The sequence below is a fragment of the Symsagittifera roscoffensis genome, chromosome 9 (assembly GCF_963678635.1).
Source record: "Symsagittifera roscoffensis chromosome 9, txSymRosc1.1, whole genome shotgun sequence".
NCBI lineage: Eukaryota > Metazoa > Xenacoelomorpha > Acoela > Convolutidae > Symsagittifera > Symsagittifera roscoffensis.
This window is the reverse complement of record NC_087070.1, coordinates 44897733-44969821: the sequence shown is the minus strand read 5'-3', so window position 1 is coordinate 44969821 and position 72089 is coordinate 44897733. Positions and strand designations below refer to the sequence as shown.

The following is a 72089-nucleotide window of genomic DNA, read 5'->3' as shown; positions in this document are numbered from 1 at the left end:
CAAAAGGATAGATTTCGCTCCTTGTAACAAATCAGTATGACAAATGAGCTTCTTTCAACCAATTTGGAACGATTTTAAGACGGATTAACTCTCTGCTCACGCGTTAATAGCGCGAAAAATATCGCTCGTTAATTGTCCCAAATTGGCCAAAATTGCAAACTTTAAACCCCCGTAACTTTACAAAAAGTAAATACAGGTAAAATATTTCTTCAAATTTAAGCTCAGAAAAACAATACTTTTTGAATGATGTAAAAAAAACTCGGTCAAAAATGGCTAGTTAAAAAGTCTAAATTTATCTGAAGAAAAAAAACCCACCCGATCACAAATATTCCGTTACTTTTGTTACGAAAGTCGGAACAACAAGGACTAGGTTCAGAACAAATTAATTTGGGAGAATTATATGTGCGGATGATGCAACATAATTATACCGGTTTAAAATTAAATTTCCAAATTGCTGTCGCTGGGTTTTCAAAGCCGAAAGCTCGACTTAGTATGTTTCATGCTGTTGGTCATTTCATGCATACACGAAAACACATGCAGAACGACAAATGCATCAGCCAAGACATAAATACACAATATTTAAATCAGAATAGAAACAAATAGAAACAAAAAAAATACAGCAAAATGTTAAGTTAAGAGCTTAAATCAAAAAACGTTGATCAGTTGAAGTTCAATGGTTAAGCAGCTCATTCCATGTCTATGTAAAAGTATTTTCGACTGGAACATTTTATGGCAAAAGACAGGCCATTTTGGGGCAAATTACTGGCCCTCTTATAGCGAAATACTTCTGGATAATTGTCCTCGACGACAAATTCACCTCGGTATGCGTTTATGCGGCATTAGATAATACACATGAGGAATTCGCTAAGCTTTGTGAATTTGAGGGTTTTGATCAGAGTGTCCAAATCCTAATCGTTTTTTTTTGCTGGCAACAAATCCCATTTACCCCAAGCACAGAATCGCGCAATTAGTGGTATCCAAAAAAAATTTGACGTCGTGCCGCCCACAAAGAAAATTGCAAACTGTGTGGATGACAAACCAACGGCCTTTGTGGCTACTGTTGTTACCAGAACCAAACTGATTGCTCGTCTGGTTTTTTTCACTTATGAAAACATCCCGAAATTTAGCTGATTGGGTGGATGAGACCGCTCAGAACTCAACTGATTTTGCTCTACAACACAGCGCAAAGAGGGAAGTAACACTTTTTGTGAAATTTCAAACAAATGAAACAAAAGTCTGAAAACCAAAAAGCCATCTTTTGCCAGCTCCACTAAAACAGCACCCAAACTCAGAGTGTTATCCTCAATTTTGATTAAAGACATGCTTCTCGCTTCGTTGTGCCGTCGAAAGTCAAAACAAATTGGCCCGGTGGTTTTCTGCAGCACGCAAGATAATCGATTCTAGCAAAAAAAAATTAAAGTTCAGTTGCAAAATAGTGAGCTGAAATATAAATTACAGGATATTATTAATGGCTATTAGCTATTATGCGTTTCAGGATATCGAACAAAATGATTGATATCTATAGAAAATTTGAAGATACCGGATGAAGTGATAAATTACAAATGGATTCCATAATTGCTAAAGGAGTTTTTACTTGCAATATACCGTTTTACGCATAGTACAAAATTTTTGGCGCCTTCAAAAGATCCGCGTGACTCAAAATATCTTGTTTATTTTTTCTGCTCATTTTTTTGAAATTTTTCTTCAGAATTTTCCGACTCTTAAATCAAAATTTTTTTGAAATCGTCTTGCAGTAGATTTCCAAATCTTTTCCTTTATTCGGCTTGTGACGGGCTTTTATCATATTGGAAACTTAACGTATCAATGTCACGTACTACTGCCTGGTGGTTCCTGTCCCGTTATATCCTGGGATTCGTCGACATAACGAACTGTGCACTGGGACACAAACAGATCATTGATGAAAAAATTACCATTTTATTAGCTTACCAACATGCCCAATGCTCAAAAAAGAAAAAAGTCGACTTTGTCATCGAAATCCTAATAAAACCATCTTGGGATGAAAGACAGTTTCTCTTTTTTCAAAAGCTTGTTTTCAAAAACGGACGAATCCTTGTTTTTTGGAAGCTTGCATGCTGCTCAATTTTTTGTTTGTTTTGCAGGTCGCTTGCACTCGCTTTTTTCCTTCTTCTGCACTTCTCCCTTTTCTCGAAAAACTTGTTTTAATTTATTGTGCATAAAGGCCTGAAATGAAATGAGAGTTGGTTAAAATAGAGTAAAAACGTCACAATTTATCTATCGAATTACTAGTGAATGATTTGACTGACAAAAATTACACCAAAATTGGAGTCGTGCTGGAAAACAAATAGCGCGGAAAAAGTTTATAGGCCATTCAATGTAATCTAATTCTGATTAAATTCTTAATAAACTGGTGATGTTGATTGTCTTGAATCTGGCGAATTGTTGAGTGCACTCTAATCTTTAGTGGAATAACTCTCAGCTAAACTTAAAATTTCAAAATCAGTTTCTACAGGTCTTGAACTCAATTCAATTGCATGCAAATTTTTCATCGAATACGAAATGAATGACCGCAAATCTAATTTTAGGAGAATGCATACGAGCATACAAATGTATGAACGCAAAAACTACTTTTTGAAAATTTTTGTAAATGAAATTCAATTTTTAGCCTCCTAATCAAAAAGTCTCACAAGTTTCTGTTTGCATGCACAGTGATGCTGTAAAAAGCGATCGTGAGAAGCAGGGTACATGCTTGCTGTCTTGCAGGCATTGTTTGACATAGAGGGAGAATCTGTGAGCTAACCATGGAACCGACAGGCTGTAAGTACATTGTGATATCCGAAATACTAGGTTTTGATGAAAAATAACTGAGTGTAGTCTTTTATAGTGTTGACTTCTGGCACTTCTGGCTTAAAGAGGGAGTGCCTGACCCCATCTGACAAGATACAGCAAGTTAACTTCGTTGTTCAGCGGGTTTTTGGGACTCAAAAAACATGGCGACCTTCAATTGTTCTTCCTCGTATCGTTTGAGAACTAGTTGTTCTGGATGAACCTTTATAGGATCAGTTCAAACACCAATGAAACCATGATATTTTGCCATGTCGGCTCAACCCAACCATTTTGCACAAAAAAAAGAAACAATCACTGCAAAACGTTTTGAAACAAGGATGGCCGGTTACTGTGTAAGTAGCTTAGAATGTTCTGGTCATAATCTTAAAAAATACAAAACAAGACTTTTTCAGCAGCGTCTGGCTAGAACTGGTAATTATAGTGTACTATACGGAGGCCTAACCCCACCTGACCAGGGACGACAACTTAACTTAATTGTTCAGCGGGCTTTTCGGGACATCAAAAACATGGTGACAACTCAACTTTTCGTCCTCATTTTTGTTTTGGATCAAGCTGTTGAAAGCCTACTCTTTCGCGTTATTTGCTCAAAATCAGACTAAAAATCATTAATTTGAACCTTTAAATCTCAAAACTAGGAAAAAATTTTGAATGTTTTTTTTTACTGTCAATCGATTCACAGGTGATAAGACTTCTTTATGATATAGCATGCTATAAATGCCACCAATAACAAAAGCCCTTCTTAAGCAGAGCAAACAAAATAACTAACAAGTGCATATCATTTTTGCTATAAAAGTTTTTCCTTGAACGCTTTGTTCGAGGAACCTTCCATAATTAGTATTATACTCAGGTGTAATTGATGCCTTATATAATGATGACTAAAGTTGGAAAAAGAAGCGAAATTTTTTAAAATGTTTTTTGATTACTTATTAATTTTTACTTTGACTGTGACCAAATCACGACTCAAAATGTGTCATCAAGGTATATATTTTTTGATGTGCATAGGAATCTATTGAAGGCGACGGTGCGTTTTATAAAATTTGTTCCTCTTGAAGGCCAGCCATTCAAATTTTTGAACTCAAATGACCATATATAGTAAACTTTTCTAGATTTCTGCAACAAAATTTGCTTGTAAGAACATGCCTTTTTTGTTTTAACCAAAAAACTGTGTTTTTTTTCTACGAGCAATAACATCGAAAAAATAGACATTGGCGTGAAGCTCTTGAAAAAATTTTCATATTGGTTGACCATAACTGACGATAGTTTAATTTATTTAAATGACCTGCGCCCTTATTATCCACTACCCAAACTACACATTAACATTGTTTCATAAGTTCAGTACTGGTTTTGGCATGGAAATAGCTCAAACTTTTTCTTTCACTTTTGATACTCGTTAAATACACCCTGCGGCAATCTGCATTTAATTTCCTTTTCTCAACGTTTAAGTGTTTCACATAAACAGCCTCAGGAAAAGCCAGACAGATCAAAAAATTATTGTTCAATACAGAAGAGTTTCGATAATTTTCAAACAGTTTTGATCAATTTATACTTCAATTTTGATCAAAAGGAGGAGAATTTTTTCTCTAGTTTTTGTTGAATAATTGAATATTCGGAAGTGTGGAACAAAATTGGGATAGCATCAGTGCTCTAAAGAGGCAAGTTTGAAAAATCTCAGCAGTTTTGTAGACACTACATTTTTTTTTCAAAGACTACCATTCAAAATCCAAATCCTCTATACATCAAGCGTTCACAAAAAATACATCAAGTGTTCACGAACAATCATCCACGTATTTGTTTATTTTGAGTTTTTTTTTCAATAATTTCCCTCAAAGTTTTATCAAAATCATCAACATCGAACTGTCAGTTAAAATTTTCTAAAATTGATAAAAATGATGGAGCGCAACATACAAAAAACAATAAATTAGGTTTTGTTTGTACAATTTGTGAAAAGAAGGTTTCGATAAATTAATTAAGTTTAAGAACCGTAATGTAGAAAGTTAGTCGGAGACAATGAAATGGCGGTCAACCAAAGGTGACAGGCAACTCCGAAAGTTAAATACCAGTTAGCGCCAGACAGATAGATAAACTAGATAGCAACAACTAGGATGAAACTGAACTCAAATTGTGAACTAATTTAGTCACTATGACATTCCCCTTCTTGTGAGAAATGGAGACTTAATTTAAATACTCAATGAAATGTGGTTATGTAAATGAATGAAAGTTAACAACGAGTTTTAGGTAGAGTTTTGGTTTACTATTATAGGCAAGGTTAAACTAAACAATTGATTTTTTGCCGCTTCACGGCATGCCCTCTCCCTGGACTTGGAAATTTTTGTTTTCATGCTTTTCTTCCTTTCTATTTCGTCCCTGGTTTTGCCGCTTTTTAGATATTGTCAATCATGACTGCCCACATTTTGTTTACTGCTGTACGTTTCCTTACCGAACCTCTTGAGCTGGTCTCGCCTAACGAACTCGCCGAATCTTGACTTGAATACGAAACAAGTCGTTGCTTCCTTCCCCGCTTTTTGCTTCCGGTCTGTCGAACCTCGGATCTGTCCTGCGTCTCAGCCTCGTCGCGCTCCATCTGATTTCGATTTTCTTCCGTCGTGTCGTTCTTCCTCCGGTTTCTTTCAATATCCGCCTCTCATGCAAGAGTGTACTCTGTCGCCGTCTCGTAAGTACTTGCTCGAATTGTTACCGTCTCCGTTTGATGTCCCCCACTAGATTTTCCTTGTTTTTCCCCTTCAATGTTCGTCCCCGGGTTACTCCCCTGTGGTTCGGTCGCGTGTTTTGTCATCGCCAGTGGTAAATAGTCGTCTTCGTCCCATTCCGAGTCCTCCTCGTTATCCCTGATTTGGCGTTTCATTTATTTGCCTGCGGTGCTTTGGAAGGTGCCTGTGGTGCCTTTTGAGCTAGATGGTCGGTTTGCGAGTAGTTTTCGTTTCAGATCCCACGGTGTTGGCGGTGCTGTAATCTGTCCAGGCGCCCTTTTCTTCGGAGTGTTGGTCCGTTTCAGTGCTACCGTTACTCATTTTAATGCACCGTTACTCATTTTAATAGTATGTTCACTCTGACTTATGATACTGGATTTCAATGGTTTATACCTATTTAGGTTGCGCTCTCCCGTTCGCTGCATTACTACCGCTGGTGGCAATGCTGTCGCTGGCGCATCTGGCTAATCTCATTGGGTGGCGCCTGTTCTTAACAGTGTACTCAGTATCCGAGCGGACTCCCCAGTTTGTGTCCATTGGTTCTGGCATCGCTTGAGCGTCCGGGTTTCGTTCATCTAAACAGGCAGATTTTGAGCGTATTACGTTTTCCCAATTTAGATTTGCCTTTTCTCCGGCGTGTTGACCCATCCAACTGAGTTTTAGTGCTGCGAGTATACATCCTCAGCGTCGCCTATTTCGCTAACGTCCACATCCTCCTGGTTCTGAATCAATCCCAACGCCGGTCTCCCTCGGTTAGTACGCTTTCCCCGACAGGTTTTCTCGTAGTGTCCGGTATTCTGGCAAAAATTACACGTCGCGCATCTAGCCGGGAATCTTGTCACATGTTCCGGAGTAAAGTTGGGCTGATCACAGTTATAGCACCTTTTAGATGCTCCCCCTCTCATATCCGCTCGTCCCCTGAACGATCCACGGTCGCGCTGTCTGCTGTTCGATTATCCCCCTCGGATTGTCCCCACCGGTTCTGTTTTGATTTGGAACGCTCCAGCTCCACCAGTGGTGCCGCTAGTTGATGCTCCCCCGGTCGTCGATCCATATGTCATAGCGTTTTTGTATCCACATTTGTATGAGAGCGCGACCCGATACACCTCCTCTGGTGTCTTTGTTAATCAACATAATTCGTTCTGTGCCTTTCTATTATTCATGTTTACAATGAACACGTCCCTTAAGATTCTTGTCTCCAACGCTCCAAAGTTGCACAGTGCTGCTAATCCACTTAAAACCGAATAAAACTGCTCGAAGGATTCTCCAATTTGTTGATTCTTTGCCAATAACTGGAATGTTTCATAGGCTTCGTTGCATTCTTTCTTGAACTCAGTTTCTAGGGCATCGATAACTCTAGCGTACCGTGTTGTAGAGAGATCCAAGTGTGGTCTTCTTCTGTGAAATTCATCCTGCCCTTTTTCCCCCAGGCACAGGTACAAGTTCGATATCAATGTTTGCTCAGACACCAGACGATCTTTCCCATCTACCTCCTCCGGTAGCGCCGTAACTTGAGCTGTTGTAAGCGTGCTGGCGTAGTAAAAGTTTCTCGAATTGATACTGTGTTTGGCCACCAGCATCCATTGAAATCAGTTAAACCAAAACTCCCATAGCATTGGTGGCTCTGCGAACGTAGAGGGCCAAAACGACGTAAACCCCAGTGGGTTTTCCCCCACTTTGACCTGCTGGCTGCGGCATGTGAAAAGACTGTTTCGATAAGTAAATTAATCCATTAAGTTTAAGAACCGTAATGTAGAAAGTTAGTCGGAGACAATGAAATGGCGAAATTATTGTTGATGACACCGAGAAAAATGGCTAAAGTTTCTAAACCCTTCTATCTTAATTTCTATCTTGCAAAACCCTTCCAAGTTTTGCTTTCTTTTTTGTTTGATTTGCGTTACAAACTGCAGGCCAAAATTGTTCGATTGAAGAATTTTAGCCTTTGTTAATAGTGGTATCTCATTTTGATTGGAAAAAAAACCTAAAACACACCCGAATATAAGTTTCCTCTCCACTTTCACTGGTAGGAAAACTAAACGGAATTAGATTCCATCTAGAGGAATTAAATGCCATCAAGAGTAAAGCATTTCTTAGTAAAGCAAACAAACTAATTCAGCAACTAACAGGAGACTAAAGTTTCTGCTAATCAAAGCTTTCAAGGAAAACAAGACTGCTCGTACCAGGGCGAAGCCCTGAATGTTCCGACTGCCTTTTAAGGTTCATGGAGCAGCAGTAATAACATTAAAAAAATTAAATTAAATAAAACAAAATGAAATTTTTTTTTTCTAAAATTTGAAATTTTTTATGAAAATCATCCACCCACGCGCCATATAAAGTATAAAAAGATAGATTTCGTTCCTTGTAACAAATCAATTATGGCAAATAAGCTTCGTCAACCAATTTGGAACGATTTATAAGACGGATTAAATCTCCGCTTACGCGTTAATAGCGCGAATTATATCGCGCGTTAATTGTCCCAAATTGGTCAAAATGGCAATCTTTAAACCCTCATAACTTTACAAAAAATGATCACAGGTAAAATATCTTTTCAAATTTAAGCTCAGGACAATAATACCTTTTGAATGATATAAAAACATTCTGTCAAAAAAGGCTAGTTAAAAAGTCGAAATTTGTCTGAAGAAAAAAAAACCCACCCCGAGCACAAATATTCCGTTACTTTCGTATCGAAAGTCGGAACAATAATTTTCTTGAAAGCTTTATTGGTGGAACTTTCCATAGTGAGTAATATATTCTCAGAGCCAAGTTTGACCAAAAATTTTGCGCCGCAGGCAAGTTTTGAAAAATAAACAGGCCGAAAATGTCGTTTTAGACTCTTTTCGAAATTGTTGACTAAAATATTGCGTTCCATCGGCGCGCGCTTCCCCTTCAAGTTTAGTACATATTGGCGCTCTTAGAAAAAATTTAGGGTTGGTCGGCCTAAAATTGATGTCAAAAAACAATAACAAGGGGTATCCTTTGGTTGGTGAAGGGGTCGAATCCCTGAAGGGGGCGTCCGGCCCAACCACCCCACACCCTAAATCCGCCCCTGGATTTTTTGGCGTATATTTTGGCTATGCACGCAGCTTACAACTACTCTCTGTGGAACTCAATGATGGAATCAAACATATATATCAAAGCAAAATCATCAAAGTCGGTTTCAGATAATGCATGGTTGATATAATCTATTTACAATCAGCCCGGGTTGACCAAAACTTCTTATCATATAATTTCCATATATGAGAAACTTCTTGTCATACAATTTCATACAATTCCATACGTACAGAAAATTGCATGAAAACTCTATGATAAGCATTTTTCCATATATGAAAATTGTATGATAGTGTATTTTTCCATAAACCAAAAGTTTTGATTTTTTCTTTCTAAATTTAGTTTCTGAAAAATTTTCGGTTGTAGTTGCAACCGAACACAAGTGACAAAGACCTTGGTTACTCAAAACACCAAAGGTTGGCCGGTCTTGCATTGACAATGCATTGAAAACGACCTGAATGTGGCTGTCTCTTACAATTGATATAACAAAAGTAACAAACATTTATTTTTTGGCAGAACTTTTTAATGATGATTAATTTAAATTTTTGAAATTTCAAATTATGAGACATTGATCAAGGGATACATTAACACTCCATACAGAAGAAATAGGAATTTTCCGCGTTTTTGAAAAAATTGTATAAGTGAAAAGAAAATAAAAGCCAATTTTATCGTATCCTGGACTACGTTATGCACACAAAATATTCAATTTTGCATGCAAAAATTTTTTTCGAAAAATGTTTGTTTGCGTACGAAATTCGATTTGCGGTTGAAAAAAAAAACAAAATAATTTTTGGGCCAAATTTTCAAAATTACTTTGTGTCGCCATCAAAAAAAATGCCATTCATACACTTTCCATATATGGGAATTGTATGATAAGCATTTTTTTTCAAAAAACGAAAACCTCAGTTTTTATCACCAGACTGTTTTTATTAGAATCAGACAGCCACAGAAACGAGTTTATACCAGTTTTCAACCATTTTTAGAAATTGTATGAAAATTGTATAACAAGCATTTTCCCACACACTTGATGTATGGAATTGTATGATAAGCATTTTCGGTGTATGGAGGTCAACCCGGGAGGTCTTATGTCTTCAAACCGCAATGGGAAGATGTATCTTATGTGTTATATAATAATAATATTAAATTGTTTCCAAACGATATCTAGTTACACAATTATTTATAAAAATTTATAAATACAAATTAGAATCGTTTGGGAGAACACCATTAAGCCAGCACGGCCCATTTTCAGGTGTTTTATTAAGCGGAGAACAAAAATCTAATGTGTTAAAAAACAATGCTTGAAGAACGACTGTTTGAAACAGAATTCAGTGAGCATGCCAAATTTCATAGCCTCAGATGATGTGAACAAAAGTAAACCTTTTAAAATTTAAACAATTGCAGGTGGGGGACGAAACAGTCCATAACTAAATTATTAAGCAAAGTCTATTCGAATTTCATGGTTTGTGTACCAGCTAATTTGTTATAGTTCTAATGAGGGGCAGTTTTTTTAAAGGGTTAGAATTAGGATATCCTAGATCTCCTAGACCACCTCGATATCCTAGATCCACCTTTAATCCTAATGGCCCCATCCGCACTATATTTTAAAAATTTAGCTGGAGAGTGTTGCCATTATAATCGATAATATGCAACCAATTTAGGCGACACTTTTTGTAACAAAAGCGAGAGATTGGATTGTAATCACAATGAATGTATCTCATTAGGAGCGGGCTTATCTAGGCTTTTCTCGAGCAAACTGATTTTCCGAGCTCTCACAAATCACTATAAAGACCCTATTTTGACCAAATTTGTTGCTCCGCTGGCAAAATGTTGAAAAAACAGACCAGAACAGTCGTTTTTTGCGCTTTTTGGATAATTTTGACCAAAAAATTGCATTTTTTTGGCGAGCGCTTCCACTCAAATTTAGCATAAATTGGCGCCAAAGGCGCCTTCAGAAAAAATGTGAGGCCAGTCAGCCAATAATGGATCAGTCAAAAAATTTCAAAAGGGGTACCCTGTGTGTCGGCAGGGGGTCGAATTCTTAAGGGAAGGGGCATCCGCCTCCCTTAACCCGCTGGTGTATCTCATTATAATTACATCAATCTTTTAATTTTTTTTTGCCATTTAATCTCACAAAAATTCATTCGTTATGTTCGTCAATCACAAGTATAATTTTTTCTACGCCATCTTATTTCAAAAATTTTGTTTCTTTATTTTGATAGAATCTAAATTTGATAGAATCTTCACAAAAATTACAAAAACTATATAAAAAAATGACTCATTCAAAATGTGAACTTTCATTTTAATTTTCAAAATAAAAAAGAGAGCACCAAGGTTGAAACATTGAGACCATGAATATCTAAAATTCATCAGTTAAAACTCTTTAAAAACATTTCTGATAATTTTTATTTCAAAATAGTTTACGTAATAAGAAATAATCACTAATTATTTAATTCAACAGCAATTAAAAAATCACATCCAGTTTCCAGGTCACATCAAATCCAAAACTATTTAAAAATGAATCCAACTGGAAAACGCAATCAGCTAAAAAAAAATGGAGCGAGGGAAATTGTTGAACAATCTACGACAAGATTTTTGTCTTGAACGAGCTTATAGTAACGGGCGCATAAACAGTTGACGATAAAAAGTTTTTCACATTGGCTTTAACTTCTAGTAATTGATTTTGACATTGACGTTTGTCGTGACATTTGTCTTTGACATTTGTCGTTGACATGGTTTTTGCAGGTTAGATGTTTTGAACAAATGTCAACTATTTATGCTTTCTAATCTTTCATGAGAGAAAATGCTCCTTGGTAACCCCTCCTGGTTTCTTTGGAATGGGAAGTCTACAGGGACATAAGTTGTTTCGAAGATATGTTTTTTGAGGCTGCTTTAACTCATTATTCCCAACTGTCTGAAAATTTTTACATGTAGAAATTCTTTCTATTTGTAAACAGTGAGTTATTTTATTCTCCCACAAACATCCATTCGAAACTACTTGACTTCGTTAAGATATGTCGATTTTCTGGTGATCATGTTTTCTCTAGTTCCAAGCTACTTCCCATCTATGTATTGTATTTGGAACTATTGTTTAATATAGCATGTGTCTGCTTACTGACGAGTCTGAATACGCGGTTGTCTAAATATTGCTACGTAACCAAACTGCTGAGTACATATATATAAAACAATCTAGTTTCATGTCGAATTTGGTTGAGCATTTCTGGTCAAGCAATTCTGTCAACCATTTTGAAGTTTATCAGAGTCTGGATAAGGAATAATTTAAAAATAGTATAAACATTTTGTCCATCAAAAACGTTTTTAAGTGTGATTTTTGAGATTTTTTTTTAATATTGAGTAGTAACACTCTTTTCTGTGCAAAAAGAACAAGATTTAATTAATTTTGTGCTGTGCAGCCATACGCAATCAGAAAATACGAGATTATTGGCCTTGAAAAATATTTATAAAACTTTCTCCGATTTTTTCTCCAAAAAATACATTACATCGGGCTCGGTCCCTTAATTTTTTGAATTTTGCTATTTTTTGCTAATTTTTTAGCTAAAAATAGCCAAATGAGATATTCACGTCCTTCAGATTTCCAAAAACTTGTTTGAAGCTATCGGTGAAATCTAGTTTCTCACTATCAATTGTCACAGAACTCTTTTTTCTGGTCACATTGATAATTCGAGGTACATGTTTCCAGTCAAAAAAATCATTTTTCTTGATGAAGTTCATTTGATTATTTGGTTAAACTTATTTTCAGATTTCATCTGGTTTGTCTTGTTTGAGTTTCTGCGCTTTGACACCGAGAATTTTTGCAATGACATTGTCACAGATTTGAAATAAACGCTGCTGACGATATCAAATTTAGGCGTCTCTCCTTCATATAGTTAGATGAACCGTTTCCTACTTTTTTTTGAACGAATCACTTTCCGGCGCAATCAGGCGATTTGAAAAAAAAAACAATTTTTCTTACCAATGGTTTATGGGTTTGAGTTGGTGTTTTAACCGACATTTCCAAATTTACTCGTTTTTTGTGTGTTCAGTCAGCTCAGAAAATAAGTTATAGTAAAAACTATGTATTCGGCTTCAGATATTTTCCAATCTAGCTATGTTTTCATACGAAGTGGGCGGGAGTTTCTTTGAAAAACATTTCATATTGGACTCATTTTTAAGTCAGTAATTTGATTTTCCCCATTTTTGGGAAAGAAAGAGGCAATCATAGACTGCATAACAAGCCTTTTCATACAAACATAATGTTCTATAGGCAACCTGGTAACATTTATTGCCTAACCCCTCCCTTCGATTGATGTTGCCGCTTTATATCATGAATTGAACATATCATGAATTTTTCATATCACAAATTGTACTATTTTTTAGAATCATCAATAGAACTATGTTGCTTTCTTTTTGTAATTGTCGGGAAAAATTTATAAATACATTCCTAATTGCAACTCCTTCCGTAGCGGCCAGGTGTATTATTCAGATATCTATCAATCAAGTTCTAATTGGTTTTTAGCTGGATCAAGTTCGGAGTATGTTTGGCTAGACCATATTTTTCTCTATTTTAATGCTGGACGGAAACTGTCCAGATAAAATTAGTGGTTGTTCCTTTAAAATCATTCTTGCGTTACATTACTGCATACCTCAACATTTCAGTCAACTTAGCTTAAAAAAGAACAAACAAGTCCAAATCAACAACAACACACAAGTCGGACGCTTCTAATGAAGTCTGATTATTAAAACAATCAATTATTCATTCGGAAGTATTGAGATTTAGCGAGTTTTCACAGAAGGCAAGCCAGCTTTATTCCAAGGTTAGTGCTAAAAAAAGCAAGACCAAAAAATCTGAGCCCGTTGTCTTGCGTTACATAAACGCCCTAGATTGTGAAACTTTGGCGAAATTTAGTAACTTTTATTTATTTGAAATTAATGAGAAGCCAATTGATGTAAAAATTGGAACTGTAAGCACATTTTAATTGAATTTCTGTCAACTTTATGGAAACGGGCTACTTTTTTGCGAAACACGGTGATTTCGACAAACTTAATCCTCCCCCGCATAAAATGTTTGGTTTTTTATGAAAAATCTCAGCAAATTCAGAGCTAAGCATTTTTGGGTCAAATATTGTACGGTATGGGGTTCTAGCAGATAAGACGGAACAAACCCATTGTTTTATTTTCCCATTTTTGACACGCTTTTAGACACCGCGAAATCTTAGGCATATTTTTTGGAAACTCATGGAACTCTGATTTTTATTAATCACTTTTCGCAATGTGAAATCTAACACGAAATTAATGTCCGTGTCCTTTTGAACTATTATTCAACTTAACTGAATCAAGCAATCTTGAACAGGAAGAGGACATAGGATTAACGAGGAGGAAAACATTTAGCAAAAGGTCAGATTTTGGTTAAATTTTGGTTTTTCCAGGTCGACCAAATTGATCTTCCGAGCTCTCCTACTACACAAAAAAGACCGGCTATATCGGCAAAAACAAAGCGTAGCTGTGTACAAAAAAAGTGCCGTGCAAAACTGCCGCTGACACAAGATCCACCGCTGAAGTCTTCATTACTTTGAAGCGAGTGTGCTCAGTTGTCTAGCAATCAGTTATCAGCTGATCAAAACAATTCCTCGCACCCTCAATCATTTTTTATTTCCGTAGTTTTTTTGAGGTTCACGAACAGCATTGATAAAAAATATTTTGGAATTTTATGTAGGAGAGACAAATGCTGCACAAGTCGCGCATAACGCTTGGACGAAAGAAGATAAGTTAAGAAATAAACATTGTTAAAAAAAATCGTTTAATAAAAAATTTTTAAAAAACAAAAAAAACCATCGTTAAAAAATTTCAGATGAACTTTTGTCGACAATGTGACACTAATTTTTTTTCTCAATCCCCTGTATGGGAGGGGGGTGTTCGGAACAACAATAATTTTAGACAACATTATGATGTTTGATAATTAGCATATTAGTTATCTAATTAATAATCTTATAATCTAGTGTTTAGACAATATTTTTTATCGTTGAAACTTGAAAAACTCTGAGCTGTCTCTTAAAAGTTAAAATATTTCAGCAATATCGGCTTCTAACAGCATCTGCTTACATGAGATCATTATAAAACTGTGTTCTCGTTCTCAGGTGGTTCTTATATAGATCTTTTATTGAGTTATAAGACTATTGTGGGCATCAACTTATTACTTTACCTATAATACTTCAATTACTTCGAAGTACAATAACCAATTTTATCTTTTTGAAATAATTTTTCAAGTGGCCATCATTGTGCGCTCAATCTCCGTTATTTGGTAAAACTATGAAGTCGAATGCTTTGAATTATAAAGAGTATTTATCGGCAAAGACTCTCAGAAAAATCAATATTTTATCATAATTTTGGTCAAGCATAACATCATATAACTTCAATTCTGAACTGTCCGTTTTTGGTACAAAACGGCGCAAGCTAGCCACAAGAACCGGTCGGTAATGTCCTTGAGACAAATTGCTCTTTTTGGCGGTCAACCTTAATCAAGGCTGAACCGAATTAGAACCAAAAAAAAACAGTAAAAAAACGGTCAAATGGGGCTATAGCCCCTCGGGTCTACATGTTTTAAGGTCTGCATATGGGGGGACTCGAACCCGGTTGACCGGCGTGAGAGACTTGTCTCTAGGCCGCTCGGCCAACTGTGCTTATTGTTGTTACATTTTAGTTCAGTTTTATATGCATCTATACTCTACATTCTATACTCTACATTTGCATTGCAACATCCTCCCCCCCTGAAGAAGGAAGAACCGGAGCGAGCTTAACGGTCGGCCGCGTGACTTCACGGGTTGCGGTCCTGACAAGGGCGGATCGGGCGCAACCGTCCTGTCCGTAGTTTAGCTTGACGATTCGGGCGAGAGGGTAGTACCCACGCGGACTATCGGGCTCAATCACCCACACGAGATCGCCTGTTTTAAGAGTAAAGTCAGAATGAGTGTGCCACTTGACACGCTTATTCAGCGAGGGAACATATTCTCGAAGCCAACGAGACCAAATCGCGTTAGCATATGACTGCGCTCGCACGTACCTTTTCTTGTGATCGAAGTGCTCCCCGGGTAAAAGCGAAGGAAAGCTTGTGGCATGTTGTCCAAGCAAAAAATGGTTTGGGGTTAACGCTTCTAACTCACGTGAATCGGTACTAACGGGAGTGATTGGCCTCGAATTCAAAGCCTGTTCAACTAAGCAGAGTGTTGTTCCTAACACCTCTTCAGTGACTCGCCTACTGCCTAGGATATCGTACAGCACGCGCTTCACGCTTCGGACGAGGCGTTCCCAGGAGCCGCCATGATGGGGTGCGCCTGGCGGGTTAAACTTCCAAGTAACACCTTTGTGTGCAAAAATGGTCGGAGCCATGCCATTCCAGCTCTTGATGCAGGCAAGTAATTCCTTTTCCGCACCAACGAAGTTCGTGCCATTATCCGACCAGATTGTGCTTGGCGTACCACGGCGCGCAACGAACCGTTCAATGCCCATGACACACGAACTGGTGTCCAGAGACGGTACAATCTCAAGGTGTACAGCCCTGGTAGTGAGGCAAGTAAAAAGAAATCCCCATCTTTTTTCCGTGCTTCTGCGAACCGGAACGTAAAGCGGTCCAAAGTAATCCACACCCGTATGATTGAAGGGTGGTTGCTTGTATCCGAGACGTTCGACCGGTAAATCGGACATAATTGGCTGGATGGTGCTTGCTTTGCGTTTACGGCATGTCACACATTGATTTTCGACAGACCGAAGTAGTCGACGCAACCCAAGTATTGCAAATTTCATATTTAAAACGGAGCGCATGTAATCTAATCCTTGATGAAAATGCTTATGGTGGAGGCTGCGGGCCAACAAACGAACTAAGGTATGTCGGGCGTCGAGTATTATTGGGTGCTTAGTATCAAACTCGGTATCCACTAAGCGCACAATCCGTCCGGTGGAACGAATGATTCCAGCGGGACCGATAAATGGCGAGTATGTGGCAATTTTACTACTATTCTTAATAGGTTTGCCAGCGGTGAGTGTTTTTAACTCAACGGGAAAGGATTCCACCTGAGCAAGATGAATCAGTTTGCTTTCTGCAATATCAAGTTCAGTGGGGTCGGTGATTCGTAAGTCTTTACCACGAAAATGCTTATGTGAAGGCAACACCCTCAACATAAAAGCGACTACTCGTTTATATCTTGTAAAGGAACTGAACCTTTCCCAATTGAACCCGTGTTCGGGATGTTTGATTGATGTGACATCGGTGACGAAGGAAGATGATGTCTCCAAGCAATTATCAACATCACAAGAAGGACCCTTCAAACGAATTTTATTGATTACACGTTCGTCGGGTAAAAACGGCCAATCAGTAGTCCTGAGAATGCTCGGACCAATAACCCAGCTGCTATCCTTGAGGGCTTCCGAAGAAATCCCCCGCGTACCGGTATCAGCTGGATTATCGCCGCTCAGAACATGGTGCCACTCATCAATAGTGGTCGACTCGAGGATTTCGCCGACACGATTAGCGACGAATACAGGTAATTTTTCAGTGGAGTTTAGCCACTGCAAAACTGTTGTACTATCTGTCCACATAAAGACATGATTAATAGAGACGGTAAGGGCGGTCAGTATATCATCTTTTAGTCGTGTGGCGAGCAGAGCAGCTTGAAGCTCTAGCTTCGGTATAGATAGCGCTTTCATGGGCGCAACGCGAGCTTTACCAAAGATGAAGGATATTTGAGTTTTATGCGAGCTCGCGAGTCGCGCACGCAAAAATCCAACAGCACAGAAAACATCCTGCGAGCTATCACCGAACATGTGGAGCTCAATTTGATCAACAGGCTCTGTGAAGTAACAACGGGGAATAGTCAATTGCCCTAAGAGAGGGAGACCGGAGTGCCACTCGAGAAACTTATCTCTTATGTCTTCTGGCAATTCGTCGTCCCAACTTTGACCACTGATTTTCCAAATATCTTTCAGTAAAAGACGGGCCCTAACTGTGTATGGAGCTACTAACCCAACAGGGTCAAACACAGAAGAGACGAAACTCAAGACGGTTCGTTGAGTTATTGCTTTATCGAGAGGACGATCCACGCCTCTGCTAACAACCAAAGTGTCTTTCACATGGTCCCACTTAAGACCTAAGACGTGTGAAGATTGTTCGGCACCGTTACAAATTTCCTTAATGGGTGAAGATGAGGATTCGGATTCCTCGGGGTTCATTGCTGAAGTGATTTCATCAGCATTACTGACAAATTTAGTCAAATTAAATCCTCCCAATTTTAGTAAGGAAACCAAATCGCGACTAGTTTTAATTGCTTGGGTAACGTTCTCGAATGAATCCAAGTAATCGTCCATGTAAAATTTTTCATTTACGACTGAGGCGGCCTCAGGGTATGTGGACATATTATCAGTTGCTGTTTATTGCAACGCGAAATTGGCGCACGTAGGCGAATCCCGTGCGCCGAATATATGGCGAGTGTACTGATGAACTACCACATCGGAAGTGGTATCCTCCCGCCACAAAAAACGGAGCGAAATTTGATCGCGGGCAAGGACTCCTACCTGGAGGAACATACCCTCTATATCCGCGGAAACGGCGTACTTATGTTGACGGAATCGCAAAAGCACAAAAATTAAATTTTGGAGTAGGTCAGGACCCACCAATAAGGACTTATTTAAGGATGTGCCGTGAAACTTAGAAGCCCCATTAAGGACTCGGCGCACCTTACCCGGCTTATTCGGATTTACGACGGGATGGTGCGGAAGATACCACTCGCGATCGGAACGCTTACGTGGATCATGCGGTTCGACGGTAACGACATAGCCTTTCCTAATGTCCTCTCTAATTGTTTCTGCGTATCTTTCGCGCAGCTCAGGGTCTTTACTTAACCTTCTCTCCAATGATTTAAATTGGGCAAGTGACGAGTAATAATTATTTGGTAGACTGACATTACTATCAATCCAAAGCATAGGCACAACGTATCTTTCGCCATTGTGAACGGTTTCAGAATTTAGGATGGATAAAGCATGTTTATCCGCGGCGGAACGGGCATCGACCTGTTTGAAAGCACCATACGATTCCAACTCGTACCAGGATTTTATCTGGTCGGTCAGAGAAGAATCTTCAACAACACACTTGAACCACGAAGAAGTAGAATTACCGGACGGCGGCAACGGACCACTTAAGACCCAACCTATCGGTAGGCGAACGGAACACGGTGAGTTTTTATCATCTCCCAAGATGAACTCAATGGGTCTAACGGCGTGGTAGTAGTCTTGTCCGATAATAACTTCAACGTCCTCATAAGTATATTGAATGGGCTTAATAGGTGCTAATTGTGGATATTTATTCTGCAAATCAGCAATATTGATTAATTCGGAACCAATCCGAATATTGTCTTTAACATATGCACAGAGAGAAAATACGAAATCACTATTATTCGGCTCGGAGGAAACAGTAAACTTGACCCTCTGAGTCTCAACAACGGTGGTCGAATTGAAACCACTAATTGACAAGTTAACGGGCTCCCCTACTAAGCCGAGACGGTTTACGAGTGACGAAGACACCCAGGAGTGAGTCGATGCACTATCACAAAGAACCAACGTCAGGAGACTGGTTACATCCGAGGATACACCAAGTGTTGCAATTGGCAACAACCCTTTAGAAGATTCAATGTCAAGTACATCACTAACAGCGGCATGGGTGGAAGTGTTTGTATTCTCCTTGGATTTGTTTATTCCAGCCTTATTCGAGACATTTGAATTTTCCTTCCGAGGAAATATTCTTTCGGCTCCATGGAGCAAGACATTATGTGTGCTATCACACTCTGGCTTCGGGCACTTTTTTGCTCTAGAACATTGCCGGAAACTATGATTGCCATTGAGGCAAGCGAAGCAAAGTTTCTGTTCAGCTACGTATTTTGCTCGCTGAGTAGCATTCTTTTCCTTAAAAACAGCACAATTCCACAATGCATGACTACCCTTACACAAAACGCACGGCGGAAACTTAGACTTATCCTGAGACTTATCCTGAGCCTTACTAGTTACCTGGCTATTGGCTGCAAAAACTTTGGTTGTTTTTGGTTTAACCGGTTCTTCGTTTTTTGCCTTAGAGCTGAGTAAACGTAATCTTTCATGCCCCTCGGCCTTTTCTTTCAACCAGTTGTTAAAGTCTAAGAGTGTTGGTCGCTGCCAATTATGTCTAACAGTATGCATTGACCAAGCCTCCTTGAGGTTAGGCGGAAGCTTACTAACAGCTTGGTTTAACAGGTTAACACTCTTTAGATCATCGTTGAAAGACAATGATTTGAAAACTGCTACGAGGCCAGATATGGCAGAGGAGAAACTAATGACATTTTCCGAATTGTGCATCTTAAGTGGAGGAAAAGTATTCAGCTTATCAAGATGCGCACCAACAATGGCATGTGGTTGCCCAAACTTCCGTTGCAAGGTGGCCAGTGCATCCTTGTACATAACGCCACTATAACTAAACTCCGCAATTGCGGTTTTTGCTTTGCCTGTGACGAGCGTTTTTAAGTATGTCAATTTCGTATCATCGGTGAGAACAGCGGAATCAACGGTGGACTTAAACTGACCAAACCATTCGTGCCAGTTTAACGGGTTACCGTCAAACTGGGCTAACTTCCATTCAGGAAGATGATCTTTGCGGCTATGCATCAATAATTCCGCCAATTCACGAGCGGAGAGAGGTCGATCCGATGAACAACCTTGGTTCGAATAAGCGGGAGACGGTGCGTAGTCTTCGTTGACTGGCTGATAACCAGTATTAGTTTGATTGACGAAATACGGAACATGTTGGGGATGAACTGGGGGAGTATTAAAATACACAGTCCCACCACTAGTATAAGGAACGGCGGTGTTACACGATGGGACAATAGTTGTCACATTAGAAAAAATGTTTCCAGCATTACAACACTGAGCAGGCGTGACGATTGGAGTTGTAGCTGCCAATCGCCATAAGTTTGCATCACTTGTGTAGTAATCGTTGATACTAGGTGACACAGTATGCGGAACAAAGGGAAGATTATGTTGCGTCTGGACTGGCTCTGCATGGCAGTTAGGTGCCGAAAAGAAAACCGGCGTTGGGTTTACTCCAGAAGATGAGAAGCCACCACCAGCAAATGCAGGCGACAAAGAAACAAAACCAGAACCGGGTTGGGCCGGTAACATTGGGACAGGTGATGATTCCGGTTGCGCAATGGCAAAACTACCATTAGTTATGTTTGAACTCATGGTCTGTAAAGGAATAGCAGACGGTGGTGACACGTGTGCACTAGAATGCATATTGTTAACTGGGAATGGAACAGAGGCTGGGAATGAAACAGAAGCTTGCAATGGCAAACGGCTTGCACTGCCAAATTGAGGCATAGCCCGATGTCCATAACTATGGATTCCAGGGTCACTCAATGCTGTGTGCTCATGGTTATGACTATTACTGGTGTGAATTGCATGAGCAAGGAGGGCGGAAGTCGTCGGTCCTGACGAAATGGGTACATGAGTGAAGGCCTGCAAACCTGGAGCACTAGCAACGTCGGGAGGTGCTTGTGAACTAACAGAGTCTACCCAATCATTAGTTCGATCGGTTGCTACCTTTGAAATAGGTTGACTTACTCCTGTTACATTACTTTCCGCTACCTTCTCGCTAACCTCAGATGAACTGTCCTCAAGTTCAAACGCTTTCAATTCCATTTCAATTAGTTGCTTTTTATGATTTTCAGCCAATTGCTCTAGTTCCAGCTGACTTTGTTCGAACTTAAGACGGTTCTCTTGCTCTTTAAGTCTTAAAGATACTTGATACTGCCTTTCCAGCTCCTCATGGCGTCGTTTTACTAAAGCTAACTCATGCCGTTTCTCACTTGATGACATAGTGCGAACAGTCGACGTATGACGAGTGGAAGCAGATTTATCAGACTTATGTGAGTCAAGCTTTCTACTATCCTTAGACTTATTAGAGACCTTAGACCTGTTTTCAGATACTCGTGCTGCTGAATCACTTGTTTTGTGCGAGCGTGAGGATGTCTCAGACCTGGTTTGTTGTAAAGATCCCTTGCTCCCTGTAATGCCGGCTGCTGGAAATGACGAAGGTTCAAGGCTCATCTTGTAACTCTGAGCTTCGTGCATTACTTTATCGTTCATTTCGGTTACTTTCTTAAGCCAAAGGTCTTGCTGAGCAATAATTTTTTCAGGATTTTCCGTTTTTCCCGCTAACCTAATTAATTGCTCATTGACGTCGACAGCTTTTTCCAACGCAATTTTACATTTGTAAACAGCATTATCAATTTTTGTAGTGCGACTATTATTCTCAATGTACTCAAGTAATAATGAGTGACCTTTGAGCAGCTCATTTTCTAGATTTAGACGGGTTTCGAATAACTTGCGTATCTTGCTTTGGAATTTTTCGTCCATGTTTTTCACAAATTGACAATATTCTACGGATGCTCACTTATAGAAAACAATCAATAAAATGAGATACTGTTTTGGTACGTAATTAAATTTGCATTAGTAAATCAACATTAGCTTACAAGACGGGGGAACTTGACGTCTCAAAGCTTCTACCTGAAGCCTATTTCTTATAGCTTTCCGAGCTTTGAGGGGTAAGCGGTTTCGCTTCTTACGTGTCTTAAGGATGTTAAGATTAGCGCTATAACGCCTTAGAAGGAGGAGAGTCTTTAACTCAAGGGAAGGAGGCTGGTGAAGCTCTTTGTACTTCTCAATTAGTACCTGGTCCTTAGCCTTACGCTTAGAGATAAAGTCTTTAACGACGTTGAGAACGAGAATACCTGTTGAACCTAAACTTTCCTCTATATCCTCGGTTCCGTTCCGTCTACAGTATACGATCGCACAAATGTTTGTCCTATACCTTAATAACAAATTGACAAGTTGCTCACTACTCAGCTTGCGGTTATTGTTGCTGCGGTGCCTACTTATCGAGTTATTAATGGCGTCGTGCCAAATTACAAGGTCGTTACGGTGCGACAAATAGTGATGAAGGTAGTACTGTATCGTTTTCTGAGAGTCCCTAGCGTTAAAGTTCAAACTTAAACCTGGCTTCGTAAAGCAAGTATCTTTGACGCGCTTCTGGGACGGAGCGGGAAGTTTTCGGAGCGCGTGATCCAAAGAACTAGCTCCTAGAATGAATACCATACACTTAGGGGACCTATGCGACGGCTTCGTTACGCTTAAGTACCAATGGGGTTGGGAAATTAAGTAGGTCGGTTGAACTCCAACAACACACACGGAGTAAACCTGAGGATGAAAGAATTCAACTTAACTCACTTAATATCACCGTACCTGACCACTTAACTTTACTGTCACGCAACGAAGTCAATAATATGACGGGCTGAAACGGCTTTGTTTTACTCGAAGCGAACTGGCTTTCAGTTTCACCAATGGTGGGTGGGGGATCAGGCAAATTGGTTAAGTTCCAACAACACACGCGGAAGAAACCTGAGGATGAAAAAACTCAACTTAATTTGCCTGATATTTCGCTACCAGACCACTTAACATAAGGTTGGTTTCATCTTACAGCACAATTTCGCAGAATTCTGGAGACGTTTTGAGGATTTTTTGTTAATTTTTTACTTTTTTCACAAAATTTTTCAGTAAATTTTGGTCAGCAGGTTCGAGTCATAAACCAATCCAAAAAACTAGTCCAGTACCTCTTGTCTATGTTCCGATTTCACTGATTATTATTCCGTTCACATATATCCAAAAATTTTTGGTATCGAGAAAAAATGTCAAGTCAGTTTGTCTATGTACCGACTGTAAGATATTTCAGTTCAACGGAACTGTCCAAAAATTTTGGGTATTGAGAAAAATTACCGGGGGCTAGCTTGCGGAAAAATTTCTCAAGATGTATGACAGCGTATAAAATTTTATAGCACAATATGAGAGTTTTAAAAGTTTGTCGAGTCTTACAGTTTTGAAGATTGGGCGGTCACCGGTCTTACACGACACAGACGCTCTCTGCAATCCGCAAGAGACCCTCTGCAATCCGCAACAGACACTCTGCAATCTGCAACCGACACTCTGCAATCTGCCACAGACACTCTGCAATCCGCAACAGATGCTCTGCAATCCGCCACAGACACTCTGCAATCTGCAACCGACACTCTGCAATCCGCTACAGACACTCTGCAATCCGCAACAGATGCTGTGCAATCCGCCACAGACCCTCTGCAATCTGCAACCGACACTCTGCAATCCGCTACAGACACTCTGCAATCCGCAACAGATGAATTCCGACCGACAGCACTCTGTTTGAGCCACCTGCTTTCGTACAACTCTGGGGATTCTGCCAACTACACTCGTGTCGGGAAAACTGTCCGAGAAACAAATTGAAAGGGAACTATCATCGATCTCGTGTCCCTTGTGGGGCGCCAAAATGTGCGCTCAATCTCCGTTATTTGGTAAAACTATGAAGTCGAATGCTTTGAATTATAAAGAGTATTTATCGGCAAAGACTCTCAGAAAAATCAATATTTTATCATAATTTTGGTCAAGCATAACATCATATAACTTCAATTCTGAACTGTCCGTTTTTGGTACAAAACGGCGCAAGCTAGCCACAAGAACCGGTCGGTAATGTCCTTGAGACAAATTGCTCTTTTTGGCGGTCAACCTTAATCAAGGCTGAACCGAATTAGAACCAAAAAAAACAGTAAAAAACGGTCAAATGGGGCTATAGCCCCTCGGGTCTACATGTTTTAAGGTCTGCATATGGGGGGACTCGAACCCGGTTGACCGTCGTGAGAGACTTGTCTCTAGGCCGCTCGGCCAACTGTGCTTATTGTTGTTACATTTTAGTTCAGTTTTATATGCATCTATACTCTACATTCTATACTCTACATTTGCATTGCAACAATCATATTTATTAGAAAATTAAAACACTTGATGAAAAACCCGTCCTTCTGATTGGCAGACAAAATGTAAAGTTTATTGAGTATACAATCAGTTCTGAAGACAAATAGAAGCAATTTTGACTGAGTTTTTTTTTAAATCAATTCCAATTCCGTCAAAGCGTCCGCTCTCTTTAGTGTTTTTTTTGTTTTCGTTAAATATCATATTTGAATCATGCCTGTGTGTTTTTTAAATTTGTTTGTCGTTTATTTAATAATCTAATAAAGAACGATTTCACAAATTATATTGCCTCTATATTTAAAAATCATACATTCGCAATTAAACGAATGAAAAAATTCCATCACAAACTTATAGTTGTTTGCTATTATAAAACCAAGAATACGAGCCCGAGTTCAGGTGTTCACTTTACTTTTTGACTTTCAAAGTGCCTCGACTAAAAAAAGCGTTCAGTTGAAAAATTTGAGCGGACCTAGGGAAGCGGATAGAAAAGAGAATTGACCCCTCGGGAAACAGACTCCCCGCAAAGTTCTTTTCTCGGTAATTATTATTTGAGACTTCTAATTCCGTCCGATTATATCTTGAATGTCACTAAAGACGCTTTTGGTCCTAACATATACAATGGTTAAGCAATAAGGGGAGGTAATTGTCAAAAAAACGCATTATTTTGTATAAAAAGCTTCATAATTGCGCCCAATAACGTCATAGGAGAACTCAAAAACTATTTTGCTCGACCAATTAGAAGGTGAAAGTTTCGAAATGTTGGAAGAAAACCGTCATTGGGTTCGAGAAAAGCTTATATCTGACCCTGACTCGATACTTGATGCGTAAGTTTTGATAGCAAAAAAATTACGAAAAAAATATTTTCGGGATTTTCCAAAAACCAAAAGTTTTTTGTGCATTTTTTTTTTGGTTTCGACTTATGTTAGCCATTCTCATAATTGAAAATTTTTTGAAATGAGATTGAAAAACATAATTTAAATTTCAGTGAGAGCAACTCGTAGTAATTAGGAACCAAATAGGCCTGCTTTAGCGGATAAGAGATTTTAAATGAAAAGTTTTCAAAAATATATTTTCAAATTTTTCAAATTTTTCAAAATAAAATTTATTTAAGGTTTATTTTTGGTAACGTTCAACGCATTTTTTGCTTTCAGATTATCCTAAAGACGGACGGTGAAAATTTATTTAAGGTTTATTTTTGGTAACGTTCAACGCATTTTTTGCTTCCAGATTATCCTAAAGACGGACGTTCATTATCGTCTTGTGCAGACAAATAATAATAAAAAATTAGCATTTTGGAATATTTTGGTGATCCTTGAAAAAAACTGGCATTTTGGAAAAAATGGTGTTTTTTTTCAAAGCAAATGTTGCTTGATTTGTTTTCTAGGAACTGCCTTTTGACGTCAATTGCATTTTTTGCGTATTTTAAAGCCACTTTACGTTTGCATACACTAATTAAATGTAGGTTAAATCCCTCCCTTTTTTAATTAGCGTCAAATTGTCTTGTATTGAATACCTTTTAAAGTAATTCGCATAAAACAACCATTCGAAGGCATTACTTAAGTATTCGCGGCGATGTCATTTTAAAACCTGTTTATCAATATATAACGGTAGAGAAAAAAATTATCTCTCAAATGTCACCGTTTCACATTTTACGGATAAAATTCAGCTATGATACTATGTAGTAGAATGAGTTTTTTTCTTCAATTACTTATACGCGGTTTCATCCGATTTAAAGTTATAATTTATTAATAAACTGACGTTTGAACACTTTTCTTTTATTTTACCGTGAAGATTATCTGAATTAACTTTATTACCGCAGAGAGAATACGGCGATATCTTTATTTCTCAGTCTGAGGTATTGTATTATTCGCAGTAGATTGCATTTTTAAGCAGCTTAAAATGGCATGTTATATTACCTTAAATTAAAAATTATTTATATTTGAAATAAAAAGTATTTTTGTTGTGAAGGTAAAAACAAAACTTGGTTCCAAAATACTTAAGTTATAAACCAAGAAATTCTGCTTTGTTTTTCGGTAGATTTGAGACTATTCAAAGAAAACTGCTTTTTGTTAGTCCCGGAAACTATACAAGACAATTTATTCCCCCAAGGAAAACTAAGTTGTTTATTAGCTTTACTTCAATAGCGCCATGAATTTCAACCTTTACTGCAATCCTAGTGCCAAAGGGTTACAAATTAGCTAAAATTATGCCAAATACATTCAAAACTTGTGAATAGATCGACATTATAAGGTAAGCGTATGATATTTAATTAAAAAAAAAAACATTTTTTTAAATATAACTGAAGTTAATTTAAGAACGCAGAGCTCATGGGAAAAATATAGTTCTGGTTTCAATTTTGGCCAGTTTTTTTGAAAGGTGCTTTCGTCGGTAAAATATGATAAATATGAGGGGGAGTGCTCGCCGAAAACAATACAATTTTTTGGTCAAAACCTTCTAAGATCTCCGCCGGTGAAGAGTCATTTTGTGTATGTACGGTTCACTGAACCGATTTTTTTTTGCTGAGATGCCATTACCACCGATCATCACAAATTTTGAAAAAAAGCACTCAAAAAAAGTTTTGTTTGATTTTCAACCATTGATGCTTCTGATGAATATTGATGATAAATACAAAAGTTTTTTGTCCAATTTTGTAATCACATTTAAGAAAATATTTCCTTGAGTCCGATTTAAAAAAGGATTCGATTGATACTTTTTTAGGAATTTATGAGATTTTTCAATAAAAACCAGTAGCGTGAGACGCATTTTGAGGCTCATTATCGGAACTCTATTCTGAGGTTTCCAATATACAACTAGTCGGCAGCTGATTAACATGACTCAACGTAGGTTGAGGCATAGCTAAATCCTGTATTCGATTTGCCAAAAGACGCAACTAATTCTACCAATTTTTTGCACCGACTTTCGATGAAAGTGAAGGAATATTTCTACTCGGGTTTTTTATCCCAACAAATTTTTTCGCCTTTTTCAAATTTTGTAAGAATATTTTTCGTTTAAAATTTTATACTGTCCGATAAATGTTCATGCTTTATGACAAAAATAAAACACAATTCACCTTCACATAGGGCAAAGTTATGAGGGTTCAGAAATATTGCCAGTTTGGCCATTTTGAAATGATTAAACTCATTTTTCTTCTTTGCTCATCTAAATAACCCGGAAAAGTACGAAATTTAAAGCCAGTTTATATCAAATAAAGTTGCCATCAAAAAATAATGAGAAAAAAAGTTTCTAAAAATTCTACCAAGTTTTTTGATAGTCAGAGCCAAAGCGGATGTTTTTTCCTCCCCAATTGCAGAGGGGGGGGGGGGGAGAGATTTGATCCTAAGGAGAAAATTTATATGTGCTTAATCATTGAATTATTTTTTAAATGGGTGGCAATTTGCTACTAGGCACCCTAGAAACGAACAGTTAAGAGATCCCCCCCAAAGCGTGCATTAAAAAGAGGGCATCTGTGGCGCTGTTTAGTTGATCAAAAATTACTGAAAACTCTTGAGTCAATTGCTTTTCAATTTCGAACAATTGAACTTTTGATTTGTTTCAGAAATACAAAATCATTCTACAAACAGTTAGAATGACAGATTTTGGCCAACAACATAAAAATTTTTTTTTCAAAAAAAAAGATATCGGAGATTGTACATTCTTATACTTTGTTGGTCACTTATATTTAATTGGAAAACCCATTCGATATGTTAGTTCGACAACTGACCATCTGATATGTTTAACTCGCCAATTGGTCCGCAATTGACTTGGAGGAGCCAAAACAGACCCATTTTGGTATGAAACTTGAAGTTCGACATTTGCAAAGTAAATTGAGCTTTCTTTAATTCCGGTTAAAATCCTAGCAATTTTTGTGGTAATCTTTTTTTAATAAAAAATTGACTTGAGAAAAATGTCGAAAATTTTTAGATCTGTTTTTGTTTGTCCGGCTACTTTAAATTATTGTGTAATAAGGCTTAGCTTTTTTTCAGTATGATTCGAGACTAGCTAAATGATCTAAGTGTTGTCATTTAAATATAGAAACTTTTGATTTTTACTCGATATAGATTGCAGAGGAAAAATTCAAATTGTTGAATGTTTTTGTTAAATTCATTTTTTCTTCTTTAAAACTGCTTTATGCACGTTAAATGGCAGTCTGAACATTCATGGCTTTGACATGATCAGATATCAGTTTTTTATTGTTTCTTTTTATGATCTAATATGAGATAAATTATGTAAAAAACATTAAACTAATTGTGAAATTCTAAAACTGTCTGCAGAAAGCAAATTTTAAAACAAAAAACGACCCAACAAAAAACTATACTCTCAAAAAATTTTATAAGAAATTGAATGGAAATAAATTGAAAGTTTTTAAAGGTAAGTGCTGTTTACCTTACAGATGAATAAACATAACTATAATAGATGAAGTTGCTGTGTTTTTTTAAATAATTCACATACAGGTGCTGCTAATTTGCGATTAAAAAGTCCTCAACTGACGGTGAACTAACAGCAAACTAATTTTCGTTAAATTTAAAATTTGATAGACTCGAAAAACAAACAGAGGTGAAAAAATCGAACTTTCTTCTGTCATAGCAGTGAAAGTCTTGAATAAAAAAATCTTGAACGGTCTGGTTATTTTTGATTGATTTTTTTAGCTGCACTGTAGAAAAAACTCAAAATCACCCAAACTTATAAGAGTGATTGAAAATGAAATTCTAGAAAAATTATTAAAACTAAAATGCAATGTACTTTAATTTGAAAAAAAAAATAGAGTTTTTACAATTAAAAAAAAAAGATGCAGTATTGCAATACTCAACACCCCTTTTTGTCGCCTCCTACCCGCCTCTCAATTCATACCCTCACTATACTTTCAAAAATACCCCACATCTATGTTCCCTTGTACACCCCTTTTACACCATATTAATCTACCCCTTCCAGTTGATAAGTCGTAAAATGGGGGATAATGTGATGGGGTATAAAAATATGAATTGTGGACAAGTGATTGAACGCGAGAGTTAGTGTGGGAGTGGAGGGAGGCTAAGTCTAAATGAGCTTTCGTACTGGAAAATGCTGTTAAAAATACCCTCGATGATTACTCCCTGACAATCGAATTTCTAAAATGCTTGTGAAGACACTCAAAAAATTTCTACGATTCTTATGATTTTCCATGGAGCTCCAATGCGGAAAATCAGCGTTTGATTTGTAAAAAATTGAGTAAGGAGCAAACTTAGTTTTTGAAATCAACCTTACAAACCCCCCCCCCCCCCTTACAAACTTCTTTTATCATAGCAGTCAATGTCATGAACAATGAAACGCTGAATAGTCGAGGTAATACATGCTTATTTGCGTTGTAAAAGCATGCTCGAGTTCATTCCTGTCTTATGAGTCTAAAAAAGTGCTGAGATTCACAACTGCTTATCCTTGCTGTCACTTCAATGACTCTCAACTCTGTCAGTTCCTTTGTTTCTGTCAAATTGGATTATTCAAAAATCTAAGATGCTTATAAGTCTGACGATGCATCAAAGCGTTTGATTACTAGGGGTTGTTTTCAGTCCTTGGGTTGTCAGAGTTGAGAATTTAGGATTTTAATTTGCAATCAAGACGTTTGTGGTTTTTTGTAGAACCAGAATAAACATAAGCGCGACAGTTTCCAAACTAACTTATTCAGACATCCATCATTTTCACATAAGGAAGCAAACCAAGAATATTCGGATAGACCCTCTAATATCTAAGCAAAAAGTGTTTTGTTGAATGAATATTGATTAAAGAGTACAAATAAAGAAAAAGTTTTGATATTTTGATATTAAGAAATTCCTCTACCCGTTGTGTGCAGAACAAATTTATGCAACGTTCAGTATCGTGTCTCATTTCTATTTGATACCTTTTTTTGAAACGGAATAATTTATAGCCCGGGTTGACGTCCATAAAAGAAAAATGTTTATCATACAATTTCATATATGGCGACTATGGAAAAAATACTTATCATACAATTTTCATACAAAATTTAAAAACTGTATTAAACGTTTTTAGAGAAATACTTCTGTTCTATTCCATCTTTTGAAAAATTCTGCTCAATAAAAACATGATTTTATCATAATATTTTCATTTATGAAAATTGCATGATAAGCATTTTGCTATAGAAAAAATAAAATCTTCAAAAGGAATTTGACGATGTTTCTGGACGAATTCACATGAATTTTAAAAAAATTTTATTGAAAAAATGCATTTTGACTCTCAAAAACCTGATTTTAATTTTGGTCAAAAAAATTCTTATCATATAATTTTCATAAATGAAAATTGTATGATATGCATTTTTACATAAGCAAAAACACATATTTGAGGTAAAAAGTTTTTAATCCATTTTTTGCTTGCAGATTTGCTTTTGTGCTCAAACTTATGCAAACTTTTTTGTAAGCACGATTATTATTTTTTTATTTCATTTGCTAAGATAAAACTAAATTTCTAAAAAACAGGCCTGTTTTTCTCAACTACTAAAGTTTTCAAACCAAAAATTATCTAGCCATATACAAAAAGTTACATTTTTGGTATAAAACTCCATGTGAAAATGTAAAAATTGACAGAGGTGGCAAAAATCACCAAATGCAGTTTAACTGAGTGGTAACTGCCAGGTACACTCTGGGTTTTTTAATGACAAAAGTCCAGGGTTAGTGTTTCGGATGAAACACAAAATTTCAAAACAAATATTTTTTGGTATTTTCTTTTATGGAAAAAATGCTTATCATACAATTTCATACTATGGAAAAAATGCCTATCATAGTATATCATAGTATGGAAAAAATGCTTGTCATGCTATTTTCATAGTATTTTTTTTTTGGTCTATGAAATAGTATGATGAGCATTTTTTGTCAACCCGGTAGTTTAAGCGTTGGTAGCACAAAAAATTCTTGCATCATTTTTCTCAAAATGACGAAAAACAACTGCAATTACAAAACTTTACTGAAGTCTAACTCAAAACTTCCTTATGATATCTTTCAAAATGTAACAAACTTTCAATCAAAATTGGTCTGAAAAAAGAAATTACACCTAAACAAAAATTTCATCCTTTTTCTTAGAAAATTGGAACAACGAGAGAACATTTAGGCCTTAAAAACTTAAAAGTTTTTAGAAACTATAGATGTTGGCCTGATTACTTATACGAGCCAAGAATGTGATAATAGGAAAGCAGCAATGAAGAGTGAATGTTAGAAAGAAACAAACATGAAAAAGTTGGCAACAGTATCTTATTTCAGCTCAATTCTCTGGTGAAGTTTTTTAAAAGTGACATATCAGTCAACAAGACCGCTCGCATATCAGGGCGAAGCCTTGAGTGTTCCGACTATAGATGAGGCCAGTTAAAAATTTATTTTTTTTTCTTCGTTTGATCCCCTAACACACTGAGTAAAATACTAAGGATGTGTTTAGCGTATCGTATTCTGACAACAGGATTAAATTTCTGGCCTCAGTTCAATTTGGAACGCATTATTTGCTTCTTGCGCGTGTTGTCAGTACGCAAAACATCGCACTTTAGTTATCCAAAATTGGTCAAATTAGCTACTTTCAAACGCCTATAATTTTACGAAAAATAATCATAGGTGAAATACTTTTTTTTTTGAAATTTGAGCGTAAACATCAATATTTTGGTATAAGATGAAATTCAAAATGTCTGTCAAAAACACTTGGTAATTAAATCGAAAAATGACTGAATAAAATTAAAGAACTACACCAAGCATAAATATTCTGCAATTTTTTTGAAAATCGGAAAACACTGTACAAAGATTAGTTTTTGCCCTAAACCCTTCTCGCGTTTACTCAAACTGAAGATTTTTTTTTGTGCTTTTATTTATTTGGAACAGTTTTCATCTGTTGGGTCGTTGATTTAACCGTTTTGAAAATTTACCGGGTACATTTTTCTTGGTCTTGAAAAGTATTTTTAGAACATCAAACTCGTTATTGATAATGTTTTCATAGCGCACCTAACACTCCATTGCTAAGACAATAGAAAACTTTGCATCTTTGTTCTGGCTGATTTTTTTTTTCATTTCATGATATGTTAAATTATTGGCGCCGATTGTCTTGCACAAGTCAACCAAGAGTCTGCGAATTATGATGATACATTTCACTATGCTGGGTTGTTTTTGTTCGTGTACTTTTTTGCAGCGTGCCATTTTTTCACGAAACAAAAATAGTTTCTTTGGTGCTCAACAAACAGTTCCTTTTCTAAAATAATGAAAACTGTTGCAGCTATGTTCCGGCTGATTTTTTATTCAATTCATGGCTTCTTAAAATATTGGCGCCAATTTTTTTTGCAGAAGGCAACAAAGAGTCTCAGAACTCTGATGATACATTTAACTACGTTGGGCTCTTTTTGTTCGTGTAATTTTCGCAGCGTGCCAGTTTTTCACCAAACTAAAACTGTTTTTTTTTTCGCTCCTATTCGTCAAAACATTTTATTTTGGTACATTTTTGTCAGTACCGTTAAACAATGTTCGGTTTTCGGCTGTTTTGTACGTAGGCTTTGTTTAACGCCTCTAAATTCAATGGATATATTTAAAAAGGTTTTGGGAAATTCAATTTATGTTCTTGCATACCGCACACCTCACAATTAAATATTTGACAAAATTTTCATAGACGATTTTTAATTAGGTTATGAAAAATGCCTAAATTGCTTTCCTGACTTTACAGCTATTTTATGACGCTGCGTAAATTTAATTCACAAAAACAGTGTTGAATTTTGGCAAATTGTGTCCAATTTTCTTTGAACCAGGTTTGATATGTTCCAAATAGGGGTTATTTAAACATTTATGACAACTTGTTTCGCAGCTAATATGATTAATACCTTTGAAATGTATTATAATCTTTGAAGCATTTCGCTCGCAATTTTGTCCGCAATTCCAAAACGGCCCCTAAAAGTAGAGTGCCATTTTGATGAATAAACAAATGATCAATTTAAAGGTATGAAAATCCGAAAACCTTATTTCTAAAAAAAAATCTAGTCACTAGTTTAAATTTGCAATATAATTTACAGGCCGGTTTTTCAGAGGTTACGAAAATACGATGCATTTTTCAGAGATTAAGATTATACGCAGCGGAAATCACAGACTCCCTTCATTGGAAGAAGCAGACTTTTTTATCTGGAAGATATTTTGAATGAAAAAATAGATATTACGATCAAATACAGAAATCGGGTTACAATAGAACCTAAGATGGGCGTAAACATTTCCTTCAACCCGTAAAGATTATAAAAAAATTTATTATTGAAGTTTTGTCGAAGACTAAATTCGATTTAAGAGCCCCATTTCAGCAGAAAACCCCCTTGAAATTCAATTTAAATCCCTAAAGCCCTTCTTTTTCTCATGGCAATATCAAATTAGTTATTCTTTCCATGTCAAACTACCAGCCTTTTTTCGCCCAATTTTCTACACCCTTTATGTATTTTTTTCACGTTTTTACCCTCCCGAAGAACCTTGATAAAATTTCATTCACAATTTTTCATTCTAAATTGTTGGCATTTTTTGTTTCAAGATGATTAGACAAAACAGGAAATTTTGACTACAATTTGCGCCAAGAGCTTTATAATTACGGGCTAAATTGATTTGAAATAGCCTCACGCCTTTTGTTTTATTCACTTTGTTAGCCCGAGCGGCGACGCTATTTTCTGAAATCACCGGGGCGTCATAAACTAGCGGATACCATGCTGGTGAAATCACCCTTAAATTTTAATCTGGGCGCTTGAACCGTCTCCTGAATCCCTAAAATAAGTCACTTTTATCTCCGATTCTAAACTGCGCCCATTTGAAAAAGCCTTATCCTCAAAAGGGTAATGACATACCATTTAAACATAGTTATATTTATAAACTCTTTCAATTATTTTTTTATTTTATTTTTGATTCTACATTTCGGGGGGGGGGGGGGGGGTAAAAGGTTTTATTCTGTTTTCTAAACCGGGTTTTGATCAAATGCCCAAATGAGCGAAATTTGAAATCTGCTCTTCTTTTTCGCAACATCAAAGAGAGAAAAATGAGATCTAATCTAAAAGCTATATACAATGGCGCACAGGTTGGTTGTTGTTAGTTGTTAGGTAACAACCGCGAAATTGTTTCTTCTGAATTCGATGCAACCCTTTACATCGAAATCAAAGCTGCACCTTCAAGCACTTCTTAAATCTGTTTTACGTAAAATAAGAAAAAGATCAAAACGCTCTGCAAATTGATCAATTTTCTCGCACTAAACTCCACAATTTCAGCTTAGCACACACCTTTATAAAACAATTTAAGCAAAATACGCTCTTTAATCTCTGAAAAAATAACGTTTATGTATAGATAATGTATTTTGCGACTATATTGAATACACACTCGAGTAAAAAAAAAGTTACCACGTTAATAAAATGCAACAGTTTAATGATTAATAATGACTGCATTTGATTTACCATATAGATACTATTTTATCGCAACAATTTTTACAATTATTTTATTCCGGTGGAAAAATTCCATTGTTGTCGTTATTTCAAACCCAGGGGAAAATTAATTCGCTCCCTTCAATTGAGTTCCGCTACATTCCCTGCTTGTTGAACCTCTCTGTGTATATCAGTTATGTAACCCATTCTACTGTTCAATAGAATCGAAATCGAAACTTCCTTTTTTTGTAATCCTTTTTGATCAAATGATTATTCATAATCTCGTTTCTTCGCCCTTCTTTGTATCAAAGACACTTCAAATAACAGCATCGTCGTAACAATATCAGCCCGCCCCGTTATTTCCATGTTAAGCTAGAATTTCAAGAAAAAAAAATCGATGAGTTTTTGCTCTTTTCAACTGAATTCCGTGTAGATTTCTTGCCGATATTTATGTCGTTATAAAGCTTATGTTAATGTGACATATGTAAATTCAATTTGATATAGGTGGCTAACAATGGTTTAATCGTTAAAAAAACGACCAGACGAGTTGAAAAGTTGTGTCCTGTTATTCGATGTCTGACGAGCCGAGCTCTCCGCTGCCAGATCAGTTCGGCGACCCAATTCTCCAACGACGAGTGAATCGATTCGGCTGTCACGACAACGAAGACGACGAAGATGGAGCTCAAGGTTGTCAGTTGTTCGTATCGTTCGGAAGTCTCATCTGGCTCTCGTCGTGTCTCGGCACGACAACTCTTCTCGTTGCAACTATGTTCAGCAAGTCGTGGATTTCTTCCCCAAAACAGTTCGGACTTCGGGCAGGTTAGCCTCAAGCACAGATAAATTTAGGACACTAATCCCCTCCCAAATTCCGAAATTTGAATATTTCATCAGTTAAAGGGCCACTTTGGTACTATTTTACTATATCAAAATCGGTCGAATATTGTTTAAATTTTTTCTGACGATGACTCTGGCGCCAGTTTAGACTAAATATGAGGGGTTCGCGCAAAAAACGTGCGTGAACTCCAAAAAGAGGAGGGGTTCGCATCTTTTAGAAAACAAACCAATGATCCATAAAAGGTGATCCCACAATGTCAGGTCCCGCCGAAATTTGAGCAGGTCTCAGAGAATCAATTAACTCACGTTGAATCAAGTTTCAAAATCCATCCGATTTACTAGGCCAAGTTTTCCAAATTTTTTGCTGATCTTGGCGTCCATAGACATTTTCTGTAGATCCACAAAACTTCAAAAATGTCTAGAATCCGTAAAAAAAATTTTAGACAAAAAAAGGTTAATTTTGGTTTTTGCTCGACGAGCACTTTTATGGATTTCGCGGATAACGCAGATCTTAAAGATACAAGCTTAGTCTTATTTTTTTGGAATTCAGCGACAAAACACACAAAGATAGCCGGTTGCTGTGCAAGTAGCACACAGTAATCATCAGACCACCACTAATTCAAAAAAAAGCAAGAAGTAAAACTCAAAAACTTTAAAAAAAAAAAGAAAAAAATTAAAATGGTTTCGTTTTTTATTCTGAATTTTCTGCTCTTTTTTCTATTTCATGGTGAAAATTTATGTGAAATAAACAAATGAATGAGAAATGATACTACTTTGAAATATTTTTGAAAGTGTTGTCGAATTGAATTGGAGGGTCAGATTCTCATCAATTTTTGTCAAGATAACTCTGAAAATCAACATAATTCAGACCAATTTTTCTCAAAAAGTAGAGAATTTTTTGACACTTTTTTAATTATGATAACCCACCACACTTTATCCCCCGCGAGTTTTTCTTGAGGTAGTCGAAATTGGCAGAAAAAATAATTCCAGATAATTTCAAGGAAAGAAACAAATTTAGAAGTTGCTTAAAACACGCAAATTTGCAAGTTGCTTTTCATTTAAAAAACTTATTTGATTATAATTACTGAGACGTTCAAAATAGTGAGAAAAACAGCGTCAGATAACGCATTTTTTGGTCAAAGTTGTTCAAACTCCCCAAAACTTGTTTAGTTTTTGACGTACTGGAAACAGATTTGTCTGATCTAAAAGTTGACAACACTATCTGAATTTTTGAAAAATCATTAGCAAAAAAATCAAGCGCTCTTTGTTCGGCGAGTTTAAACAAAAATTGCATAACTAAACAGCATTATTCAATTTTCTGGTAACTTTTTTTTCAAAAACAGATGTTTTCTTAAACTTTTTTCAAAGTTTTGGAGACTTCTGTATAAATTTTTTACTCTAATTTTAACTCAGATTGTTTAGATGAAGTTTTTTAAAAGGGAAGAATTGATGGAAAAAAAGAAAGAAAAAGGGGTAGATTAAGGGGAGTGGGCAAATTCTTGAAATTTGCGGGCAACTTTTTGAACGAACTAAACCGAAACAAGCATATTCGACTAGTATATTGGAAGCAACATCCCCTGTTTGCATATAACATATGGTGTAACTAAAAAATTTCAAAAAACAAAAGTAGTTGGTTGCTGTGCAAGATGATTCTTTTAAATTGCATAAATATTCTGACCACGGTAAAAAAAATTCAGAAAAAAAAGAGTTCACAAAACGCATCCTAGAAAAAATTAAATCAGAAAAATTTTTGTAAAAAAACAAAAAATGACTGAAATGATATATAATAAACTCAAAAATTGCCGCTACCAACTAGATATCGTGGCCCAAACTCATGATATTTTCATTTTATTGCAGATGGGTCCATAGATGTTCACGTGACCCCTTACAGACATACTGTGGGGCCATGGTGGGTGTGTACCAATTATGACCTCATAGTGGTCGAGTTGGAGGAGTGTGACGTCATACTTGGACGACTGCAGCCGGACAAACTTCCACCCGCCTGGACCCTATCTGGGACCCTGTTCTTAATGGCCAGTCTACTGGCTCTGTCCGGAGCAGTATCTTCCCTGTGTTCCATGTGTTGTCAGAACTGTCTGTGTGAACACAAGTCGGTGTTCTCAATCACAGGAATCATTTATGGATTCGTAGGTAATACTCACACATGGAATATATATTGTCAAAAACGAACCCAAATCTAACATTTACACTTTTTTGACAAGAAGAAAGTGCTCTACGCGGAACCTCCTGCGTTATTTGCCAAGCAGTCGAGCACTCTTGCCAAAATAGCTTTACTATAGAACTATAGATCTATTTTTTTTTCGTAATCAAACCTGAACGAGGAGAGCTTGAGCAAAAAAAAACACATTTCTGGCAAAACATTCCACATCGGTACTTCAAGTTTAAAAAAAAAGCAAAAAAAAATACTTTCTCAGAACCAGATTTCTTGTGTGTTATTTCTTATGCTGTTATAGTATTTATAATAGTCACAAAATATAGCAGAGAGCATTAGTGAACGTAATTCTGATATTTCAGTCCCATAATTTAATCAAAGTGTACATTTGATTAAATTAGTTTGATTTGTGCAAGAATTTTCGGGTGCATTAAACGTTCCCTTATTAGTAATGTAGAAAAAATGAAATCCACTTAATAGAACACCAACAAAACCCCACAATCCACTTCTGAATCTGAAAATGGATATTTTTTTTCGAGTTGGACAGTGAACTTCGGTTATTACGCTTTATCAAATTTATATTCACCACAAATGATTTTTCGACAAATGAAACCTTGTTTGGATTTCAATGACATGATCTATGGAAGCCATGACATTATCTATGGAGTCCATATCGATTTATATATTCCAAGGTTGGTGGTATGAAAATGTAACTTTTTGTGTTGCAGGAATCTTCTTAGTTGGTGGTTTTGTCAGCTTCGCCCTCGGATCTTCCCACCCCTCCGTGCAAAGTGACACTTTCTGTGGGCGCGACTCCTTTCTTCTCTTGTCGGGCAAGTGCAGTATCAGCTGGTCATTTTACCTTTCTCTACTCACAATAGTTTTATGCATGTCAGCCGCTTTGTTCAGCCCCTTGGTCGAAAATTCGATCACGCCTCTGCCTTTTCCCTCGTGCGCTTGCTGTTGCGAGAAACAAGAAGCCTTGATGCCTTTTCCGACAGCCGAGAGTCTTCGTCTTTTTTACGATGCTTACCAACCCAGTGAGGCAAATATCGAAATTGTCGAAAAATTTGGGTTTGAGAAAAACTACCATAACAGCGGACATCAGAATAAAATAAGAATGAAAGCTTTGAGTTTGAACGACTACGAGTTTGTGCGAGTACCTCATCCGACAAATCATCACGCCCCGAGTCGGGATCGAACCGACGTCCATATACCAGCAGGGATGTCAGGAAGTCAAACATTCACGAGTTTTCACCTGTCTTCATGTCAATCAAACGAGGGTAGTCAAAGTCAAAACCAGAGCAATCATAAGAAAGCCGCGAGTATCGATCATATGGTTTAGGGTCAAAATTTTCTAGATAATTTTATCAAATTTTAACTCAACAATTTCATTTTTGTAAATGTTTGTATAATTTGAGGTTAGTTAACTTAACAAAAATTGAACTATTTGAATTTTTTCAAAGAAAAACCTTTTATTTAGCCATATAATTTTTTAAATGCTAAATGCAAAAAAATCAGGAATGATTAACATCACCTCCTATTTTGAGTTTGACCTAGCAACTTCAATAAATTGTACATAAAAGGTAGCGCGTACTATGAAAGCAAAGTTTCGTTGTCCAAAACTTCCAAAAATATTAAGCTTTCAAAAAACTGGAACAGTTTTCTCTCAACACCAGTCTCGTAAAATCACAGCATTTCTTTTCTCACATTTTTATAACCCATGAATCTGTCCTCATAGTTGAGTTGCTGGAAATCGCAACTCCGTTTTTCTTGTGACCGGAGGGGGGAAGGGGAGAGGTTATTCACGGTCGGTGGAAGTCATTATCCTGAAAAATCACAAACTCGAATAACGTTAAATAGCCGAAACTTTGTTTTTCGACTGTTTACTTTACTCAGATAGCTCAAATAGAATTAACTTCTAAAAAATTGATGCAGAAGAAAACAAAGTTTAAACATATAGACAGCCTAAACAAGACTGCTCGTATATCAGGGCAAAGCCCTGAATGTTCCGACTGTCTCTTAATTCATATCGAATAGTTTTTGGGAAAAGAAAGTATTGAAAATCTATAAAGTTTGGACAACATCAAAGTGTGAAATGTTGAGTCGTATGAAATTAATAAAAACCGATCCGATAAGCTAGCCTCAATTCAATTTGGAACGATTTGGTTGTGCGGGATAAGTCAACCGCATAAATAATTAAATAATTCGCATTACGCTCTCAGCAATATGAATAAAATCTTCATAGCGTGCATAATTTAGTCCGAAACATGGGCAATTCGGCAATTTTCAAACCCCCAGAACTTTACAAAAAAATTAGAAAATTGGAGGCAAAATATTTTTTAAAATTTGTGTCTTTGAACTTAAGAAGACAATATCTTCAATGGGGTATAAAAATTTTTTGTTGAAAACTGTTATTTCGATCGGTGAAAATTGACTGAATAAAAAAAATCACACCGAGCAACAATATTCCGTTTTCTTCCAAAGTCAGAACAATAAAACAACACTGCTCGTATCAGGGCGAAGCCCTGAATGTTCCAACTGCCATTTAAGGTCTATGGAGTAGTAATAACATGAAAAATTAAATGTAATAAAAAAAATGATTTTTTTTTCAATTTGATATTTTTTTAAAAATTATCCCCAACACGCCATATAAAAAAACAAAGTGATAAATGAACATAGTGATGAAAAACCCTGAATGTTGCTACTGTCCCTTAACTAATTTCAAAGACTTTTCGGGGAAAAAAATGTCGAAAACCTATAAGTTTCGGACAAAAATATAGGGTGTAATTTTGAATCGTACAAAATAAAATAATTATTACGATCTATTAGCTAGCTTTTATTCAATTTGGAACGATTTTGTTGTGTGGGATACTCGCCATGCACAAACAATTTGCGTTACGCTCTCAGCATTATGAGTAAACTGTACAAATTACGCATAATTTAGTCCAGAGCATGTCCAATGTGGCATTTTTCAAACCGTCAGTACTTTTCATAAAATAATGAGGGTAAAATATCTTTTAAAAATTGAACTCGATATTTTCAATCGAGTATAAAAAATTTTTTTTAAAAAATTCTTTTGGTCGGCGAAAATTGATTGAATAAAAAAACTACACCGAGCATAAATATTTTGTTTTTTTCCCAAAATTCGGAACAACAATTATGGCAAATAAGCTTTCTTCAACCAATTTGGAACAATTTCTCAGACGGAATAAATCTTGGCTTGCGCTTTAATAGGGGGCAAAATACTTGCGCGTTAATTTTCCCAAATTGGCCAAAATGGCAAACTTTAAACCCCCATATCTTCACGACCAATAATCACAGGTGAAATACATTTCAATTTTAAGCTCACGACAACAATAACTTTTGAATAATATAAAAAATATCCGTCCAAAAATGGATAACTAACAAGTCTAAGTTTGTCTGAAGAAAAAGTTTGTCGAAAGTTGGAACTATTATTTCAAAATTTGGTACATTTTGTGGTGCTTCATGTAGAACGCATTGTAGCCGGGCAGTTTGTAACCGTGCATTTTTGTCTTTAACAAGGCTTGTTAAACTAAGCCAATATTTCAGAAAATTCAATTTCGAAGAGTTTGACTTTTTCAAGTTTTAATGATGACGACAAATGAATCTATCTCAAATTGGTTGGAGATTTAAGATGAGGATTAAAGTTGTCATAATGACAACGTTAAACTAGTCTTCCAGTTTATAGTGATAAAGGATCAGAGTGACAAAAAAAATTAAGATATCCTAACAAAATAAAGACCCTATAATTATTTTGCTGAAATTTCTGAGAAGGTGATTTAAAGACTAGTAGACCCAAGAAACTGCCTTATTAAACGTCGTTACAGAACGGTGTTAAAAAAAATTCTGAAGCTCTGACAAAAATTTTACGTTTCACGTTTCTTCATTTTTGAATTTTTTCTGACATAGTTTTGAGCTTGTTTTTTTTTGTCCTCGTTTGGACTTTTTGTTTTACCATTTCCTTCTACTTGAAGCATGCCACCTTAAAACACTTCTCTGATTAAAAACTGTCGGTTGCAACAACCAACTAACCAACTGTCTCATTTAAAAAATGACCGATGACTTTAATGTTTACAAAGCCAAAAATTACATTTACGAATTTCAACCGTCAAATCAACGTTCAAATTTTAAAGATGTTCAGATAATCAAAACATTTAGCAATCCTCATTGAAGCTCACCGTCAACAAGAACACAAACAAATTTTTGACAGCATATTGACCTGGCGGACAATTGGGAGAAACTCAAACGCTCTCGAGCATCTCATCAACGATTAGTTACCGCATACTACAACCAAACGAAGTCACTATTCAAAATCGCGGCACTATTTAAAAAGCAGAAGTAGCAAAAACGGAGCAACAAGAGATTAAAATCTGGAAAACATCAGACGAGATATCAAGCGCTAGTACTGATCACACATGAACAGCCACTAAACGACAAAATCTAGGCAACAAAAACTTGAATGACGAGTATGAACAAATAAACTGGTCAAATTCAACGGTTACTGTATTCTTGCAAAATTGCGAATTATGTCAAACTCAATTTGATTGTTTATTTTACTGAAGGGCATCAAAAAAGGGAACTGTTCCTCGTTTTTTTTCAGAAGAGCTAACGTTGAAAACACGAAAATTGCTAGGATCAAAAATTACAGTGCTCAACATTTTTTGACGCAAAAGGGTTCTTACAGGTGAAACCTATTGCAGATGAAGGTTTTGATTTTACATGGGCCTTCTGAAAAAGCAGTCAGAGAACTGTCTAAAATTGCAATCACCCTAACATGAGAACTTCAGGCAGTAACCACTGACAAATATTAATGCTAAGATGTTTCGAACCCTCAAGTGAGCCATAGATGAACCCTAATGGACATTGCTAATCATGAGCAACCCAAAAACCGATAAGATAATTTTTTTGCCTATCTAACTTAACATCTTTCAATGAATAAAAGGAAAACTTAGAAACTTTTGGAGAAAACCTGGGTGTTCCGATCAGCACAACGGACAATCAAAAACAAAACATGGGTTCTGGAAGAAGCAACCGTATCTAAAAAAGCAACAACTTCAATTACTTGTCAATCTAAGGCCCATCGTAAGAAGTGTAAGTGAAACAACTGTGTGCTTTAGCACTCTTCGATCTGGATTTTGACGAAATTTTTGCTCTGAATCTTGATGTAGACATTGTGACAGAAGAATATCACTGTTCTTCATTGTGAGCCATGAATACTCGATGAACAAACAGACATGCTAATATAGCAGACAGCAGCAAAGCTAAAAATAGATTTCAAAACACTTCAGCAGCGCTTCATGAAACGGTCTAAATCATTTTTACAACTACAATATGGGGGTTGAGAAATTAGACGATAAGCAAAGTAGACGGAGGTATTTAGAAGGAAATTAGACGATGTTGCAAAACTGCAATTGTGAGAAAATAGACAAAAGTGAGAGTGATTAAAATTGTTTGCAGACAAATTGCGTCAGAAAAATAAAATTGTTTGCAGACAAAAGTTAAATTTTGGCGGCCAAAAATTTAATAAGTCAATCATGCATAATTAATTCAATTCAAAACTCTCCTGTAAAATTCGGATTTGACATTTTATGTTCATTTAAACTAACTGTTTTGATAGGTATTGACATTTTATGTTCTTTTTGTATTTGTGTAACTTGACTCGTAAGAAAAAATTTTGTTGACCCTTTCCTTTTTACAGCTTTTTCAACTAAAATGCCAGATCTGTAAAAAAAAAATGTCGTCAAAGTTCGCTTTTGTAGCATCCGTCTAATTTGCTTATCGTCTAATTTCCTAGGCCCCGGTATATTGAACTTCTGTTCAACGGTAAAGTAGTTTTCTTTTTTGTAGATTTTGAATTTTGAATCACATGACGACTTGATTTCAGGAGTTGCTTTTCAATGTTTACATTTAAAAAGATAGAGACCGACAAACAAAATAAAACGAAACGAAATATTTTTGAAAATAAAATGAAACTTACGGTCACAAGGGACAATCTAATCTACTTATTCAAACATTGAACTTGGAGCCGACTTGAATAACAGCTTTAGTTTTTAGATGCTAATGAAGTGTTTGCCGTCGAGACACATCTTCAAGAAATGGAAAATACGAAAGTCATCCAAGAATTAACGATGCTATGCAAAATTCGAAATAATTTGAAAAATACTTCAAAGAAGACGGACCTGGTAGAACAAATATGAGTGCCCAGCCGGCGAGCAGCAACTAGAAAGACAGTCAAAGTCTTCAAGCCGTAGTCAGAAAACACTTTTAGTCAAATATAAAAAAAACTTAGTGTTAGATCATTCGCAGTGAAAACAAATTGACCGATTTTTATTGAACAAATTAAAGAGGCTTTTCCAAATCACAAAACGTTTACGAAACTACTCCAAGGCAGTCGTCATCAGCAATTCGATTGAAGTTTTTCAGATACACTTCTTGTGAATCGACATGATCACTAACTATAATCTGCACCCTGAACAAAAGGATAGCCTTCGATAGTAGCTTAGGGAACTGGACGACTCCAACCAGCCTTGCATGGCCTCAGAAGTCTCGATTTGTTTTTACCTGAGGCGACCCAATACCGTGATGTTGACGTTTTTAGTAATTCAACTGTTATACAGCAAGTGTGTCTTTTATGACCTTTAAAATGGATTTTCTGATACTGAATCAGAGATTCAATGACCGGTCTCCCTTATCAATAAACTTGCTACAACAGGAAGTGAACTCGTAAATAGACTTCGAACAAGATGGAACTCTTTTCACGAATGCGATTAGACCCCACAACCAGCAGTCAAAATGACAAACTAAAGCATCGAATACATATAAACAGCACTTGTGATCTTATAAAATTCAGTGCTAGATCATTGGCAACAAAAATTAGCGCATTGATATTGATTAATCACAGGAAAAATGCTTTCAGAAGTCACAAGGTATTTAAAAATTCTTCTGCTAGGCTGTCAAAAAATCTGCCAAATTCATAGCCTATCACCATCGAAAATGACAAGTGACTTATTTTGGGACAATGTGGAACCAGATCTAAACTAGTATTTATCTTTGGTTATTATTATGATATTTTATCTCTATTGATATAGGGACCAGTTTTGAGTTTATGTAAGTGCTATCAATTCTTCTTTCTGTCTGGGGACCTGCTGTCTTGACCTTGCGATCTCTAATGTCCGATGGGATCTGAAATAAAAGAGTGCAGTAAGATTTCGATTTGATGCCTAACAGTTTGCCTATAATAAAACTTATTAACAACCTTTTGAATTTCCAAACTTACGACTTTAACATGGCGCAGCCAGCAGAGAAAAAAGGAGGGGGGAAAATCCATTAAATATAGTAGCATTTTGGGAAACATGAACGCCGGAACCTCCAGTATATTGAGAGGAGTGGATAATTAAATTTCACTGGGGGGTGATAGCAAAATACGACATTGATCCCGATGATTTCTATTTTGCGAGTACTCTAAATGCGGCGGCTATCACGGCGTTGCCTGAAGAAGTCAATGAGAAAAACCGTATCGATTCGGAAAAGATTTTAAAGTCTAACTTGTATCTTTGTATCGGAGATGAGGCGCAACGCATATTTAAAGCACGGAAACCGACGGTTAACATTAAAACGGGTCCTGGATGAGATGCAAAATGTTTTCCAACGTGAGAGGAATGTAACTCATGAGCGGGGACTATTCTACGGACGAAAACAACGTGAGAACGAAACTTTCGAAAAATTTCATGCGGAGCTAAGTGCCCTAGCAGGAAGATGTGATTTTGCAAACGCGGCCGAAAACATTCGTGATATTTTCATTATGAATATGCGGGAATCGGACTGCCAAGGAGAATTGTCACGATCAACTAAGTTACCGGAGGAAGTTTACCGGATCGCCTTATCATATGAACGTGGTGAGCGCGCATACAAATCATATACGGGAAAACCAGCTTCATCAGCTCCGGCAATTTCAATAAAACAGGAACCAGTAAATAATATAAGAAGGGGACAAGGATTTTTTCGAGGCCGAGGACGTGCGGGACGTGGAGGATATACCCAAGGATCAAGTAGTAGTGGGGGAAGCGGAAATAACCGTAGGTGTTACAATTGCGACGCGCCAAACTTTACCCTGGACCACATCGCGAGCTGTCCTGCAAAAGGAGCAACATGTAACTCATGCCGAAAACTGGGACATTTTGAACGAATATGCCGAGGAAGTAACTCATGCCGAAAACTGGGACATTTTGAACGAACATGCCGAGGAATTAGAAGGGGTACTAACCAATGGAGAGGACGTGGACGAGTTGGATTGGTCAGGGAGGAAAATGAGCATCATCAAAGTACGCAGAACGTAAGCGAATTGAATGAAGACCCAGTATCGTGGGTGAATCAGCAGGGGTGTGGGGAAAACGAGTCCATAACGTCGGGATCGGATGACTACATGGTAATGTCGATAAAAAGGAAGAAAAATGAGACTGAATTAAAGATCCCTGGGGCCCGCGTTCAAGTGGAGGTGTCAGGTAAGAAGATGTGGTTGTGGATAGATAGTGGATCTCCAGTGACTATCTTCAGCATAAACGACCTAAAAACAACGTTAGGAAAAGCAAATATTCAACTACAACCGTCAAAGGAGGAATTTTTGGATTACAACAACAACCAAATAAACATACTAGGGAAGGTAACAGTGATGATGTCGCTAAATGGCTGGGCAGCACCAGCGCGGGTGTCAGTAATATCCGGAAATCATCAATCAATCCTTGGGCGCGACCTGATGGGCACCCTGGGTCTCGAGCTAGTTCAAAGGAAGAAAGTGATGGGAATCACAGGGGAAGGGACCAGTCAAGAGGAGGAGGAATACGACGAATTGCAAACATACTTCTGTAAGTTGTACCCAAATTTTTTTTACTAGGATAGGGAAGATCCGGAATGCGAAAGTAAGAGCTGAATTTTTTGAAAATTTGAAGCCCATACAACAAAAAGGGCGTAGGGTGCCAATCAGTCTACAAGAAAAGGTGGATAAAGAGATTCATCGGCTGATAAATGAAGGACATATCATAAAATTACAAGAGTGCTCAGATAAGTATTTCGTCTCTCCTATCGTCATTACAGTAAAAAAGGACGGAAGCATAAAATTAGCACTAGAATCAAGAGAATTGAATAAACAGGTACACAAAAATAAGTACCAGATGCCGAATATTGACGAATTAATTGACGGAGTAAGTCAGATTATTGCGGAGAAAAAATCGGGGAATGTATACTTTACAACATTGGATTTCACATATGCGTACGGACAAGTCGCATTAGAACAAAAAACAAGCGAGCAATGCAATTTTTCATTAGTCGGCGGAAAATCCACGGGGAGTTATCGTTTTAAAAACTGATTTTACGGACTTACGTCAATGCCGGCGGAATTCCAGAAGGTAATAGATAATTTACTGAAGGAGTTCCCCCAGGCTAACGCGTTTATTGATGATATCTTAATTGCTTCAAAAGGAACTAAAATCGAACACATTGCGTTAGTGGAAAAGATATTGAAAAAGCTGGACGTCTCCAAGGTCGCGTTAAAATTGCGAAAATGCGAATTTGCGAAAACTGAGTGCGAATGGCTTGGATTTTGAATTGGGGAAAGTGGTATAACGCCCTTAGTAAGAAAAACACAAGCTATAGAAGACTTGAAAACCCCAAAATCTCGAAAGCAGTTGAAATCCTTGATGGGTTCGTTACATAGCTTACACAAATTTTTACCCAAACTTGCCGAGTTGAGCGCACCGTTAAGGCCACTACTGAGCCAAAATAATGATTTTGTCTGGACGCCCGCATGCGAAAATGCGTTCCAACAATTAAAATCGCTTGTGAAAAATATCGTCGAATTACGACATTTCGACATTCACCGTGAAACTAGAATCATTTGTGACGCTAGCCACGATGGCCTAGGGGCCGTTTTAGAACAGTATGGCGCATCCGGATGGCATCCGATTTCGTTTGCATCTCGTTACCTTAATCCGGCTGAGAAAAAATACTCCACAAACGAATTGGAATTACTCGCGGTAGTTTGGGCCACAGAACATTTTCGGAATTATATATACGTTCGGTATTTCACAGTGATATCTGATCATAAAGCGCTACTTACATTGTTGAATTCGTCACCAAAAGGAAATAAACATTTTTCAGTCGTTTAACTCGTTGGTATGATTGTCTGGTGCCATACGACTTTAAGGTTGAACATCGACAAGGGTCAAAAATGGGGATGGCTGACTATCTGTCTCGGTTTCCGTCCGCAGAGGCACCCGAGACGAGCCATTACGATGAAAATTTTACAGTAGCAAAGATAAGAATGATAAACGCGGCGTTGAAGCCCAAGGATAAAATGAAGCCTAGGGGTCAAGAAGTGAATAATATTCAGCGAAAACCGACGGTAGGGAGCGTAAAGTCATGTTTCGACACAACGAAAGCAGTTTCATCCAATGAGAATGTAAGAAAAGACGATTATGCAAATATTCACCGTGAGCACAAACGCTCAATAGAGGGCGTGTTTACATGCAACCGACGGTTAACCAATCAGCGTCGAGATATTTGCATACCGGAGGAAATATGCAAATACCGAAGAACGAGATTCAGACTTTGTTCTCATTGCTTAAATTACAGTTGCCAACATAAAAAATTGATTCAATACCCTCGAAACCCTTCCATTTCAACAAATTACAAGTACAAACTTTCGGTGTCAAAAAATTATAAGTGCGAACCATCCATCTTACAAGATTGCAGTGAAAAGCCACCTACTTTGAAAATTTACAGTAGTAAAGATTATAGTGAAAAGCCAGTTACTTCGAAAAAATACAGTAGCAAATCCGAGAGAAATAACATGAGTAATTCGCCAGAAAAGAATGATCCTCCAACTTCGGCAATAGTCAACACATCAACTAATTCGGGAAATGTTAATCTAAATGTTGTGTTAAACCGCCTAAGTTAACCTCCCAGCGTTAGCTCGGATTCCGATATTGAAATGATACCACCTGAAAAACTTGATACCAAACAAACTAATTCTAAAAAACTGAATACAATTATATCTTTTCCACATCAGTTCCCCGGTTTATCGTACCCACTTGTACAAAATGAAAAATGGATCTATTCCATAGTGCCGTCGGATAGTAAAATCGTGAAGAAAATTGAACACCCGGAAGTTTTGAATTTAAAATTAATCGAAGCAAACATTGAAAAAGACCCAATTATGAAGACCATCCGAGACAACATCAGAGACAGGAACGCACGAGCAAAGGAGATTATTACAAGATTAGGACAATACTACGCCCAGCATTACAACGATTTCGCAGTAAGGGAGAATTGCCTGTGGATGGACGGCCGGTTAGCGATACCGAAGGACCTATCATCAGCAATTCTAAATCGTCTCCATTATAACCATCATGGGAGGGATAAGATGTTCGCGGCGGCAAAGGACGTGTGGATTCCCCTTATGCACCGAAATATCGCGGCCACAGCCAAATACTGCAAAAGTTGTTTAGAAGCAGGTAAAAACCTTAAACCAGACATTCCCAAAAATGACATGGGGGAAACGTATAATCCTAAGGAACCAAATGATTTGGTCCAATTAGACTTCTGGGGTCCAGTAAACTATGTTAGGGGTCGAAAAAATTATGTACTTGTAGCAGTAGATACTTTCTCGCATTGGTCGTCGGCGTATGTTTGTTCAAGCAACAAATCAAAAAGTGTATTGAAATTCCTAAGGAAGTACATAAATACTCATGGACACCCAAGGAAATTGCACATGGATCAAGCCACGGGGTTTTTCTCTAACGAAATTCAAAATTTCTGTAACTACGAAGGTATTTAACTTATTAAATCTCCGGTTAGGGACCATCGCGCAACAGGAATGGTTGAACGGACTATTGGGTCTATAAAAAACTACGTGTTGACTTATCTCCAGGAAAATAAAAACTACAAGTTTGGGGAGATGATCTCCCGTGCGCTTAGTGCATTACGTTTCGTGCCACACTCTAAAACTAAACTAACGCCGTTCGAAGCATACCATGGTCGAGAAGCTAATACGGCACTGCGAAACTTAACGAAAAAGCCGTCATTAAAAAACCTAAATTGGAACAATGTCGTTAATCAAAAGTTATCTTGTTTAGACAAGGCGGGAAACCTCCCAGAAGTTGAACTTACCCTAGATTGGGAGAAGAGAAGTGACTTAGTGTTCGCCCCTCAAAATAGGAAAGCTCCAATCATGTTGGACGATGACGAGGTAGCGGATCCTAAGGCTCCGGAAGTTGTGGACCCCAAGGAACTAGGCCCACCCAAAACCCCAACATGGCTGAAAAGGCATAAAGCAAGTTCAACGACGGTGTATCAGAGGACCGGGAAGACGGATCCAAAGGACCCAAGGAGGTATAAACGTTTGCCATTAAAAATTGACAAAATGACTAAACATACGGTGCAAATGAAAAAAGGGTCGTTACTAAGGCGGAGTGGTGTGTCTTTTAGATCGGCGGCTGAAGAAAGCCTAATTGGGAATAAAAGCGAGGAGTACACCCCTGGCCCGAGTAGAAAAGTGACCAGTACACCGGCCTCAAGCGATTCGAACAAATATAAACGAAAGCGGAGAAGGACCGAGCCGCAATGGAAAATGCAAGAAAATCAACAAAACAGCGAATAGTGAAATACTCGGCGGACTAGAGCGAAGACGACGACGACGAATACGATAGTGAGTGGGAAATCGGACGAAGGGAACCGACCATAGGTGCGGCGAACAAAGGACAGGATGTACCGTCGGTTAGTGTGAACTCACCACGACCCGTCGGTGGAAAACGCAATAAAAATCAGCACGAAACGGCGACGCGAAAATCAACACGGCAGAGACGCGGAGTTGACAAAATGGGGGGTTATGATCCACCGCATAGAACATAAATGATGGAATCGACAAGACGAGAAAAGGAGAAAAGTAACCTTAAGAGAGGTTTGGCGGGTGAGAAAACTCAACAAAACTAAAAACTTAACTAGTACATTTATACAATACAATACAGTAACATAAAGTTGATAAATTTTATCTACGCAAAAATTTATTTGTGGTTGCCCGAATGATATATTGACCAGTTTTGAGTTTATGTAAGTGCTATCAATTCTTCTAGATAGACACCAGTTTGAGTATGTAAGTGCTATCAATTCTTCTTTCTGTCTGGGGACCTGCTGTCTTGACCTTGCGATCTCTAATGTCCGATGGGATCTGAAATAAAAGAGTGCAGTAAGATTTCGATTTGATGCCTAACAGTTTGCCTATAATAAAACTTATTAACAACCTTTTGAATTTCCAAACTTACGACTTTAACACTATAAAATATTAAATACTAACGAATCACACTCCATAAAACTAACAACCTATTTATTTGTAAAGTGTTGAAACTACCTATAGTTTCAACACCAGAACAAATTGAATTCAACTTAGAAAACAGTTGTTCTCAATCTGGAACTAACTCGCGTAAACCGGTGTACACTAGATCTATTGAGACTAGGAGATATAAGAGTAAGATGAAGATCGGTATTAGACTAAGAAGTTGCACGAATCTACCCGGCCGAAAATAAGATAGCGTGACGAACAGACGGTGTAACTTATCTGAAATCACTCTATGAGTACAGTACAAGTACATAACTCAAATGACACGCCAATTCAACAAAAAAATTTTAGCGCTCATTCAACAGATTAAAAAGCGCGTAAAAAGCATGTGAAAGATTGATTAAAAAAGATTGATTTCATTGATACTAACAAAATTGGTATTAAAATAGGATTTGAACATTTCAAAACTTCAGCTTACACTAAACTGTGGAAAAATAACTCCATGGCATTACCACCAAATTCCTTTTCTTGTTTTTGATTCTTTTTTCTTTATATAAACCAGCAACCAAGTCAGCTGCGTTACCAGTACCCATACTTGTATAAAAAACTTCAGCTTCCGCTAAACTGCTGATCGGTAAACCCGTAGCATCAACACCAAGTTCTCATTCTGTATCTTTATCATTGCTTAAACCAGTGACTCTATCAGATTTTCTGCATGTACAAATACCAGTAATCAAACCATTTAAAAAAATTTTTAAAGAAATATCTAAGCCAACAAAAAGTTTTTGTGTTACCAGTACCTATACTCGCACTCAAGGACCCAAAAACTCAAGTTTCTATAACGAATTTACATGGCTATCTCGACCTGTTTTTGTGATGGAAACCGTGCACTCAGAAACAGTCAACTCACTCATGACCTTTGTTTAGACACCAGTTCAATATTGTGCGTCTGAAGATTATGGCCAAAGCGACAGCTTCACATCATTTTTCGCTTATCAAGGTGAGATTAAACTTCAGCGATTGTTGATGTATTAAGAAAACGAGAACTTTTTGAGCAGTTTCACCAACGACAAATCAATCTCATGGTAGACTATCCAGTAAAAACCGCCATACTTGAGAAGACGATGGAATGGGAAGCACCAGTGAAACCGCTGGAGCGACAATTCTACCGAACGGTGGGGAAAACACGACTACATTTTTGTCATTTGCCACGCCGTCAATGACATAGCTTTGAAGCCATGACCTTTTCTCATCCAAAATTCAACAACATCCTCGCAAAATTAGACACACGACTAGGAGACATCACTCAGCAATCAATTTAAGAACAACTTGATTGGCAAAGAATTTTCTTTGACAGAGAACTGAGGGTCTATAATTAGCTGTTAAATTTAAACTCTTTCAAGGAGGCCGGGAAGGCTAGGGGCTTCCTACATAAAATTGAAGTCGCACAAACTTTACCTATTGAAAATCTTGAATTTAACCAAGTTACTACAACCAAATCAGAATATCATGGGGCTGAATACCTCATTTGTTTCAAGGCACATAATTGGTATTTCTTTCAATTTGGTAAAAGAATCAACATTTAGTTTGACAATGTTAATAGATTAACACCTACATAAAAAGTTTTGCGTAATGGTCAGAGAAAAATTGGATGGTATCAATTTGAGCATATTTTAAAAAAAAAACTCACTTATGCTTTTGCGACCATTTCACGTATTGAAAGAACGGGACTATGGTGTACAGCGTGTTGTTTTCAGGGCAAGTGTAACGTTCTCAGAGAAAGCTCGTATTTGTCAAGAAAGATATTCATGAAAATTTTTTCAGCCGTGATGTGGATTTCGAAAAAAACTTAGGTTTTAAAATACTTTGAGCTAATCATGTGCCAAACTACGATATTCGAACTCTTTTTTTTATAACATTCAAAAACGAATCTAGAGCAAATTGAACGTTATTTTGCTGGAGCTATCTTTTTCGGAAGAAAAGCCAAAAAGTATCTTTTTCGAATTTAGCTTGACTTTTCCCCATCGTTGACGGATAGTGTACTGAAGTTGACCCAAATAAAAAAGAACTGCAATTCCACTTAGTCAATTGTGTTGTTCTTCTGCTTTTCAGTGTTTGTTGGGTGAAGCTTTACTAAGATTCAAATTTGCACGAAATATTTTTATTGAGAGATTTGTATTTGAGTAGAGAATTACCTGCCCTCATCAAAAATTTCCCTCAAAATACATTTTTTAATGCACCAACGGATTTAGGGGGGAGGGTGGAGGCCCCCCTCTCAGGAATTCGACCATCTGCCGGCCCAAAGGGTTCCCCTTCGTACTATTTTGAGAAATCCATTTTTGGTGACGGACTGCAAAAAATTTTTTAAAGGCACCTTTGCAACAATATATACTAATTTGAGGGGGAGAGCGCGTTCCGATAAAACGCGTTTTTTCGGTCAAAATTTTACAAAAGTTGCCTAAAAACGCCTTTTCGGCCTGTTTTTTCAAAATTTACCTTTGGCACACAAAACTTGGTTAAAATAGGGGCTTTATAGTGCTGAGGAGAACTATGAAAAGGTCGCTAAATTTTTGAATTTTTTTGAAAATCCTCCCCCTTCGAGAAAATCCTAGATCCGCCCCTGCCTTAATTAATGCCTGAAATTTTTTGACGTTCATTATTTATACTTGTTTGAACGAAGATTGTGAAAGAATCACCACTAATTCTATTAATTTTGTTAAATCTGAAATGACCAGTGAACATTATTTACTTAAATTATCTAAGTGTCCCTTTCGATTTGAAGTTTATTTTGAAAACTTGTTATAATATGTTCAACATTAAGGAGACAAAACAAAATTGACGTTAGTCAATTAATTTGAAGTCAATTTGCAGTGGGTTGCAAGCAATCCAGAGCTATTATTTTACATTAATTCGAAACTGTTTTATTTTTATGACACTTATATTTACAAATTTTTCTTGATATCAACAAAAATAATTACAAATTTTTTTTTGCAATAAAATAAAACAAAATAGCGTAAGTGTCTCTGCGATAGTTTCAGTAAACTGACAATAGCAACTTTTCTATGAAATTATAGGAGCCAGAAAAAGGAAGAAACCCTAGAAATTACTGTGAAGACAAGGGTCCAAAATTAGCCAAACGATTTGAGCCTGCTGTACATGTCTGAGCTATCATGAAAATGAAAGTATTTGGATCTACTTAACAATTTTCTCCCTTTTGAGAAAGGGGAGCAATTGTTAAGTAGAATAAAATAACTCATTTTCGACCGATCAGAATGCAGCAAGGTTCTAATTCCCAATAGAAAGCTCAGTGCTAATTTATTGCTTTTTATATTAGGGGTGGCAAATTTTAAGTAGATACCAAAGGGAGGGCGATTGTTAAGCAGATCCGAGTATTTTCTTTCATTATTCTTCCAGTATCAAATATTCGGAAAACATTTTTTTTGCATTTGTACCGAATTACTGCTACAATGAAAACTATTGCAAACACACAACTCTTGTAACTTGAAGTGTGATATTCCCCTAAGTCATAAAGTCATAATTTTTCAAACCTAGAAATTTGGAAACTGTTTTAGTGTGTTTTCTTTGAACTCTCGAAATTAAACTAAAATTAATATAAATCTTTATTATTAACAAAGTTCTTTTGTTTTTCACAAGATAATAAAACTATTCTGTTTTTATCATTCAAAAAAAAACGAACTATGCTTAGACAGGCCTGATAGCCTTTCATAGATCTCCAAGTCCATCAATCTTAGATATTTTTGAAAAATCTTGGTTATATCTTAAAGAAAATCTTGGCTGTCTTGGCAAGTTCTTGCCAAAGAATCTTGGAAGATATCAAAATATTTAATATTCCTTCGGTCAGAAAAACAGTCACAATATTTGACCTCTTCCAAAGGATTAGATTCTCTTAATTGAATTATTGATTTAAATGGATTACAGCAAGGCATTTAGCCTTTCGGCAATTATTTTAGTTAGGGAAAATTAGTTCCGTAAATTTATATTAATTAGTTCGAGAAAACTATCATCATTCTGCGGCCCCAGCATAAACCAAAGCAAAATAGGGCAATGCGTAAACTAACGATAAAGGAAAGAATCCAAATCATCTGTGTTTTAATTTCACATGAAATCAATTTCATATAACATTTTATATCGACTCTTTTTCTAACTTAGACACAATTGTTTGCTGGCATTGGTATTGCTATCAATTGAGAATTTTAAGAAACCTAGAATCATAAGATGAAACACTACGCAATATATGCTGAATTTGAATTAGCAAGAAACTATCTGGAATACACAGACAATTGGCATTAAAGGCACAAATGCTTAGTCATAATTGTTTTAGATTTCACTGACCCACGCGTTGAAGCGAATTCCATTAATGTTCAGTCAAAATTACACTTTATTAGTGGATTCCGCAGTGAACTAGTTAGTTGTCACTGGAATCCACGATGACATAGGATTTGAAACATACTATTGGGCGTTGAAACGATTGTATTCCCTTTTATTTCAGCGAGACAAAGGAGTCCTTTCTTTAAAAAAAACTTAACCGAAAAAACTTCACCTATCATAGCCCATTCATACTTTTTGACCATTCGCACATTTCCGAACACTGTTGAACCTCATTATCAGGGAAAGTAACATTCTCCGTCGACAAAAACTATACTGATGCTAACTGGAACTGAAAATTAAAAATAAACAGTTAAATTTAAAAAAATCAGCATAGGAACACCAAAACAATCTCATAAATCCGTTTCAAATGGACGAAAAACTATTTAAAAACTAGCTACAACAAAGCATCGTTTTGGAGAAGAGCGTTCATGTAAGAAACAGACATAGTCAAAACATGATATTTACCTCTGTTTTAAAAACCAATCAATATTTGTTCATGCGCTATATCTGTTTATTACAGCCACTAAACAGACATTTATAAAATTATTATACTTGGTGTTTTCGAACAGTTGCAGCACTTGCATTAGGTAAACGATAGTTGTAGTTTTCGGTTCTTCCTTCGGATCTGAATTGGATGCTTCGTTTTTAGAATGCAGCACAAGTTCGAGTTGTCAGCTACAGTCATAGAAAATTAGCAGGCTTTCCAAGTACTGAGCTCTTCTTCCTGCGTTCTCTGGAGTTGGTATACTCGTTTGAGGGTACATTTAGATTTATGTCCTCGGCTTCGTAGCCATAGGCAGTAGGGGTTATTTTGAACAGGTGGTGAAGGGGCACATCTAAGTAGGGCAATTCGTCGAAGCTTCTGTTCAGCAAGTAGGCCATGAGACACCTTAAACATAGATAGATACAAGATTAATTAGCTGCTGCTGCATAACTTGCAACGAGCTTTCAAAAACAGCATCAATTCTAACATGATTCGTAAAACAAGATTTACTCTGCTACCTTTCATATCAATTATGATTGGTTTTGCACATTTCGATTTCAGATCAATTTCGATACCAAAATTTCCTTCGATTCGTTCGAGACTACGAGAAATGATCTAGTTAGCTTATTTCTAATTACCCACATTTAACTTGCTTAATGACAACGATACGTATAGTCACATGGTAACTCTGAAAAAAAAACTACTACGTCCTCAAATGTATTTGTGTAGTGCTCTACTTTATATAACCAGAAAAAAGGAGGTCAGAATACATATTGATAGCTGAGTCACACACCGTATTGCTTTTATATCTACGTAAGCCTTAATCAATTGCGAATTACTCTTTGGATAAATCACATCAAATGCATTTAACTGTACATTTTTAGAGTTTCGTTTTTCTTTATTTCGTTATCATCAGAAATAGATGCTCAGTGGAAAATTCAGCTTTTCTTCAAATATGGAAGATATCAGACAGGTATTGGGTTGCCACGCGCTATTACTTTTCTGACAACCTGGCAGCTCTGAAGCGCAGGCCCTGACTTTCTAAGTCAGAAGTGCAAAAAAAGGGTTATCAGAATTAAAGAAGTATCAAAATAATGTATTACAATGTTTTCTGAAGTTCCCCGAGGTCTTCTTTCGCGCTTATCATTTCAGACTTTGCGTTTTGCAGAGTCAAGAACCATATTTGATTCAGTCATCACTTTGAATGACTTTCCAGTTGTTTCTTTTCCTTTTGTATGTTTAACATCAGTCAAGTGTTTAACTTCATCTACGAGGCGGTTTATTTTGGCGGCCACCACTGTTAGCTTTCATTTTTCTTTTCTCTCTGGGTTTTTCCTCGGTCTGCATGTTTTCAGATCTTTTTCATACCACAATCGGGCTCATCAGACGGCCCTTAACACTCCTTTTGATAGGTCAAACTTTAAAACCCCACCATAAGGTTTCAAACCATCTTTACACTTTTAATACAATTAGTGTGTCGAGCTTCTGGTTAACGTCGATCGTCATCTTGGTTATTGAAAAACAACTCAAAATTTGCCGTCCCATGATCTGAAATAGTAGTCTGATCACAGCTGAAAGCAACTGAGGATACTTTGAATCAATCAGCTTCAGATAGAGATTATCAAGTCAATCACCAACCACGTCAAAACCTGTCATCAAGCAAGTCACATATTCGAAAAAATTCTAAAAAGCTACCGCTGAGCAGTTTCCGCCGCAATATCAGAAAACTGGTTGTTGACACAAAAAGCAGCTAACACGTCGAAATCGAGCAATGTTTTAAACCGCTTACAGTAATTTGTCGCAGCGATTTTTTTGTGTTGTTGCTTATTTTTCTCTAATATTCAGGCTCACGAAAGACAACAGTGGTTGTCTTCTTAAAAATATGAGAAAGTGCTCAAAAATTTTATCAATGCGAGAAAGAAGTCAAGTTTAGCTTTCACGAGTTTGTCTACAACAAACTTCCTCACAACATTGAACATTGTCGGTAGCTCTTGATCTTTTTTGTACATTAAAATCAGTAGGAAATTTCCAGTTTCGACTTCGACGCAATCTTGATACTCAGATTCTTAAAAAAATCAAATGATTATAACAGCTAAGACTTGAGCAACATCAGGTGATATACTTTTATGAACGAAGCTACTAAATCCCATAAATTCCTCGGAGAAATCACTTTCTGATATATTTTCCAGTCTGTCTTAAGAAAACCAGCTCTTTCGTTATTTCAAGTTCTAGTGGTGTGTTTGTTAGCTCTCTGAGAAGTCAAGTGCGGTTAGGGTGCTCTTCTTAACTTGTTTTTAAAACACTTTTTTGAAAATTCAAGGCTCAACTTTTTTCATACAAAGATGAGTTTGTTGTTCTGTAAATTTAATCAAGCATCGCATTACCTCATGACAGCTTGGTGACATACTATGACGATGGTGGATCTGGTCCGTTCCAGTTCCATGATCACTGGCTCCAGTCTCGTCACCAGATCATCGTAAGACTCCCCGTCCGGATAACGATACCTGTATGGGAAATATCTTCCTCAAATTTCATTATTTTTCAAGTTAACTACAATTTTAAGCAACTAAATTTGTTATAATCGACTTCAAAGATGACCTTTTAAAAGTATCAAAATGCAAAGAAAGCCATGCCAAAGTTGTTTAAAACACCGCAAATATATTTTGCGAAATCATGAAAAATCAGAAATTAAATTAAATTCTTCAAAATTACCTATGATAACCTAACGCGACATGAAAATTGTGCATGAAAACCTTAATTAAATTAGTGTCCACTGACTTGTTGGTGAGAGTAATTATGATCAACGTCTCCGATCTGACAGAGACTCACTTGAACTTGTCAAATCTGCGGTTGGCGGCCTCCTGGGGAAACTTGGCCTCTATGAAGTCGTAAGTCTTCCCATCGAACACGCCCGCGTCTAGTTCCCTCAGGGCATTCCAACACAGAACCGGACTCTTCAGTCTGGCGGCAGTCTGCTGTGCACGCTTCAACACACTCGCCCACACCTGGAAAAAAATAGCATAACCAACAGACAGTTGGAAAAGGGCCAATGATCTCAAGAAAAATAAAAAACGACTGATTTTGTTTTCAGCATTTTAAAAGAAAACTGTATCAATAGATAAAAAATTTATTCCTCTCGGCCGATTGACTTGAACTTAAAAATAAACCAAAAATGGAGTCGCAAAAAAAACAAATAAGCGTGAACGACTTTCAAGACATGCAAAGACGGTTCAGAAACTTAACTGTACGGTGCATATACAAAACAGTCCCATTCAAAAAAGTCCCAAACATCAAAAAAAGGTTCTAAAAAACAGCCCCATACAAAACAGTTCAAAACCATTTGAATTTCTTGACCTTGATATTTTGGCGCCGACAGAATTAATCTACGCTTTGAAAACTCAAACATGGTCGTAATTAAAGAGCCAAAATTGGAACAAAAATTCGGAAGACAATCAAAGGACTCATGGTATAGTGGTTAAAGCGTTAGTCTCAAAATCTAGAGATCAAAGGATTGAATCCCTGGCGGCACAAAATTTTTTCCAATTTTCCGAAAAAAGTTTGAAATTCGGGTAAATATGATAACGGGTATATCTAGGGTACAACAAAGGGTTCAACCTTAGAGGGTTGGGCGGAGGGAGAAGAAAAATCAACACCTTGTATGTATTCATTACTTTTCCGGTTTCAAATCGACTCTAGCTCAATTTTCAAAAATCAAGGGAACTAATTAAACTGGAAATTTTTTTTTATTGCTTGGCAGTGTAGAATAAATGTGAAACTTGAAAACAAAAGAAACTTTTGATTATAATTTAATATTATAACTACATCCTTTCAAAAACCCAATGATATCATTGGGTTGATATGACTTAATCATAGTGATTAAGTTTTGTCGAGTTTTTGGTATTTAGTTTTTTTGGGTGTGGCTGCTATTTGTCCTTCGCACATTTTTTCCAACAATATTTCCGCTTTTTTTCGCTCGTCCTGGAAGTTCGCGATCAGTTTTGGAAATGATGGATGCTTGCTATTGACCAGTTTCACGAAATTGCTGTTCCATCCTTCTACAGCGTTGTTTGTGCGGGGAAGGTAGTTTTTTACTCAGTGATTGCAACTCCATTGCTCTATATCAAATCTGGGCTCTATATCACATACCCGATAAAGATAGAAGGTATAAACCAGGTAATGTGGCGAACACAATAACCCGATTTTCACCTTAAGGATCAGAATCGTGAAGAAGGAACTGCTCTCCATCGTGGGTTTTCTGTAGAGCCAGTGGTAGTTCAAAGCCAGTCAGCGATGTTGGCTCTGCCATCTTTGGTCTTTTTTCGCGTCGAACTCTATTTACGGCTTGCTGATTAGCAGAATAACTAGGTAAATGAACAGATGTTTCTCGGTTCACGTCACGTTGGGCTGCGAAAATAGTCTGCCGCGGTGTTACATCAGATACTGCTGCTCGATCTTTAAGTGTTTTTCTGAACTTACGTTTTTCGATGTCAACTGGATCGGGGAAGTGGCAGTGATCTTTAACGATCTCAACGGAGTCCTCTTTTGTACACACACGGCCATTGCAACTACTTTGTGCGCAGCGCCACGAAAGGGAGTTGTCTGTCAGTGTTCGGTGCTTAATATAAGCGTACCCTTCAAAAATCAGTAACTCAGAATTTTTGTCTGTAATTATGATTTCCACCGTTAGTTAGTGACTTTCGTTTCTATTGAGTGTTGCCAAGTGTTTGCAAAAGAAACAGCTTGAACAGCTTGTCTCTTTTGCATGGATTAAAAAAAGAGTCCATTTTTGTAATTGCGTTAACTTAAATGTTTCGCATATTTTTGCTTTTAATGAGTGGCCGCTGCTGTTATCTTGGTTGTTCTAATTTCTCTGCTATACTAACTATTGTTATCCCGATTAGTTGGAATCAAAATGTGTTTAATTTGAGATAAATTTACTTATCAGCTTCTGGAACAATTATCACTTCGATCAATGGGACTATTTTTGGGACTGTTTTGTATGGGACTGTTTTTTTTTGTACTTTGCTACGAACTTTCGGACTGTTTTGTATGGGACTGTTTTGTACAGACACGAATTGTACAGCTATTTTAAGGCTCAATTTACTGTCCAAATAATAAATTAATTTGGCCAGAAGGAGCAGAGGACATTAAAAAAACGGAGCATTTCGAAAAATAATGTCTCGAATGATGTGATGTCGATGTGTGACCCACCTGCAGGCCTGGTCCATCACAGCAGGATCCACTTTCTTGGAATTGTTTCATCTCCGGAAGGTTGTTGATGAAGTCTGCAAATGCGTCCGCGTACTTCACACCTGAGAAGCAGATGACTTATCACGAAAAAGTTGCAACAGGCAGAATTAATGATAAGAACCATCTTGGAATCCAATTTTGGAAACAATTATGGAATCCAATTTGCCTAATATATTTTAACCACGAATAGTTCGTTTGATAGCATTTCATCACACAAGGACAAATTACGACTCAAATTGAAAAAAATATAAATATTTTTTTAGTTTTTTTTTTAAATTATTGTTACGGGAACTTTCTCTGCTACTTGCACAGCAGCCGGCTGTCCTTGTTTTTATTATAATTAACCTCTGGCTGTGAGCTCACTGTCTCCTCCCACTATGCCCAGTGTATTGTTGAGAGCCTCCCCGTGTCTGGTGATGTAGATGGGCTGTCTTGCAAAGTGCAGACTCATCAAGTAGTACACCATCTTGCTCTGCATGTAGCCATTCATATTGTGAACTCTGAACCTCACTCCCCCGTCGAAGATCTTCAGGAAGGCGAGGTCGTTCTCCGACTAAAACACAAACTAATAGTGCAATTATTACATCGATAAATTGGGGCCCATTTTCATGCGCTAGGGACCGAGTACGTGAAAATACTCAACCAATCAATGCCCTTTAACCTTTCCTAAACTGACTGATTTTTTCGCAATTTCCTTCGAATTTATGAACATTGAATTCTGATTGGCTAACAGACGTTTCGCGCACTCGGGCTTGCACACACGATGCACTTCCACCTTTATTCATAAAAAACTGAAAAAAAAAATTATTTTTAATTTTCTTCAATCTAGTGTCGGTTTTAGTGGGTGGTGTGCATCGAGAACTAAAGGATTGCGTAGAAAATTAGTGAATTAGGCTTCAAAAAAATCATCAACAAATGGCTTCAAAAAAAAAAAAACAAACAAAAAAATGGAAAAAAAAATCTATTTTTTTTAAAATAAAAATCAAATTTTTTATAGTAAAAGTCTGAAAAAAAAAACAGTAAATTTCCTTATAACGAGCGTTACTAGCTCGAAATTAAACGAAAAAAAAAAACAAAAACCGGTTTTTCTCAATACTGAAAACTTTTTTAAATGTTCGAATCATGACTGAATGTGCTTCAATAGGATCTACTCCGATGATTATACCTACTCCGACAAGTATTTGTGGTAGCTGATTTTGCATGGAAAAAGAAAAAAATTAAAACACCCGAATACTAAGCTCCTCCCCATTTTCAATAGTTGAAACAACAATTGGCGCTTATAACAACAAAAAATGAATTATAGAATATGAAGCCTACTTGTTCGTCTAACTGCTCGTAAGAATCTGCGTAGTCTCTAAAGTGGTTCTCAAACTTCACCACCGCAGCCTCTCTGCTCATATTGAGATAGTCAGGGTTCGACTGTTCAATCCCTGCTATGTACAGCTGGATGAGGTTGAGGTCATCTGTGATGCTCTCCAGGAAACACAGATCGTAGTCTCTCGAGTGGCAAAACTCAACTAGCTCGCGCCTGTATGATCTGAAAAAAATAAATATAATTAAAACTTTCAAAAAAGCTGTCCTAAAACATCGTTTTGGTCTTAAAAGTTTTGATATTTTTTGCACTGTTTTTGATTTACCTTTTCCTTTGCAATTACTCAAACTCTAATTATTGCTCTTTTCCAAATTTTCAGCAACAACAATTTACCGTATACTTTATATTGAACAAACAAAAAAAAACTTTGAAAGCGACAATTTAAAAGTTGTTGAAGAAAGAAAAACTACTGGGAGCACTAATACAAATATTCCGTCACTTTTTCCGAGAGTCGGAAAAATTACATAAGTTTGCATATACACTGCAATAAAAACCAACGCAGAAATTTAAGGCAGAAATACGCAACTTAGGTTGGAAAAAATGAAAACCTATAAAAGCGCTAGCTTTCGTTAACCAAGTTATCATCCTTTCCCTTAACACCTTTGGGAGGGATAGAGGCGGAATATCAACTTCGTCCTTTTTCGCACTTGAAGTAAATAGAAACCCAACAGAAATGATGTTAAGGAAACTTCATCATTAAGAATGTATACTAACTTTCGTGAATTGGCGAAGTCAAAGATGGCCACGTTTCCTCTCACTTGCTGCAAGAAAGGCATGTCTTCAGATCCCACACTAGTTTTGCCGCCGAACTCCTTCAGAGTCGAAGTGCTGCTCCCACCTGCAATGCCGGTATCATTCATGCAAGCCACATGTTTCAGCCCCTCTGAGAAGAACAGGTCGATGTCTTCAAACAGCATTTTGAAGCACTCAGCACGAAGTGGTTCCTCGTTCGATTTTAGGGGCTGGTTGATCACGTGTTCGGGAAAGTCGGGTGCCATTTGACGTCGATAGTAGCTTAAGTGAAACACCTGTGAACGTAGTCAATCGTCAGACATCGTATCCGAAAAATCGTCAATTATTTCAAAGAGCCCAAAATACCTTTTTTAATTCAATAAGTTCTGCTTTTGCTTCTGTTCAACTTAAAATGAAAAATTTTTTTCTTGGTTTGGCGATACAAATTACTGCCAGTATGTCGGTAGCGGTACCTCGCATCTGATTTTGTTCCATAGGAGGAAGCGGTGAAGCTTGTGTGCTATGATTGTCTTTCCCCTGCCGGGTAGTCCCACGAGGGAGACCAACAGAGGCTTGCCCCTCACCGCATTCAGCAGCCAAGGCACACTGTAGCTGTTGTTCGAGTCGATGTCAGTCAGGAACGCAGCTGGAACACGCAAAAGGCGATTTAAAGGGGAAGATTTAAACACAAGGGGAATTTAATGGGGGATTTAAACATGCAAAACACCACTGTTTTCAAACGCCTCAAGCAGAAAAAAATGCATAGCAAGATGTTGCTGCTCAAAAATTCAAATTTCTTAATCAAGTTACAGAAATCGAAAGAAAAACTTTCTTCGAGAAAGTAACAATTTAACTATATACTTTCATCACCTTGAACTTTCAAACAATACAGAAATCTGGAACCGCCCTATTATCCAAGATATAATTTTCTAGAAAACGGTTTAAATATGTTTATTTAATTTTTTGTTGCTGTTTTGACGAACTCTGTTCACGTTGGAAAAACTGTTGGCACTAGGTTTAACTTGAACAATTTTTCTTTTTTCATCAATTAGGGGATATAACCAAAAAGACCCAAAATATATTGCTCAAAAAACGTTTTAGTATATCTTTTAGAAGAATCACGGTCAGTATTCTCGCAGGATTGGTAATTAGCAAACACTTGCTCAGCTGCGCTGATATTCGGCACGGGTGATATTGCGCGTCAATCAGTGTTTGCCGGTATCTTTAATTTTTTTAAGAACAGCAAGGTTTCAAAAAACAGCATGGTTTGTAAAAATACCTAAAATACATACACTAAAACTTTCAAACTTTTGTCTCAAATGAAGTTCGCTTTTAGTAAAAACATGTAGAAAAAGACAACTGCCAGCAGTAGATTAGCTTTTTAAAACGAGGTTTAAGAATCGTTGATTAGGTCAACTAACTTGGATAACATGCCCATTGAGCCGAAAAACATTATAAACATTGAGTAAGAAAAAAATCGAAAGCCGAAATTTAAGATTATACGAATGTTTTAAGCCGAATAAACATTTTATGCAGAAAAAAAAACAAGGGTGAAATGTTGAAACGGTTATTTAGAATGCATGAAAGCTCAATGCGCCATTAGGCCACCCAGAAAGTTCAGCCGAAAAAATTCTTACAGGTTTGTAAGAAAATCTATAACAGAAAAATAAGTCGTCCCCGATTACAAGCCACTTGCTCTCTAAAGAGTAAAAATTGAGATAACAGAAGACAATACAAAACGACAAGACAATAGAATGTAAAATTAACATCGAAAAAAAAACTTTACCACACTCTCAAGACACACACACACAGGAAAACTTATTCGCCCATTAGTTTTTAAAATGAAGCCACTAAGCCGATATAATATAGGCCGAAGTCTATCAAGCCAAAAAAAAAAGAAAAATTCGAAATTGAGATATTTAAAATACCAACAAGCACAACATATATCTGTAGCGCTAAATTTTTTGCTAATAGAGGCTTCCAGGAAATGAGTCAAGCTGAAAAGATTCCTGTGAACAAAGTTTTTTTTACAGAAAACAGTCTATTACCCGATTGCAATACCCTTGCTTATCGCAAGGGTAAATAGGTGGCAACATTAGAGTAATGCATGGAATATTTATGAGCCGGATACTGCATACAAAATTCAATTAATTTTTCAGTCAATTGTAGAAGAATTGTTTTCTGTAAATACACTCTGTCAGATGAAATTTATTTCAAAATTGAAATTCTATGATTCTTTTTTTTCATCATTTTGGTTTTAAGACAAATTTCAAATAATGTTCGGAGTATAACAAAGAGCGATCCAGTTATTTAATTTGAATCTGCCACATATTGTAATATATGATGCATAAAAGGTGACAAAAGATGATCACTTACCATTATAGCTGGTCTGTCGGTCTTTTTCAGTTCCCTGTGAGTTGATGAGATGTGATGGAATAGTGAGACATGTGGTAACCGAGTCTGGGAATCTGCTTGGGGACGACACCACCTGAGCACTGTTCGCCGCGTCCCCGTCAAGGTCAAACATACTGTTAAGTAACTCTCGGCTGAGTCGTGTGGTAAGCTAGTAACTATGTAACTATTGGGATGTAATTAATTTTGAAAATCGGATACCCAATAAAATTAAATTTAGATAATTTCAGCTGTTTTTGAGATAAATCAGCAAAGAAGTAAGCTAAAACGAATTCGGTTTCCCAAAAATTTTCAAATCAAACGTTCATCATTTGATGGATTATTTAAACTTTCTGCTTTACCTGTACTTCCGGTTGAACTACTTGAGGTAATCGTAAATTTATGGTGTTATACAATTTGTGACGAGACTGAAGTTCAAGTAAGAGTAGTTAACAGGGATATGTTTCGAAATTGTAAGGATAACCTCTCCTTCAATCACAACTGACAGACATGCAATGATTACGCAATGGCGATGGATATTACGTAACTGTAGCGGTCGCGGTTACTTTGCCATTTATGTAACTTAGTTGATTTGACCTCCTCTAAGCATTCTGTTGTTCAAAATCAAGTTATCCGTTGAAATGTTGTACTGAAGAATTAAATAGAAAAAAATCGGTAGAGATTAATTAATAACGATCATAACATTCCAATCTGAGAAGTTAATCGGTTTTGAGGCTTCAATTAAAAGTTTTACAATGGTTTAGATCCTTCATTTACAGAGCAATGTTTAGTAAACACAAGATAATAACAAACTATCAAACTAAATTAGGAATAACTATAATTTAACTTACTTTGAATTGTTGTTCTTGAATTGCATGACTGCTCGACACGCCTCTTATGATATTTATTGTGATTTCAGTTTAAGTAATGGATGTTTCTATTGCACAATATCCCTAAGCTTTATGAGTTTACTTGAAAAATAAAGGTATAACTAAAAATCAAATGAATGGTTGATAATCAATAAACTGATTAAAAAGAATTTTTCAAATCATTGAAGCTCAGGAACTTTTTTCTTTGCTCGATCAAATGTGTTGAATTAGCAATATCAAATTACCCAAATATAACGGCATTTTATCAACAATACTCAATCTGAAAACGAACATTCATTCTTAAAGATAAGGATAACATTCGATTTGTTCTGCTCTGTGTAGATATCGGCGGCCGTGCCAATTATGAAAAACTACATGCAACATCTTTGGTTTTTTGGGATTAATAAAGTTTCCTCGCACTCAAAAACTCTCAAACTGATAAGGTTTCCTCACCCTCAAAATTTTAGTCAGAAATATTCAAATCAGCCAAAATTTTACATAGCGACAAATTTTTACTCCACAAACATGAAAATATTGGAAAAAATTTTGAAATTTCACAAGATTGGCTCGGCTGATATTCAATTTCAGAAGCACGCAGTCGATAAATGCAAACAACAGCAATGTAGCAGCAGTCAGTTTTGTTTGCCAAGCGGCTTCTTGGCCGATAAATCGTAAGTTGACACCCGTTGAGCCGAAAACAACAATCAGAAATTTCAATACCGTCATAAAAAATTAAATGTATAAGCACTCAAACTTATGAAAGCATAAAACTCTAGTTTTAAATTTCAAATGAAAGTTTAAATTTTTCGTTAGGTAAAGCTTTTTACGATATATTAGATGACAAAAGCAATGTAGAAAAAACCATGAAACCATTTCAGCAAAAAAAAATTGAAAATATTTTACTCAAAATCAGAGTTGGTAAAATTACAAATTACGAAAAGACTTAATATTATGATTATTATAACAACAAACAATAACAAAAGTTAAACAAAAAATTTTGACTAAAAAAAATCTCAATGCTTTCAAAATTAAAATTACAAAAAAAATGCAGATAAACGATTGTCCGACGGTTCAAGTTTTCCCAGACAACAGGTTTACTTAATACATGGCAAAAACCCAAGGTCTAATCGGAATTCGAACACCATACCTTTGATCCAAAAGCACGCGCCTTATTACTAGACCAAGTAGGAATGAGTCTGCAAGTTGTTGAGGTTCCCTAATAAAGCAAGTCCAATTTCTTACAAAGCTGTAAGCAAATTTTTTTTACAGGAAAACGTCTAGATACCGATTACAAGTAACTTGCTATCGAACGTTAAAAAATTTCGTCCGGAATATAAAACCTTGTTGAAACTAATGAAAAACTTGAAGCGATTTTTGAAATATTTTTCAATATTTCTAACACCCAATGAAAACAGAAGCGATGTTTTTCGTCTATGAACGCAATAAAAACCCCAAATAGTTTGCTTTAATTCAATTTGTACTAATTTTTACGGGATAAATTCGCAACCTAAGCTATGAGTGATTAGAAATTTGATAGGTAAAGCATCGTATTTTATACCAAATTAGCAAATTTCGAAACCAAAAATTTTCCAAGATCATCACAGGCGGTAACTTCGAGCTCAGTACACTGATACATTTCAGACAATATCAAAAAAAAATAAATTAAATTATCGAATGAATCGTTTCTTATTCAAATGCATCGAGCTGGATTAAAAGGTATATATACGTAGGAAAAAGCAAATTAGTAATACAGAACCAGGGATTGCTAAAGTAATTGAGTTTTTTATTAGTTAAGTCTGAAACTCGAATGCGGTAAAAATGGTCAAATTATTGTTCTGATTTCATATAAAAGTGATGCGTATTTCATTTGCTATAAATTTTTATTCAATTCGTTTGATGGCATTTTAACGGAATAATAATTTTCGACGGCATTTCTTACCAAGTTGATGCATCGAAGGCATAATTCTAAGTCTTAGAAGGCTCTCGAATCCTAGGACAAAATCTGAATAATCCGCTCTGCCATTCAGCTTGTCTCATCTAAATTTAACCGTGAACGAAAATGTAAAATGTTGATAGCTGAAATCAAGTAATCCATAGACGTGGTAAGAAAAAATCAGCGAAAAGAGCTATTTGGATGATTAAAATTTGTTTGCAGAGTAATTCAACCTTGCACAATGATTCCTCGTTTTCGTAGTATGACTTAACAGAAATGCTCAGAATGAACAAACTTAAGCGTGTTTTATTTCAACCTTTCTGGAGAAACTGCCTTAAGCAGCGTAGAACTAAGTTTCAAGATCATGCAAAAATGAATAGAGGCAAGATAATTGTTCCGAAAATTTAAGAAAAAACGGATCTCAGGATCTGTTGATCTTTTTTATGATGACCGAGTTAATCGTCTTCTAATTTTCCTTTTGAACTATACTTAAATTTTTGATGCCTTGTTTTCAAAACGTAGGAAAGTACAAAACGTTCATTTTACCCGAGATTTTTATGATGGAGGTTTGAAAATTGGTCTAGCTTATAAGTACCTCAACTTCCAATTGCATGCATATAGCGTGAAATCTCCAGTTAATTTTGCATTCAGCATTATTGTTCTGACCACAATTCGAGAGGGGTGGGAAGGAACTAAGTCGTGAAATGGTTTTTACATCCAAATTAGGTATCTCAAGAAACATTTAGGATTCAGGTACCTCGAGAAGTTATGAAAAATTATTTGGCTGACCAAACACAAAATGTCAGCTTAGGAGAATTTAACTCATCGATCAGAGAAATTAAGCATAACTCATCGATCAGTGCTTGGCCCATCGATGTTTCTTATCCTATAAATGATTTGCCTGGGATGTGCAAGAAACCTTAACCTATCAGTTTTGCTGATGATGCAACTATCATTAGTAGCTCAAGAGATGGGCAACTAAATCAAGATTTATCCCATGTAACAAGAAGGATGTCTATCAAGCGTTAATATATAACAGTAAAAAAAAAAAAAAAATCAATTTTTCCCAGGTATCATGCATTAAAGAGCTAGAAGTTCTCTGTTGCTCTCAAGTGTTAAGGTCTGCCGTACAGAATGCAAACTTCGTTCTATCGATATGCTATTTCAGCCTATGAGTGCACAAATGAAAGTAAGTTCAGTTCAATTGTCAAAACACGAAAAACAAATATTAGAGTAATTTTTCCTGAAAGGCTACTACGAAATAGTTGAAAAAGTTATGGTTGCTAATGAAACTGCTACTGTGATTGAGTTACAGTTGCATTAGCTCTTTAAAAGGTCACTTAACAATTTACCAGTTTAACCCAACTCAAATTTGTCCATTTTAAAAATAATTATCAAAATCTTTTATCATCAATTAGAGACTTAAGTTCCATTTTTCAGAGATGAAGGTTTCAAGACAGATTGAAAAAACATGAAATTATTTTCTAGTGTTGAAAATAAAACATAATTAGCAATTTCAAAACTTGTTCAAGAAAGTTGGGAAAACCAAGAACCGCATTAACTCATTTGTTGACGCATTCACTTGATTTGCGTGTACAGGGGATTCATCTTTCTTACCATGTGAAAACTATTATAAAATAAGCACTTGGAAGCAGATCCGTTCATACTGCTGAAAGATTAATTTTGAGCACAGTTAGTTTGGACCCCCTGCCCCAGTATAACCTCCCCTGGAGCATGAAAACATTTAAGGATCCAACGATCACGTGCTACGGTTTATTTTGCCTAGACTATCGGCAGCATTCAAAAGGTTCCGATTTTTGTTTCTCTCATTTTGAGCATTTTATTCTTTAATTTTTGTCGACATTCGGAAAAACACAAGAATTACTAGATATAGATGTTCTATGCGCAATAAATATACATCACCATTTGAAAATACTGTAATTGTTAGAGAAATTTTTAAATCAAACGCAAAAAGAAATTGTGAGTTCTGTAAAATCAATAAACAAGAGTTCAAAACAATGCAACTTTTTGTGGAATGAAGACTCAACATTCGTCTGGTATGAAGAGATTCACTCTAAAAAGCTTAAATGCTTGTAATGAGTTTGTTCAGCATAAAAAAATTTTGTCGTGAAAAAATGGCACGCTGCGAAAAATACACGAACAAAAACAGCTCAGCGTTGTGAAATGTATGGCGGCGACTCTTTTTTACATTCTGCAAAACCATCGGCTTCAATATTTTAAGAAACCATGAAATGTAGGGAGACTGAAAAATCAGCCTGAACAAAGATGTAAAATTTTTTCGTTGTTTGACCAAAGGAGCTTTAAATGTGTAATGAAAAAATTAGCAATAATGAGAACCTTGAATTATAAAAAAAAGTTCCAAAATACTTTAAAACCATGAAAATTTTTCGCACATTTGAACTGGATAAATTTTTATAACATTTACATTATCAACTTAGATAACTATGGCTTCACTTGTTTATCTAGGGTCAAAATTTAAAGAGCCTTGTGCCCAACGTTGGCCCGAGGCAGACAACAATTTCGATCATCATAAATTGTTGAAAAAATTGATGATAAAGTCGGCTGGAATGCTTCAATTTAATATCAAAACCTCGTAGATTCAATTGTGGTATCATTAAAATTCGATAAAATTAGTTTATATATTTTCAGTGTAATTAAATTTTGCCTTACTATCGACACTGAGTTCAAATTACTAGCACTGATTTTAAAAGATGAACAGATAATATAGCACTAGTAAGCAAAGTTATAGATCCTCATCTCTAAGCAAAAAAATAGAAGTAGCTAAGAGAATTTCGAAAGACTTTACCACTGAAGAAGGAACTAGAAAAACGAGAAGCTTCTTCCGGGGTTGACTTTGAGCAATCGTTTCTTTTTTCATAGTCTTATTGATCACAAAAATAACACAGGAGATTTTAGGAAGTTATATATAAGATGAAAAGCCAACACGCAATAGGCTGAAAGTCAACGAAAAATGTTTGCCATAACAATCTCATTGGAAAAAATGCATGTATCGCCCATATAGGATCCACGAGTGCCATACACGCAGGGTGTACACGATGGTATACAAAATTCAAAATCTAAACCGAGAAAGGTTAAGCCGACATCACGAAGCCGAAAAATCAGCAGCAAAAAATAAACATAAAATATCTATAATTATAGATCCAATGGTTGGAATTCTAGATAAAGTATCCAGAAGATAAGCTTCAGTTCAGGAAATTGAGCATGTCAGCAGCACAAATGATTCGCGTAGTTTTGTTTAAAAGTTTTTAACCAAAAAAATTACGATTTGATATCTGTTATATTGCGAATTTATGACGCTTATTTTTTTTTGAAAGGAGTTAATCGAAAAAAAAAACGAATTGAATTCAAAAAAAAATTATGAGTCAAACTGAAAAAAATCAAACGTTAACGTGAACAAGATACTGAAAAGAAACAAAAAACATCATCA

General features: G+C 36.5%; 2 protein-coding genes across 6 annotated transcripts; one reads left to right on the top strand and one right to left on the bottom strand.

Moving 5' to 3' along the window:
* Positions 1 to 13249: 13249 nt before the first annotated feature.
* Positions 13250 to 39249, top strand: LOC134854101 (uncharacterized). 5 transcript variants are annotated; one of them, XM_063870212.1, is made up of 4 exons: positions 13250 to 13393; positions 35347 to 35661; positions 37534 to 37827; positions 38578 to 39249. In XM_063870212.1, exons 2-4 carry the CDS (start codon positions 35415 to 35417, stop codon positions 39192 to 39194), a joined length of 1158 nt encoding a protein of 385 aa, XP_063726282.1. In that variant the 5' UTR covers positions 13250 to 13393; positions 35347 to 35414; the 3' UTR covers positions 39195 to 39249. The 5 variants fall into 5 exon arrangements, with proteins under 5 accessions (XP_063726282.1, XP_063726283.1, XP_063726281.1 ...); XM_063870213.1 differs by lacking the exon at positions 13250 to 13393 and adding an exon at positions 26249 to 26313 and having other exon boundaries at positions 34883 to 35661; XM_063870211.1 differs by lacking the exon at positions 13250 to 13393 and adding an exon at positions 26573 to 26708.
* Positions 39250 to 55904: 16655 nt separating this feature from the next.
* On the bottom strand, positions 55905 to 66998 carry LOC134854381 (6-phosphofructo-2-kinase/fructose-2,6-bisphosphatase-like). The gene is made up of 9 exons (XM_063870606.1): positions 65804 to 66998; positions 63901 to 64073; positions 63410 to 63723; positions 62641 to 62860; positions 61669 to 61876; positions 61285 to 61385; positions 58903 to 59078; positions 58458 to 58577; positions 55905 to 56478 (listed from the first exon to the last, which is right to left on the bottom strand). Exons 1-9 carry the CDS (start codon positions 65952 to 65954, stop codon positions 56271 to 56273), a joined length of 1671 nt encoding a protein of 556 aa, XP_063726676.1. The 5' UTR covers positions 65955 to 66998; the 3' UTR covers positions 55905 to 56270.
* Positions 66999 to 72089: the final 5091 nt, after the last annotated feature.

Coding starts and splice junctions, on each gene's coding strand:
- LOC134854101 (XM_063870212.1), top strand. CDS start 35,415: ATGTCTGACGAGCCGAGCTCTCCGCTGCCAGATCAGTTCGGCGACCCA. Junction 35,662..37,533: donor ACAGTTCGGACTTCGGGCAG/GTTAGCCTCAAG, acceptor ATTTTATTGCAG/ATGGGTCCATAGATGTTCAC. Junction 37,828..38,577: donor AATCATTTATGGATTCGTAG/GTAATACTCACA, acceptor TTTGTGTTGCAG/GAATCTTCTTAGTTGGTGGT.
- LOC134854381 (XM_063870606.1), bottom strand. CDS start 65,954: ATGTTTGACCTTGACGGGGACGCGGCGAACAGTGCTCAGGTGGTGTCG. Junction 64,074..65,803: donor CCGACAGACCAGCTATAATG/GTAAGTGATCAT, acceptor TGCGTGTTCCAG/CTGCGTTCCTGACTGACATC. Junction 56,479..58,457: donor TGTCACCAAGCTGTCATGAG/GTAATGCGATGC, acceptor TCTATGTTTAAG/GTGTCTCATGGCCTACTTGC.